The sequence below is a fragment of the Camellia sinensis genome, chromosome 8, assembly GCF_055761805.1.
Source record: "Camellia sinensis isolate YWXY chromosome 8, ASM5576180v1, whole genome shotgun sequence".
NCBI classification, from domain to species: Eukaryota; Viridiplantae; Streptophyta; class Magnoliopsida; order Ericales; family Theaceae; genus Camellia; species Camellia sinensis.
Genome location: NC_138968.1, coordinates 127,611,822 through 127,683,910, shown reverse-complemented (window position 1 = coordinate 127,683,910; position 72,089 = coordinate 127,611,822). Strand labels below are relative to the sequence as shown.

General features: G+C 34.5%; 2 protein-coding genes across 3 annotated transcripts; both read left to right on the top strand.

The window, feature by feature from the left end:
• The first annotated feature begins 43,174 nt into the window (after positions 1–43,174).
• Positions 43,175–56,544, top strand: LOC114258840 (putative protein phosphatase 2C 33). Its single transcript, XM_028198842.2, has 6 exons — positions 43,175–43,448; positions 44,043–44,456; positions 45,949–46,338; positions 46,430–46,547; positions 54,598–54,821; positions 55,760–56,544. The coding sequence occupies exons 2-6, from the start codon at positions 44,211–44,213 to the stop codon at positions 56,228–56,230; spliced, it is 1,449 nt and encodes a 482-aa protein (XP_028054643.2). The 5' UTR covers positions 43,175–43,448; positions 44,043–44,210; the 3' UTR covers positions 56,231–56,544.
• A 502-nt stretch (positions 56,545–57,046) lies between these two features.
• Positions 57,047–63,903, top strand: LOC114258841 (transmembrane protein, putative (DUF2358)). Of its 2 annotated transcripts, none has more exons than XM_028198844.2 (5): positions 57,047–58,750; positions 60,908–61,134; positions 62,839–62,919; positions 63,061–63,411; positions 63,631–63,903. In XM_028198844.2, the coding sequence occupies exons 1-5, from the start codon at positions 58,603–58,605 to the stop codon at positions 63,730–63,732; spliced, it is 909 nt and encodes a 302-aa protein (XP_028054645.2). In that variant the 5' UTR covers positions 57,047–58,602; the 3' UTR covers positions 63,733–63,903. The 2 variants fall into 2 exon arrangements, with proteins under 2 accessions (XP_028054645.2, XP_028054646.2); XM_028198845.2 differs by having other exon boundaries at positions 58,438–58,750; positions 63,492–63,903.
• The last annotated feature ends 8,186 nt before the right edge of the window (positions 63,904–72,089 follow it).

Genomic DNA, 72,089 nt, shown 5'->3' with positions numbered 1-72,089 from the left:
ACCCCAGTATCTACATCACATCCACCCATTTACCAAAACCCGAGATATATATTCCTAAAAGCACTAAGTTGTGCATGATGCATGCACCTCCAACCTAGCCAAAACCCAAAAGCCCTATGGTGGTAGTGTTAAAGGAAACAACCAAAATACCTATGCTTGAGGCTGGTAAACTATCGGAGAAAGAGTATGATCCTAGCCAGTATATTGTTTCCAGTGGTCAACTAAAACCTGAGGTTGATCTGCCTGACTCATTTTCTATCAATGTTGTCAGAGAAGATGTATTTGAACAGGGGTTGGATGATTTGGCCGACCTAGAGGAGGACTTGGCCAATCTCTGTTTCTTTGAAGAATTGGACCTTGGGAATGTGCAGATAGGATGGCGGGAATTGAAGAATTCTAGTCATGGTTGGTCAACTGATGACGAAGTTTCTAATAAGGAAACTAAGAGAAAAGTGGATGAACTAAGACTTGATTTTGGAAAACCTATTGAAAGTGGCGAAGGAAAAAGTTTCAGAGGGAAAAAAGAAAAACCAGAAACCCATTCGGAGTCTATTATGGGAATGATTCGAGTAGAGCCTGATAATTGCCTTTTAGTCAACAAAGGCGAATGATGGGATGATAATGACTTGCAGCTCGTCTATACTAATGACGAATTGATAAGTAGGGTGCTTGACGAGACGTGGTACTCAGAAGAAATTGATCATTTGACTAGGAGTGGGTGCTACTTCAAGTCTCCACACCTAGACCAAGGAGAATCCTCAGGCAAAGACAAAGAAGTTGAGAAAGAGAAAAAGAAAAAGAAAGAGAAAGAGAAGAAGGGAGAAGAAGACCTGGTTCTAAAATAGCTGAAGAAGATCGAGGCAAACATTTCCATTTGGGGGCTTCTCATGGCTTCCCGAGAACACCGACAAGCAATGTTATCATCTTTAAGCAATGCTAAGCTATCGATTGATATAACTCCCGAGCAGTTAGTGTCACTAATCACCCCGAGAGAAACGATCTTAGCAATAAATTTTGCTAACAAAGAGCTGCTACTAGAAGGGTCAGGACACAATAAGCCTCTGTATGTATCATTGGAGTGCAGAAAGAAATGGGTCCCGATTGTTTTGATTGACACCAGGTCAGTCATCAATGTCTGCCCAACGCGCATTGCCTATGCAATATGGCTAAAGCTGGCAGATTTCACGTCTACTACTCAATTGATCCGGGCCTATGACAATACTAGTCAGGAAGTGATGGGAACAATCCAAGTACAAATAACAGCAGGTCCATCTGAGCACGAGGCTGAACTTCATGTCATGGATGTTCCCGTAACATTCAACTTGCTATTGGAAAGGCCCTGGCTTCATCAGATGAAAGTTGTATCATCCATACTACATTAATTGGTAAAATACTCGTATAACAGAAGAGTTGCCACTGTCTTCGAAAACTCATCCATCCATCCTCCCCCAAGAGTCACAACACCACTGCTAGAAATATAACATAAGGAAGAGGATGTGTTCTTATCGGGTTTTACATTGGCAGAGGCTCAGCTAGTTCAAACACTTGTGGAAAAAGACGAAGGAAAGTTTGTCAGCGCTCAATCAATCTACCTTATGAGCAAATTCGGGCATATTGGAATTGGGAAAAAATGGTAGAAAAGGCATCGCCACAACAAATGAAGTATCCCATAACCCGCATGCATTTGGGTTAGGGTATACACCTACAGTAGTGGACTAGAAAAGGAAAGGCGAATAGATCAAGGAGAGGATCAAGGCGAAGAGAACCATAAAACAATTTGAATTGATCCATAAGCCAATTCATGGAACTTTGAATGGGCGTGTTGTTTGTGAGGGAGAGGATTTTCCTTTCTGTGGATTTCCAGAACCATGGATTGACCAAAGGGACAATAAAATATATCCCGAATTTGAAATCTTCTTCAATCACCAACTTTCTGATAGTGGGGAGGAATAAACAGATATGAGTGTCAACATTGGTCAAGAGAGTGACGACAACAGAATGGATGAAATCAAGGGTCTAACACTAGCCAGTTTGCGGAAGGAGTCGGATACTAGTGTGGAAACATTGAACTTAGGGGATATGACTGTTTCTGTGCTCGGGAAAGAACTATATGTGAATTGCTCAAGCTTCATTGTGGATGTGGTGAATGGCACATAAACAAATTGACATGTTGAAAAAAGTTTTATTGAGAATTTTGAATTGGTTATTGAGTCTGATTCTGTTGGCCTTGTTGAGTTAGAGCCAGATTCAACTGTGTCAGAGTCTTCTTTTGCTTTTTTCTTTTTCTTTTGAGTCTATTGCAATTGTTGAGCCCGAGATTCTAAATAAAGATGATGTGAGTTCTGCAATTGTCAAAATTTTGATGAAAATGAAAATGATGAAATTCCTCGGGCTTTGAAAAACTTAATCAACTGGGAGGAAGAAAGGCATGATAAGCCTTTGGTCAATGAAATTGTTTTCATAAATGTGGGTACTGAAAAAGATCCTAGCTTAGTTTAGATTGGTTCCACTTTATCCTCAGAGGAACGTAAGCAATTAGTTGCTTTATTAAAGGAATTCAAAGATGTTTTTGTGTGGTCCTACGAAGATAAGCCTAGAGTTGATCATGAGATTGAATAACATCGGATCCCTCTTAATTCGAATGTCTGACCTGTCAAACAGAAGTTTCACAGAATTCGTCTGGATTAGGTACTAAAAATCAAAGAAGAGGTTACTAAACAAATCAATGTTGGGTTCTTGCTTGTATCCGAATATCTGACTTGGTTAGCCGGCATTGTGCCAGTCCCGAAGAAATACGGCAGAATCAGGATTTGTGTCGACTTCCAGGATTTGAACAAGGCTAGTCCGAAAGATGACTGCAGGGCATGCATTACTGTCATTCATGGATGGTTTTTTGGGGTATAATCAGATCCTTATGGCTCCAGAGGACAGAGAAAAAAATGCATTTACTACACCATGGGAGACGTATTGTTATAGGGTCATGCCATTTGGTTTAAAAAATGTCGGGGCTGCTTATCAGCAAGCCGCCACGACATTGATGCACAATATGATCCGTAAGGAAGTTGAGGTGTACTTGGATGACATGATTGTCAAGTCCAAAGATCGGGAAGGCCATTATACCGCGTTGAAGAATTTTTTTAAGAGAATAAGAGAATATAGGCTGAGACTAAATCCACAGAAATGCACCTTTGGGTCACTGCGGGTAAGATGTTAGGATTTCTGATCACATATCGGGGAATTGAAGTTGATTCATCTAAAATTAAGGCCATCTTAGAAATGTCGCTACCAACGACTGAAAAGGATATGCAGGACTTTCTGGGAAAAGTACAATTCATAAGAAGGTTTATTTCTAAATTAACCTTGACTTGTGAACCACTATTTGGTCTATTAAAGAAAATGAAGAAGTTCCAATAAGATGATCGGTGTTAGTTTGCCTTCGAGCAAGTTAAGCAGTATTTGCAGAATCCACCTATGTTATCACCATTTGAGCCAAGGAAACTGCTGATTTTGTATTTATCAGTGAGTGAATCAACCATGGAATGTATGCTTATGCAAGAGTCAGATAAGAAAGTGGAGAAAGCCATCTACTACTTGAGCAAGAAGATGCTTGACTATGAGACCTGCTATACTCCCTTGGAAAAGGCTTGTTTTGCTTTGGTTTGGGCCACCAGAAAATTGAGACACTACTTGTTAGCTCACTCGGTAATTCTGGTTTCAAGATTAGACCCCATCAAATATATTTTTGAGAAACCAGCTCTTACCAGTAGGCTAGCTCGTTGGTTACTTTTGCTTTCTGAATTCGACCTCAAGTATGTCACTCGTAAATTTGTTAAAGGAAGGGTCGTGGTAGAATTTTTGGTTGATCACCCGATTGAGGAAGAAAAAGCTATGGATTATTCCTTCCCAGATAAGGGGTCATGCAGATAAAAGAAGACACTTGGAAATTATACTTTGATGGAGCGCCCAATCAATTTGGCTACGGGATATGTGTGTTGCTCATAACACCAGATGATTCGTTTATCCCTTTAGCCTTCAAACTCCAATTTAGAGTATCCAACAACTAAGCAGAGTATAAGGTATGTATTGCCGGATTAGAAGTAGCTCTAGAACTAGGGGCAATAAGGTTGGATGTGATTGGAGATTCGAACCTGGTTGTCTCTCAAGCCAATGGAGATTGGAGGGTTAAAGATGAGACAATGAAAGTCTATCATTAGACCTTGGACATGTTGATCCCAAGATTCGAAAGATTGACATTTACACATCTGGTGATAGAGAACAATCGATTTACTGATGCGTTGGCAATCCTCGTTTCCATGATAAATATACCAGTTGGGGTTAAGATACGTCCAATCCTGATAGAACAAAGATATAAGCTCGCATATGAAATGGTAGCTGCAACAGAAGAGGTTCAAGATGAAAACCCCTAGTACTTTGATATTTGGAACTTTTTAGAAAGAAGTATATACCTGCAAGGGGAAAATGCCAAAGATAAAAGGGAAATACGACGTCTGGCTGCTCAGTTCATCATTTCTAGGAATAAGTTGTATAGAAGAAGGCATCTAGGACTGCACAAGTTGTATGTAGAGGAAGAAGAGGCAAGGCATATTATGGAGGCCATCCATGGAGGAGAGTGTGGAGCCTATATGAACGATATAATTTTAGCTCAAAAGATCCTTAGGAAAGGATACTATTGGTTAACCATGGAGAATGACTGTATTGACTTTGTTAGGAGATGCCACAAATGTCAAATACATGCCAATTGCATGAATATCCCGACATCAAAACTCTATAACATGACTTCGCCTTGGCCTTTCTCAGTCTGGGGCATAGATGTCATCGGGGTAGTCAAGCCAATGGGTTCAAATGGGCATCAGTTTATCTTGGTTGTCATTGATTATTTTACCAAGTGGGTTGAAACATAGTCATTTTTAGTGTTAAAAGCATCACATGTGGCCAAATTCATCAAGAATAACATCATCTGTAGATACGGGGTGCCAAACAAAATAATTTCAGACAATGGCTCACATTTCAAAGGAGAAGTGATAGTTCTACTTGAGAAGTATAATGTGGCTTTTCACAAGTCATCAATTTATGGGCCACAAACCAATGGAGCCGTTGAAGCTGCAAATAAGAACATCAAGACCATTCTGCGTAGGATGGTGGAAACTTTTAGAGATTGGCCAGATAAGTTATCTTTTGCACTTTGGGGATATAGGACATCAATCCGAACGTCTATAGGGGAAATCCCATACTCTTTGGTATATGGAATGGAGGCTGTTTTGCCAATTGAATTAGAAGTATCTTCGTTAAGGATTATGGCTGAATGTCAGATAACAGAAGCTGATTGGCAACATAACCGATTTGAGGAGCTGATGTTGTTTGATGAGCGAAGATTGAAGGCGTTATACCATGTTTAAGGGTATCAACACAGTATTGCCAGAGCACTCAACAAAAAGGATAGATCCAGGAATTTGAGAGAAGGGGACTTAGTGTTGAAAGACAACCGAGCTCCTATTTATGACCCTAGGGACAAGTTCAAACCCAATTGGATGGGTCCCTACATCATTAAATCAATCTGGTCAGGAGGAGCAGTCATTCTCATGGATTTGGATGGTTTAGAATTCTCACAACCAATCAACATGGACAAGCTAAAGAAGTACTATCCTTGAGAGACTCACTGGGCCAAAAACCAGGAAGGGCAACCTAGGCAAAAATTAGAACATAAAATAAATAAATAAATGAAAAAAATGAAAAAATGAAAAGCTCGTAAGGTTGAAAACCCGAATGGATGGCTTTGGAAAAAGTTAGAGCACAAAATGAGAGTGTCAATACCCGAGTGAACCTTAATCGGAACTACGTATGGCATGATTCCTATCTTTGGGAAATGCAGGTAGCTTCATCTTGAAGTTCGGCCCTAATCATTTTTCAACTCACTCATCTCGTCCATGTTTGATTGGTGTATCTTTATTCGACTTGGTTATCCAATCTATGTTTAATTAACTTGTTCCGTTTGGTTTAATTGTTCTTCATGACTAGTTCAGTTGCAAGGCAGACTCAGTTGTGCATTTCAAGGGTTGGTTAGGTAGTGGCCATTTTCAAATACAATTTTGTGAACTTTTAATGAATTTGACTGATTGTCTCGAAAATTATTTCATATTTTGTAAAACCTAGACCATTCTTTGGACCAAAAAGAGAAAAATTTCAATGCTTATAATTTGGCTCATATGATTTCAAGACAGAAAATGGAACAAGTGTGCTAATTTACCTCTCATGTTGATCAAAATCGCTTTAACAGAAGGGAAAAAAAATTCCAGTTTCCTTATAATCATCAAAATCCATAATAGGTCTTACTTCTTAGTTCAATATTTAAACTTACAACACAAACGTATATATATACGTATTTTTTCATGCTTAACTCTTTACTTACTTATGATATGCACGAAGCTTAAATCAGTTGTAGACATTCTAATGCTCAATGGATACGTACGTGAGATATTAACTCGTGCTCTGATACCACTCTGTCACGACCCAAACCCGCTCCTATGGGTTTAGCACCGTAACCGGCTAGTAATTCGTGATTACCGAAGGCCTGCTTAACAGTAAAGACAATAATACAGAGTACAGAGGCTGGCAGAAGCCGAAACAATAAATAAAAGATGTCCAATGAGCTGTGAGAGACTGCAGGCAAAAAGACTTTCAAAACATATTCATCTCATAACTACAACTTACGTACAAACATCATATTCATAAACATTCAGGTTAGGGACCCAATCCCTTCACCATAACTATACAGTACAAGTCTTAGACAGTATTACAGAACAGGAACAAAAATGGTGAACTGAGACACCTAAAAGCCTTGGCTTGAACGGTCACGGAACCTCGAAGTGAGGCACAACGGTTAGCTTTGACAAAAAGAGAGCTAATCCGACACTCCTAGCTCTGGTCCGATGCCTGGACACCTACATATAAATATAAACAGTGAGCTAAAACCCAGTGAATAACAACTGCGTAAAGGGTTAAGAACAGATGTCCTTACAGTAGTTAAAACGGTCATTTACATCGATAGATCAATTATCCAATCAGTGGTTCATTTTTCATGTCGTATCAGTCATTTAGAAATCATAGCAGTCATACGTGGTACATTCAATTGTGGAACAGTACGGTAGGTCTTGATAGACCGGTCAGTCCGTTAATGATGACCATCAAAATAGTAGACAGTAGTAGTTCCAAACATTGGAACTGACAGAGATTTCTGTAACTATAGCAGTGGCAGTAACAGTGACAGTGCGGTAGCAGTAACAATAACAGTACAGTAACAGTAACAGTAACGGTACAATAACAGTAATAGTAATGGTAACAGTAACGGTACAACAGCAGTAACCGTGATGGTACAGTAGCAGTAACAGTAACGGTACAATAACAGTAATAGTAATGGTAACAGTAACGGTACAACAGCAGTAACCGTTATGGTACAGTAGCAGTAACAGTAACGGTACAATAGCAGTGACAGTAAGGGTAGGTCACTATGGGAGCTACGAGTATAGTTCATACAATAGGACAAGCTTCCACTCGGTAAGCAATATCACTTCAGGAAGCAATTCAGTCGATCGTTCATGAAATAATTATGAATGAACTTATCTTTATAACAATGTTACTCACAGAGTTCTGGGCCAGGGATAAGCTATTGAGCGTCCTCGGATGCCAACCCTATATAGTCACAAAACGAACACACACTAAGTTATTCACTTGGGTTTGATAACTTAACCCCTAACTTGACTTGGTGTGGTTCTACATCAATATCCTCATTAAGATGCCTTAAACTAGGCCTAGGAATGCTTAGGATGGAATGAGGATGCAAAGATACACTTTTAAAACACTTGTCAAATTTTTCAAAAAACAGGAGTCCCGCTCGAGCGTGGATTTATCCGCTCGAGCGGACATGCAAACAAAGGTATACGCTTGAGCGGGAGTTATTCCGCTCGAGCGGACTGTAAAAGTACTGGATGTGCGAAATTCACGCTCGATGGGCGCTCCATACCCGCTCGAGCGGACTGTAACCAAAAGCAAAGTACCGGATGCACTAAAATCACGCTCGAGCGTTACTTCATACGCTTGAGCAGAATTACAAGACTCAGTTTGTATGCTCGAGCGTGAAGTTACCTGCTCAAGCGTGGGTTCAAATTCTGAAATTTCCAGAATGAACCTCTAAGCTCAAAATCGATTCCAAATGCATCAAATTCGATCATTTTGGGCTAATTTTCTGGAAAACACTTGCAAACTCATAGTATGGCATGTGTAGACACCCCATTTTTGACCGTCCTCAAGACTTGGACGTCACCGCTCAAACACTCGGTGATTACTCATGTTTGTGTTTCGTTTTGAGTTCCCAGAGGTCTCGGCTACGCGCCTTGCCTCAAGATCTCTCAACTCGACTGTTCTGTGTTTGGTTTTGCACCAAACACTTGTGTTTTTGCTTCTGAGGGTAGAAAGTAGCTTGTTAGCTACCCCTGACACCCACTGGCTTTGGTTTGAGGCCACCGACCATGTTTTAAGGCTACCGGCCATTGGTGAATTATACCATTGGCCGGTCGGCACTCAATATGGCCGGCCGGCCATCTGTTTGGCCGGTGACCTCCTTTTCTGGCCAGTAACACTTTTTTACCTTTTTCAGGCATGGTGCATGCCAGCTGTGCCAGCTGGAATGCACCAAACCTGCCCCGGGGCATACATGTGGCTGTTTTGCCCTTTTTGCACCATTTTGGTCAAAGCTTCTTGAGGAAGCTTGACCCTTTGTCAAAGCTTCCTCAAGAAGCTTGCCAGCTGTCCTAGCTTCCTCAGGAAGCCTTGCCCCCTTTACCCCCTTTGACCCCTCTTTTTGTTTAGCTTCTTTGAGAAGCTTCTAACCTTTGTTTTGTCTATATATAGAGCCCCTCCTCCTCCTTTGTTGGGTTCAGCAAAAAACCAGAGGGATATACATATATACACCTGAGATATACCTTCTCTCTCTATACCTCCCTCTCTCTCATCATTTGTGTGTGTTTGAGGGCCTTAAGGTGTATTTTATCCTTAGTTTTGCACACAAACACACACTACTACACCATACTTCAAATTTGAGAGGCTTTGAGGGTTTGTTCTTAAGGTTTTGGACTGGTTTTGATCAAAAGAAAAAGGCTGCACTTGCTGTTCATCAAGGGTTCTTCAACGGTAACTCTTTTACTTTAGATTCCCCAATCTTGCACTAGACTTTTGCCTATCTTGCTCATTGTTTTAGACTTTGTGTATAACTGAAAAAATTCTTGTATTTTCATGCTTAAGATACTTCATTAGGTTGTTTTGGTGTTGGGGGTCGATCTCCCCCTCTTAGGCCTTGTTTGGCCCTTTTGGTGCTCTCTTTGCTAAGCTTTGGTTACCCTTGAGTATTAGCCTTCTCACCACTGAAATCCAGTGGATTTTCAGTGGTAAAGAAGAGGTTTTGAGGTCTTGCATAGGGGAGGGACACCCCTCTCCCTTTATCTCTCTTTTGCCCTTATTTTTTGGCTCATAAGGGTAGCATGTATGCTTGGTTGTATTTGGCCCCATTTCAGAAGTTTTTGGATGTTATTTGGTCACTTATTGCCTCTGTTTTTGGTCAAATTTGTGGTTCCTTACATGCATAGTATACTTGCCTTGCATTCCTCCATTTTGCCTAGAAGTAAGCCATGCATTTAGGCCATGATTCTTGCATGCTCTAGCTTAACTCCATGAAGGTCTTAGCATTATTTTGCCATGCTCAAGGACTGTTGGGGGCTGTTTTAGTCATATTTTCCATGTTTAGGGTAGCCTCTTTGCATTTTGGCTTGTGAGCCTTGAGCATGTGGGTCTCTAGCATGCTTAGCCTAGCTTATTCTCATGATTTGGAATCATTAGGGACCATGTTTCATTCCATAAATCATGCTTGTATGCATACACTCATCATCTCTTTCATGCTTTAGGGGAGTTGTTTTGTTGTGCCTTGAAATGAGCATTTTACATGCCTATGTGTTTTAGGCTTTGAGTTGCCATAACAGTAGGTTTTGGGACTTATTTTGGTACATTAAAACTCTGTTTTTGGTTGCATGATGCATGTCATGAGTGTTTGGGGTAGTTGTAGTAGAATGCTCCTTGTTTTGGGCCTATTAGTATGCATGTTTGCGTGAACATTTATCCATCCTTTTTGGCATTTTTGGTTACTGTTTTGGGAGTGGGTTGAGGTCTGCCCTTTGTGTCTTAGGTCCACCATTGCATGATCATGTTGCATTGGTTTCATGTTTGCATTGTATCATACTTGCATGCTTGCATATTATTAGCTAGTTACATTTCATGTCTTAGCTTACATGTTTGATTGCATTGCATTACATCTTACATGCCTAGCATTCCACATTTGCATGTTTAGCTTGCATCACATTTGGCATGTTTTGCATCTTAGCCTTATGTTGCATCTTTGAGCCAAGTTTGTATACATACATTGTTTGGTTTGGGGTGTCAAACCAAACTTGAGGGGTGAGGAGTGTCCGTACTCCAAGTGACGAAACACATCTCAACCCTCGGTAGCCAATGCCCTTGACTTCAATATGATAGGGTGCTGGCACTCATCTCTTTTGTTGCATTCATTCACATTGAATTGCAAACTTGGCCTCTTAGGCCATCATGCGTCAAAATGCGCAATTAATGGCCCGAGGGTCGAGGGTCATGCTCCCTTGAGTCCCTTGCATGATAGGGAGTGTGTCCATGCTCACATTTGTTCAAAAAAATTCCATGCCATACACTGCTTGCCCTCTGCTGCTGTCAACTGCAGGTTCTGCAGGAAATTTTGGCCGGTCGGCTACCAGGAGTGCCGACCGACCAATAATTTGTGGCCGATAAGCTTGATCAGTGGTCGGTGACCATCCCCTTTGGCCGATGATGTCCCCACTCGGTCGGTGATGCTCCCCAATGTCCATATAAGCATCCTTGGGGCTTGTGAGAATTTTTAGAGGAGCAGGGCAGTGCAACCAGAGGCAACAGTGTTATGGCAACGAGTTTCCGGGCGAGACGAGTCAAGCATGCATCGTCCGCGCACCTTGAGGCGGGGCTGCAGCCACCTTTCTTCTGCATTTAATTTGTTAATTAATTAGAAATTTTTGTAATTAATTATTTAGCTTTAGAGTTAATTAATTAGGTGGTTTGTAATATTTATTCGGACCCTCCGAGCGAGGGCAATTGTATAATAAACGTGCGTGAGTGTGTGTATGTCTCCCAACCCCACGTCTTTCTTCCCTTTTATTCACTAGCTTTCGATGGTTAGCCTAGGGCATGTTTCAATTAGCATACAGTATGATAGCATGCATGCATCCATACATTTGTCTTACATGCACCAGGCTCGGCGCATCATACTAACTGCATTTGTATTTCAATTCCAAAGTTGAATACATGTTAGTTGTAGCATCATCACATGCCATCTTAGAATAGCCGAGCCTATTGTAGTTGCATCTTGTATGTGTTGCATTAGCCATCTTAACATGAGCTAGGATCATGCATTGATTACTAACTAGCTTTTGTTTTGGCTCGGAGTACTAGGTAAGTATTTATGCTTTAGCATACCGCATGCGTGTGAGTGTTGCCATAATAGCATGATTACCATGATGCTAGCTGCTTATGTGATATAACTGCGTGAGTGCCTGTGGGTGGAGGTCGAATTACCTAAATTGGAATAATGCATTAAAACTGTGAGTTTTAAGCCCACTAAATAGTGGCAAAACCATCTTTTCTAAAGCCCACTTGAGGGTGGCAAAACTTGCATTTTAGCCTACTTACGAGTAGCAAGCCATTTTCAAAACAAGCATGAAATGTTTTGTTCCAATTTAGGCGATTTGGTCTATACTTGTTTGCTGTGCGCATAACATAGTAATTCTAGGCTAATAACTGGAATAAGAACACATAACGTTTTCAAAAACGGATATCACGGTTAGTAGAGGCCGATCTTCGGATCAGGCGAGAGGGGGTGCTCATAGCTGACCTTCCCCAATCGTACCCAAGCTCCCGAGCCGAGGCAACTTTGGTGATGACGGACACGTGGCCTTTGGCACCGAGTCAGGGTATCCTAAATTCCCCATAAAAGATATTTAGGTGGCGACTCTGTATCTGGAAAAACAGTCCATGTTTGGCACTTCTTTCAAGAAAATCTGTTTTCAAAAACGATTTGCCAGATCTTGACTCTTTGATGATTCATCGGTCTTGCATTGCACTCTGCGAGATTAGATACAGGACCGTGACACCAATTGAGTCCAAACTGTAGCATGAGGCCCGAGGGCACGTCTACAGTATGTTTCAAAAATCAATTTGAAAAATCAAAGCCCAAAGGTAGTTCAATTGAATACAATTTTCCAACAAAACTTCGTGAACACATTGAGTATGCAACATGCAAGTGTTCAACTGAAATCAAGCTTCCTATACATGATTAAATGAGTTCATTCTTCCAAAAACATGATGAATTCATGGGTTATAACAATAGTATGGACATGCATGTAACAATTTCCATGAAATCAACCTCAAAATGCAAGAATATAAACATGCATGCATGATTCAAGCTTTAAATCATCATTTTTAGACCAAATCTTGACTCTAATCCTCAATATGTCATGAACCATGCAACATATGACCTAATTACATGGACAAGAAGGTAAAGGCCCTACCTTAAGTCTTGAATTACAAGAAGGGAAGCCCAATTTGCAATTAATCCTCCAAATCTATCAAGTCTCCAAGCAAAATCAAGATGGAATCAAGTTCTTCCTCTCTCACACTCTCTCTCTCAATTTTGTCTCTCAAAATGGGTTGATGAATTGATATACCAAGATGTAATAAGCTCCAACATTGTTTTATGAGGTGGGCCACTAAGTGGCAAAAATGCAAATAAAGCCAACTCTTGTAATTTACATTATTTAATCTAATTTAATCATACCAAATGACATTTCAATTAAATATACTATAAAATCACATTAATTCCAATTAACAAAACACATTAATCGATTTCATATTCGGCCGCCAATAGGGCCTTCAAATTGCAGTTAAAAACATAATACATGGACAGATGATCTAACAGTCAACAAATAGAAATACACTTAGGCTAATACACTCAATCAATCGGTTCAGAATTTCAGTCAATCAGTCAGTTAACATGCTTAATCATAGATTAGTACTAATTAATGGTGAGGGTTGTCACACAACACGACGCTTGGGGTATTGGATAGTAGCTTCTCCCAAGGGGAACCTTACCGCGAGCTACGGGGCAAAATACAAACGGGTTGGATCTAAGCTTTGGGCCGGCCCAATCCATTAAACCCAAGTTCAAGTGGGTCAGGTGAATGAGTGGGTAAGCCAATCAAGCCTAACTCCTTGATCAACAATCCACCCAAGTCCTCAAGCACTTAGGCCCAACTCACAGTGGAAAGGTCAATCTAGCCGTGACGCTGGGTTGGGCCGAGCTGCAGGACTCAATCTTTGGACCGAACTGATGGGCCGAACCCATCACCAAAAACCAAAGTGGGTCGAGCCCACACAAAGATATCTAAATGGGCCAGCCCATCTCTATAAGCAGTTTCACAAACGGTCGAGTCGAGGCACAACGATACCGAGCTGAGGGAACCTTTCAAAGAAACGTGGAAGCTATGAATGCAATCATGTGCAAACTGCCACATTAGCTAGTCATCTCCTCCTAGAATCACGTAAATGATTGATCAAGGGAATGTGGTCTGTTATTAGCATGGTGATAACGAGTATATGCATCCATTGTCAACTATCTCATGGTCCCCTACCTTAAGCAATGTTAAAAGGAGTATGGCAGCACCAAAATCTCATGAAACCATCTTGAGCAACAAGTAAAGAGTTCTATATAAACTACAAGAGCTTCACATTGAAGATAACTAAGTTGAGCTATACTATACTCACTTAAACATAACTCTCTACACTTAGAGAGCACATTCCATCTTCTCCGATTACTTACTCCCACACCGGAGGAGTTATCCGGCCAACTCCGGCCAGGCAACTCTAACGGTGCTCATTGTTACAAGGTCTCAGTTCCTGGATTGTCCAATCAGGTGCGGAGCTCCAGTCCACAATCATCTAGTGCGGTATTCGGTACGCACAAATTGTTATCACTTCTTTCAGGCTAACCTCAAAAAGATATGGATAAGGTTACACTCAAAATGTCTCTCGGTCATCCTCTTGTTAATTGCATTCGATTAGTCTCTTTCTCTCATTTATTTTTGTAGAAACACAATACAATGAACAAGACACGAGATCCTATCTCTCAAAATCTCTTATTCCCATATTTCAAAACATATATAATTATTAGATATGTTTTGAGATTTTAATATCTTGAGATTCTTACGTGATCTAATAATAATAATTTTTCACAATTAAGAATACAATGAAATATATCCAACTAAAGTGAATGTGTTTTAAGATAGGGACAAAGAGATTTGAGAACAGATAATTGTTAGCCCAATAAAAAGGATAGAGAGAATTGAGGAGAGAGAGATTTGGAATTAGCTTCTTTTTTTTTCTTAAGTGAATTTTTTGAGAAGATAAAAAAGATGTTTCTTTTTTCTTTTTTCTTTTTTTTAGTGAAAAAAGTGATATGACATATGACCTTTTTAAACCAATGATTTTTGAAAAAAACGTCCCGAACCAGCCACTAAATCTCTCACTCCTTTTGATTTGTCTCAAGATTTCTATATCGTCAGATTCTTACATGATCTAATGACTCTGAGTGTTTTGAAACAAAATAAATAAATAATTCAAAAACAAATAATATTTGACTCAATAAATTGTATTATCGAGATTCTTATATGATCCACTGAAATATTGGTAGGTTTCTTGTCCTCAAATGTGCAAAGAGCTGAGGCAGCATTGCCATATTGCAAAAAAAGTTCTAGATTGCAAGGGATGGTGTGGGAAAGCCCCAGCTTACTGTGTCAATGAGTTTTGTCAATGCATACCTCTCAAAAACATTGCTCAACAATCTGATGACATCAAAGAAGATTCTTTTTTTCCTCAACACAGTTGAATTGCCAAGCTTGTGATGATGAGAATTGCAATTTGAGTTTTTGTCATTGGAACCATTTTAAATGTGTTTTAAAGAAGTGCTTTATGTGTTGTGTTGACTATAAAAAAGTGATTTACTTTAGTAACCAATGGGGCATGATGTTCCTTTTTTTCATGTTATATTTGTTGTGAAGCTTTCAATAAATTAGCTTTGAATGTAGCCACATGATAAATTTGTAAAGTGGCTTTTTTGTGTTTTGTGTGTGTTTTCTGAAAGGGATTAGATTATGGTGATATTGGCCTCGTTTGGCAAGAGGTTATTTTAGTTAAAAAGTCAAAAAGTTACTAAAAAAGTCAAAAAGCCAACAACTCATACTAAAAAGTCAAAGATTCCCTTTTCTCTCTACTTTTTGCACATCTTTTCGTAAAAAGTCAAAAAGTCATCCCAAACATACTAGTTTTTTTTACATCACATTTTAGCCAAATAGCCAAAAAGTTACTAAATTAGCCTGTTCCCAAACGAGGCCAGAATCTGTGGTGGAAAATTGTGGATTTTAGAATTATTTATTTTATTAAAATATGTATATAGATTATTTATTAAAAAAAATTAAATTTGTCAAATATGTATAACGACATGATTTTATCATATTTATTTTTTTAAATAAATTATTCATTTTATCAGAATGGGAACATCTTCATCAAATTAGTTAAATTTAATTTAAATGTTACTTTTTTTTTTTTTTTGACTATACACATTTTAAATACACTCTCCAAAAAACTATTTATTCTTTTGCCATGCCATTTAAATATTATTTTATTAATGTTAATTTAAAATTATTTTTTATAAACTCTATACAATTAATTCTAAAATATCAAAAGTAATAATTTTTAATGTTTGACTAGTTGAAATTACTTGCTATATTGAGCTAAATCCATAAAAACTAAAATAACTAACATTATAGCTAATTTGATGAAATTAAAATTTAATGATTTACTCACTATTAAAAATAATTAATTTGGTGAAAATGCTCTAACAACACCTTAAGTCCAGAAAGAATTCTCTTTTTTGTAACAGGGTTAAAAAAGTGTGACGTGACGTTAATTAAGTATTTTCTCCGTTTAGGTAGTAATATGAAGCAATCACACCTAAAATTTCATCACTCACTTGTTTTTAATAAAAAAAAAACAATTTTCAAGAGTAATGATATATAAATTTTTTTTATAAATCATATGAATTAATGTGACATTTCACTTTAAAATAAAAATATTTATGAAAATAATTTTATTTAAAAATTTTGTTTTGTCAGATTACTTTCATGTATATATTTTAGGAGAAATTACATCCTATGGTAATTTTCAAAAAGTATTATGATGGTAATTATCAATATTTCTAAAAAAAAAATATTTATAATGTTTATCATTTATTAGTAATTATTTTTTTTTACAACCACTAATTTGTTATTTTCCTTATATTTTATGTATATTTTTTTCTTAAAAAATAAAATCAAGAACTTTTTTAGTTTTATCGACGAATTAACTGTAAACCATGTGATTTAGGAGAAGTTATCGGTTGGTTTTGGGCACCATCAAGTGGTGCCTCAAGGGTGTTATGATTGGTGAATGAGGTAGAGTTCACACTTTTATATTGAGTAATTAAAAAATAATAGAAAACATAATATATTGTAATTGGTGAAGAGTATTGTCATGTGACGTCATAAGAGCACTAAATAATTGAGTAATGATACATAACTCTAATTTGAGAGATCTAAATGGAACTCTACTGAGGTGGAGTATAGAGAGATAGAGAGAAAAGTATGGGCGCCCCTTCATATAAATACTCTCCATATCATTAAAGTTTGTGGGGATATATTTTCTAAATACCAACATGTGGCCAAGGCGACACCAACGTGTCAACCGAGGTGCCACGTGTCTTGATCATGACGCCGAGGTTATCTCGGCAAGACCGAAGTTATCTCCGAAGATATCGGAGTTCGGGATAAGCGGATAAGGCACAAGAGTCCTAGAATGAGAAAGAACTACAGCATAGATAAGGATAACACTTTTTGGGAGTTTATCTTTATCTCTTGGAGAGTCCAGGATAAGCACTGTGCAGAAGTCCATTGAAGCTAGGCTTCTATTGGAACAAGGATTGAGCTAATTATAAAAGAGAGGCACCCCCGTGGGTTTAAGGTATGTAATTTATATTCTGAACAGTGAGTTTAGTACTCTTGATTATCTTTGAGAGATATACTGACTTGATCGTCAGAGTGCCCCTGGGTGGACGAACCACAGCCGGAATCTTCTCTTTCTGTTGCAGGTCAGCCAGGTGTCATCTATTCTGCCAGTGCTCTCCAGCTGATTACTGAGTTGGCAGTGTGGTCAGAAAATCACTCACACAATTTGGCGCCGTCTGTGGGAAAGAAAGAAGAATAGATGGCCAGTAACGAACAGAAGGAAAAGATTAAGGACGACACTCCTGCTGGGAGTGGGATACCTATTGACCTTGATATCGAAGGAGACGAGTGCAACACAGAAACTCATGACCAGAATCACGAAGTGAAAGACATCGGCCAGACTAGCAACGTACCAAAGAAACCAGATCGAATTGGGTACTACAACGAGGTCGACCTCCAGGTATGGAAGGATAGGTGCCTACGGAGGGACGAAGAAGTGAAAAAGATGGCAAACAAATTGGCAGACCTGCAATCGGTCGTCAATTTTATGATGCAAAATAACGTCATGCAGCCACCATTCCCGCTGCAGGACACGCCGATCCTAGCGGCCAATGCCTAGAAGGGAGGGCAGAAAACAATCCCCGTAGCCCCTCAGCACACCAGGAGCGAAAGACACTCTCACCGACCTTCCAAGGAGGTCGGACGAGGAGAGTCAGGAATCACGGAGGACGCATCGCACAAAGAAGGCAGACCCCAAAGAACATCGGCATGTTCAGGGGCAGGCGTTATGTTTCGACTTAACTAATGGAGGAAAGTCGAAGAGACTCACCATGAAGCTGAAAGTAGTGCACCAAAAAGATTGAAAGTAGGAAATAGCCGAGCTCTTGGGCGGACAAAGGAGGACTTAAGAGATTACCTCAAGAGGAAGCAACAAAACGCCTACGCTGAGGTAAACTCCCCAGATAAGCCGAGGACACCATTCTCAGTGGAGTTGGACAAGTTTGAGGCACTGAAGAGATTCAGTATGCCGAGGTTTCAAATATACGATGGTAAGTCGGACCCCAACTCCCACGTTGGATTATACTTGAACTCAATGGCATTGTATAGCGGGAACGAGTCGTTGCTCTGCAAAGTGTTCCCTTCATCCTTCGGGGAGATTGCATCAGATTGGTTCCACAAACTACCAAAGGGAAGCGTGAAGACTTGGGAAGGCCTGGCCGAGATGTTTGTGGCCAGGTTCGTGACAAACAAACTGCAGCCATTAAGGGTGGACGCATTGTTGGCTCTGAAGATCAGTAAGGATGAAGGCCTTAGGGCCTATGCAAAAAGATACTATGAGGTATTCAACCGAATACCAGAGTGTAATCAAGAGGTAGCGGTCATATCTTAACGGCCTAAAAGACAACTGTCCACTACGAAAGTCTTTGGCAAAGACATTGCCAAAAAGCATGGAAGAGCTCATGGCGAGAATCGAGAAGTATGCCAGAGCCGAGAAGGACACGTCGGGAACTAAGAAGACAAAACAAAAGAAAAGAAACGGCTCGTGGAAGTGAGGCCGAGGTAACAATGGATCGAGCAAGCAAGAGATAGAACTGAGGGTTACACAGGCAGTGACAACTGTGTTCCAAATCCCAATTCACAAAGTCCTGGATCAAATTCGAAATCAACCCTATTTCAGAACACCAGCAAGGGCACCAGGAGAATTTATGAGAAGAAACCTTGGCAGGCATTGTGCCTACCACAATGAAAGCGGGCAAATGACTCAGGGCTGCAGAGCCCTGAAAGCACACTTGGAGGACCTGGTGAGACAAGGCCATTTGAGAGACCTTGTCAATGAGGCCAGAACAAGGGAAGAACAAGCAAGACTGCCTCAGGCACTAGCTGCTCCGCCCCCCCCCCCAGTACAGCAACCTCAAGCAGAAGGACCTTGGGTAATTAATGTAATTCACTCGAAGGCCAGCGAGAACGAAATCAAGGGGGAGACCCAGAAGGTGAAGCACTTACAGCATGTCTACTAAGTCGAGGAGAAGAGACATCGGGCAGAAGAGTGCCAAGGACCAGTAGTGTCCTTTTCTGAAGCCGATCTTGAGATGGTGCAACATCCGCATAATGATGCCTTGGTAGTATCCCTCCAGGTTGGGGAATGCCAAGTAAAGCGTATCTTGATCGACCAAGGCAACTCTTGTGACATCATGTACGTTCAATGTTACAAAGAGCTCGGCCTTCACCCAGACGATATGGAGCAATCCAATAGCCCAATGGTCGGGTTCAATGGAACACCGATATGGCCACTGGGAACAACCAGCTTGGAGGTGCAGGCAGGCACCAGGAAGATAACAATAGAGTTCACCGTAATTGATACACCCTCCCCTTACAACATCATTTTGGAAAGGCCGTGGTTGCATGTAATGGGGGCTGTTCCCTCAACATTGCATCAACTATTGTTGTTCCCAACAGAGTATGGGATTGAAGAGGTCAGAGGAGATCAACTGCAGGCAAAGAATTGCTCCATGGCAGCAATGAAATCCACCTGCAGCATTCGAGAACCCGCGAAAGCAGAGATCGAAGACGAAGACGTGGAGGTCCTAGAGGATGTTGGCAAGGAACCAGCCGAGAAGAGTGAAGAAGCACTGAAGAAAATCCTCATCCAGGAGGGGGATGAAGAACGCTTCTTTCTTCTTGGCTGGGGCTTAGCCGAAGAAGAGAAAAAAGAGCTGGAAGCTTTCCTAAGAGCAAATATTGATGTGTTTGCTTGGACGCCTTACGAGATGCCTGGCATTGACCCCGAGGTCACTTGCTGTAAGCTAAACATTGACAGGACGGCCAAACTTGTAATCCAACGAGCAAGAAGACCGACATTGATACACGTCGAAGCAGTGGAGGAGGAAGTAGACAGACAGCTGGAAGCTAGGGCCATTCGCGAGGTAAATTACCCGACATGGCTATCAAACACAGTAGTGGTGAAGAAGAAGAATGGTAAATGGAGAGTCTGCGTGGACTTCACCAGCCTGAACAAGGCTTGTCCCAAAGACAGTTTCCCTCTACCCAAGATTGACCAACTGGTAGATGCCACTTCAGGGCATGGAAGGATGAGCTTCCTAGATGCTTACAGGGGGTACCATCAGATTGCCATATACCCCCCAGATGAAAAGAAGACTGCGTTTATCACTCCCAGAAGGCTGTACTGCTACAGAGTGATGCCTTTCGGGTTAAAAAACGCAGGAGCAACTTACCAAAGGTTGGTAACCAAGATGTTCAAACACTTGATTGGCCGAACGGTGAAAGTTTACATCGACGACATGGTCGTGAAGACCAAAGAACCAGAAGGCCATCTAGCCGTCCTGAAAGCAGTCTTTGACATCCTTAAAAAATATCAACTCCGACTCAATGCATCGAAATGTGCATTTGGAGTTGGATCTGGTAAGTTTTTGGGATACTTAGTGACCAGAAGGGGAATCGAGGCCAGCCCAGATCAGATCAAGGCCATCCTGGATTTGAAGAGCCCGACGTCGGCAAAACAGGTGCAAATACTAACTGGAAGGGCCGCTGCCCTGAATAAGTTCATTAGTAGAAGCTCAGACAAGTGCAAACCTTTCTTCAACTTAGTGAAGAAGGCCTCAGACTTCCTATGGACCAAGGAGTGCGAAGCCGCTTTGGCCGACCTGAAGAAGTATTTGACCACGGCTCCAGTCCTCTCAAATCCAGAACTTAGAGAGGAACTGTTCCTGTACTTAGCAGTTTCAGAACACGCAGTAAGCACAGTGATAATCCGAGAAGAAAAAAGGGGAACAAAATGCTATTTACTATGTAAGCAAAATCCTGGCCGATGTAGAGACAAGGTATCTACCCTTAGAGAAATTGGCACTGGCTTTAGTAATGGCTTCAAAGAAGCTGAACCATTACTTCCAAGCCCATAAAATTGTGGTGCTAACTGAACACCCCTTGAAGTCCTTACTACAACAAAGAGACTTGACAGGAAGAATAACCAGATGGGCAATCGCCTTGGGCCAGTATGACCTAGAGTATAGACCCAGAACAGCGATCAAAAGCCAAGTTTTGGCCAACTTCGTGGCGGAGTTCACGCCAGAATCCATCGAACATCGGGCTCTGTTGAGCCAAGGTGAACGATGTCCAAACAAACAAGAAAGAGCCCAGCCAAAGGTGAAAGAACAAAGCAAAGAAGAAAAACTCAGACCCTACAGCATTTACATCGGCGACTCCTTTCAACTGTTTGTTGATGGAAGTTCAAATCGACTAGGAGCGGGGGCAAGAATAGTATTGATATCTCTAGATGGACAGATACTAGAACAATCGATTCGTCTGGGGTTCAAGGCCTCAAATAATGAAGCAGAATATGAAGCACTCATTGCAGGACTGAAGCTGGCAGCAACAGTACAAGCAGATGAGGTAATAGTCTTTTGTGACTCACAACTTATAGTGAACCAGACAACGGGGGAGTTTGTAGCCCGAGATGAAAGGATGTCGATCTACGCAAAAGAGGTCATCAGGTTGTCAGCCTTGTTTCAGAACTGCCGACTAATTCAGGTTAGCCGAGGTGATAACAGTCACACTGACGCATTGGCCAACCTAGCTAGTGCAGTACAACCTGGAAAAGCAAGGACAATAATGGTTGACTATTTGTCGGGCCCGAGCATCGAACCACTAATCACAGAGCGTGAAACAATGTGTATGGACATGGGACCAAGCTGGATGGATGGATGGAATTGTTGCATTCCTGAAAGAAGGAAAGCTTCCAGATGACCACAAAGAGGCACACAAGATTAGGTTGAAGTCGGCAAGATTCAGTCTGACAGCAGAAGGACATCTCTACAGAAAATCCTTCATTGGACCCCTTTTGAGGTGTATACATCCTTCACAAGTTGAAGATTTTTTATATGAGATTCATGAAGGAATATGTGGAAGCCACACTGGGGCAAATCACTTGTCCATAGGGCCATTACCCAGGGGTATTGGTAGCCCTACATGCAGAAAGATGCAGAAGCCTATGTGAAGAAATGTGAAAAGTGCCAAAGGTTTGCACCTCTGATACACCAACCAGTAACAAACCTAAACTCAGTATCCAGTCCGTGGTCGTTTGCCCAATGGGGCATGGATCTTGTTGGGCAACTGCCCCAAGTAACTAGACAAAGAAAGTACCTGCTAGTAACAACGGATTACTTCACCAAGTGGATAGAAGCTAAACCCCTAGCCAAGATTCGAGATGTGGACGTGAAGAACTTCATATGGAGGAACATCATCACCAGATTTGGGATTCCGAGAACAATAGTTGCCGACCACGGAACACAATTTGACAGTAAGCTAATCAAGAGCTTCTGTGCAAAGTTCAAAATCAAGAATTACTTTTCTGCCCCAAGTTTTCCTCAGAGCAATGGACAAGCAGAAGCATCCAACAGAGTCATTTTGAATGGGATTAAGAAGAGGCTGCAAACAGCAAAGAAAAAGTGGGTGGATGAACTGCCAAGCGTACTCTGGGCATATACACCGAGAAGATCAACGGGAGAATCCCTATTTGCCATGGCTTATGGCACAGAAGCAGTCATCCCCTTGGAAGTCGGCATCCCTGGGATCAGAACCTAGAGAGTAGAGAACGGAACTAATGATGTACTCTTATCCCGAGAGAGCTGCGATACAGCTCGCAGCATACCAGCAGCAGTTTGCCAAAGCTTATAATAAGAAGGTCAACCCAAGGGAGTTTCAAGTCGACGACCTAGTCTTGAGAAAAGTCGTTGGCAATAAGAAAGATCCCAGGGAGGGCAAGCTTGGCCCAAATTGGGAAGGACCCTACAGAATCACTTCAGTATTGGGCAATGAGGCATATCAGCTTAAAGATAATGAGGGCAAAGCATTGCCAAGACCCTGGAATATTTGTAATCTAAAATTTTTCTACCATTAGATTTTGCTTATTTTTTGCCGACGTAATAAATAAAATTTTAGCAAGATTCTTCAACACTTATGACTGATAAAGATACATAATGTTGTTTCTGGAATACATGTATAATGAGAACCTAAGTGGAACTTAGGTCCACATTAGGGGGCAGAGAGAAATGAGATGATGTTTAACACTTGTTGAAACTTGAGAAAAGTTTACAAGTTGAAGTTAAACCGAGATGATGTTTAACACTTGTTGAAACTTGAGAAAAGTTTACAAGTTAAAGTTAAACCGAGATAATGTTTAACACTTGTTGAAACTTAAGAAAAATTTACAAGTTGAAGTTAAACCGAGATGATATTTAACACTTGTTGAAACTTGAGAAAATTTTACAAGTTGAAGTTAAACCGAGATCATGTTTAACATTTGTTGAAACTTGAGAAAAGTTTACAAGTTAAAGTTAAACCGAGATCATGTTTAACACTTGTTGAAACTTGAGAAAAGTTTACAAGTTAAAGTTAAACCGAGATGATGTTTAACACTTGTTGAAACTTAAGAAAAGTTTACAAGTTGAAGTTAAACCGAGATGATGTTTAACACTTGTTGAAACTTGAGAAAAGTTTACAAGTTAAAGTTAAACCGAAATTATGTTTAACACTTGTTGAAACTTAAGAAAAGTTTACAAGTTGAAGTTAAACCGAGATGATGTTTAACACTTGTTGAAACTTGAGAAAAGTTTACAAGTTAAAGTTAAACCAAAATTATGTTTAACACTTGTTGAAACTTAAGAAAAGTTTACAAGTTGAAGACGAAGGTTAAACACTTGTTGAAATTTTATGAAAAAATTTACAAGGTGAAACCAAGGTTATGCTAAGAAAGGCACTTGGGTGATTGCCGAGGTAATACATCAGTTTGTGTAACCGAGGTGCGTCACCCCGAGAAGGTTGCATAAAGAATGAAGTGTATATTAGAAGATATACAAATATTTTAAGTATAGAACCATGCAAAAGCAGTCAAGAGAAAACAAAGGTACAAGCATTCAGAAAAGGAAAGTTGTATTAACATTCAAAAGAAGGTATATCGGCCAGAGCTTACAATTGTTCCAAAAAGAAGAAAAGCAAAGTACAAAAAACAAAAAAGAAAAGGCATCAAAATTAAGATTCTTCAGCATCATTAGCAGGCTGGGTTTGAGGTTCAGAAGATTGTTGGGAAGACACCTCGGTCGCCTTTTCCGCTGCAAGTTCGGCATCAATTTCTTGAAGGGTTACATCAAGGCTCTTGTCGGCAAGAGTTACATCGGCTGGTGCCTTCTCAGTTGCAGTATCTTTGGGAACCTCCTCACCTTCCTCATCTTGAGTCAAGTCCAGGACTTGCTCATTCAGAGAAGGGGACTTGGCCCCAGCAGCATCTTTTGACTTCCTCACCAAAACCTCCTCCTCAGAATCAAAGTCGTCGTCGGATTGAGTTGGAGTTAGAGGGAATGGAAGGGGAATGACGTCGGCACTCCTGAGGGGCGAGTCCTCAGGGACTTCAAGCTTTTTTAGAAGAGACATCCAACCAAGGGTGAAACCCTTGTTGCATGCCTGCTTCACTTGCTTTTTATAGTCCGCTGTGACATCGACCACCCCCTCATTGTAGCCTTTCTCATCAGCTACCATGACTTCGGCCTCTTTTGTGGCCAGAGCGTCCTGCACTCCTTTTGGGCCTGGGCCATCTTTTCTTCGACCTCTTTCTTCTCAGCCTCAAGAACCATCTTAATGGCCTCAATAGATTCCGCCTTTTCTTCGGCATTGGTTTGGGCTTTGATGGTAGCCTCGGCCTGATCTTCCAACTTTTTCATTTTTGATTGTAAACTTTTGTTGGCCTTTTGAAGACTGGAGGCCTCCCTCTTAATTTCGGCTAGCTTCTCCCGGTTCTCGAAAGATTGTACCGAGAAAGAATGGACATGCTGGATGGCCTGAAAGTAAATAGAACAAAAGTTGTTAGAAAAAATTACAAGTATGGAATGAACAGAAAAAAAAAAAATTGCCAAATAAAGGCACTTACTTGAATGGAGCGTTGAAGCATCAGAGCGTAGTTTTCATATTCACTCAACTCGGCGTTCTGGTCGAGATCGCCGGAAAGAAGCAAAGCGGTACAGAGGGCAATGCCGACGTTAATGTCATCAGCATCATCGTTGGCCATAACTGGTTTATCTTCCAGAGTGATTTTGGGGGACCAGGGGGCATCATGTTTTCGAGATCCCGAGGAAGTTGCAGCGGATGACCTTGGCTTCTTTGATTTTGGGGATTCAGATGGTTGGGCCTCAGCACGCCTCTTCCCAGCAGCAGATTGAGACTTGTCGCTCTCAGCCAATTTAGAAATCGGCAAAGTATCCTCAGTCTCAGCCTGAGTCACCTTCGCCTTTGGTTAAGCCTTCTTTACTCTCTTCGGCTTCGGAGGGGGCTGGGATTGTGTTGGTGGAGCGTCAACGGTTGATGGGACGCTGGCCAAGAGATCTTTGGCAACTGCTTTTTGATGACCCATCTCGGCAGAAAAAACGGTTCATCGCCGACGTTGACGTTGGGATATCGGGATCAGATATGGGTTCGAGGTTGACGGCTGCTCGGCTGGATCAAAAGTTGATCCTTGATCTTGCCAAGATGTGGAGGTAGTTTGAGGAGTTGTGGCAGAAGGAGGAGACAGATTCTTCTTCTTCTTCTTCTTCTTCTTGGGGATGTCGGGAAGAACTAACTTGTAGGTAGGAATGAAATTGAGTAGAAGAGGGGCCTTTCGTTTGTGGACTGACAGATCCAAAAGTGTCCTCAAGTCTTTGCTGGGAAAGAAAGACTGATGGAAGTCCTTTAGTGGCTAGGGAAGAGCTGCAAGAAAAACAGACGTCAGAAACAAATAGAGTATTGAAGACTTTAAAAACAAGTTGGAATGAACACAGGGCTCTTACCATTGCCCTCTACAAAAATTGTTCGAGGAAGAGGATAGAGATGGAGGTCCTTATCTAGAGCGAACTCCCAGTTCCTCGAGGTAATAAAGTAATCATCTCCAGCTCCCTTGTTGGAGTCTGGGAGGTCGGCCATGATTTTGTATTTTGTGGATCTTGGCTTGAGGTAGTAAACGTAGCCCGTGTCTTTTTTGAGGCCACACATCGTGTAGCAATACTGGATATCGGCTAAGGTAACCCTAACGTTTTATTGTTTGGCTAAGGCTATGATGCCATTAATAACTTGGTAGGAGTTGATGGCAAGCTGCATGGGATTCAACTTATAGTAATGAATGACCTCACGAAAAAGAATATTGAATGGGAGCCGAAGTCCGCACTCGATGAAAGCTACAACAAGAAGGGGCATAAAATCAGCTGTGGGCATGATAGAGTTATCCTCCCCAGCCAACCTCAGATGGACGTTGGCAGTGATGGAAAACTCTCGCCTAAAGTATTCTAATTTTGTCGGGGTATCTACCATATGCTTCCACATACCCATGGCGTCGGCTTAAATGGAGGTATCGGATTTCAGGAAGAAGTATTTTGGAGGGTTTAAAGGACCTCGGCTAAAAACCTAAAAATGTACTATGGTAAGGGTTTGTATGGATCTAGAAGGAATTCGTTTCAGTTTTTTCTAAAAATTTGTGGGTTCTACAAACAAATCCCAAAACCTAAATCTATGGAAACGAAGATTGAAGGCACGAATCTGGAAAACAGAAAACAAGAATGTGTTACAGAATCAAGAACAAGGGAGAAACTACCAAGAACACTGTGACAGAGTGTGTGAAAGGGAACAAGGCCAAGAACAATGGCAAAGGTGGACAAATGTGTGTGCAGGTTGTGAATACTCAAAGAAGAGATTGGGCAAAAACAGAATCACGAAGCAATCATACTCAGATACATGAAAGTCACAAACAAGTTCGCAAAAATGACAGAAATTCAATATATCTTCAAAAAACTGAAACAAGATGTTAAATCGAGAAGAAACAGTAAACTCACCGAAGGAAAAAAGCCGATGTTGGGATCGCCGAAGTCAGAAGAACGGCGGCAACGGAACAGATTAGCAAGCACTTCGCCGGAGGAAATGGACGGAGCAAGTTGCAGAACTTTGGAAGCTTAAGCAAATGGAGGATCTTGAATAGGAAAGTTAGAAAGAGAAAAAAGCCTTAGACACGAAAGTGAAAAGTGAAAAGACGGGGGAAAGAAACAAGTTTTGTCAAAAACTTGAAATAGCGGCAAAAAGAGCAATTAATGCACCTGGAACAACGAATACGTCAGACGGCGCATATAGATGCAAGAATGATTCGATTTATAGGCGCGTATCCAGTACGATCTAGTAAGAGAAATACGCGTGGCTGAAACGATTGAGTTGATATGCACGACAGCTCATACGCATGAAAGGGCACTTGGGAAATCTTGATCTTTAAGAAGACACGTCGGCCTAAAAATTATGATCTCGAATGAAGCCGATATACTGGCAGGGAGTACCGATATAGGTTCCATCACCTCAGAATGCCGAGGTAATAGATCCTAGGAGGCAGTTGTGGGGATACATTTTCTGAGTACCAACACGTGGCCAAGGTGACGCCAATGTGTCAGCCGAGGTGCCACGTGTCCTGGTCATGACGCCGAGGTTGTCTCAGCAAGGCCGAGGTTATCTCCGAAGATATCGGAGTTCGGGATAAGCGGATAAGGTACAAGAGTCCTAGAATGAGGAAGGATTACAGCATGGATAAGGATAACACTCTTTGGGAGTTTATCTTTATCTCTTGGAGAGTCCAGGATAAGCATTGTGCAAAAGTCCATTGAAGCTAGGCTTCTATTAGAACAAGGATTGAGCTAATTATAAAAGAGAGGCACCCCCGTGATCTAAGGTATGTAATTTATATTCTGAACAGTGAGTTTAGTACTCTTGATTATCTTTGAGAGATATACTGACTTGATCGTCGGAGTGCCCCCGGGTGGACGAACCACCACCGGAATCTTCTCTTTCTGTTGCAGGTCAACCAGGTGTCATCTATTCTGCCAATACTCTCCAACTGATTACTGAGTTGACAGTATGGTCAGAAAATCACTCACACAAAGTTGTATTAAAACTCTCAAACATTATTGCTAAATAATTTCTCCCGACTTAGGAGCAATCAATCAACGAGTGTCAAATCAACAAAATGGATCAAGCAATCGACTATACTTGGACTAAACTTGTCTGAGCCAATTAGCCTAGCACTCGCCTTATATGCAAGCTTGGAAATTAGTTTAGTTAGTTTAGTTTTTGTTTTTTTTTTTTTTAGTATTTTTCATTTTTTGTAATAAGTGTCAAATCATTTTTTAGTTTTTTGGCTGAGCCAATTAGCTTAGCACCGCATTTGGAGATGTTTTTAAACGCCTCCCATTATAAAACAGTATCGTTTTGTTTAATACAATATGCGGCGTTTACAAAACACCGTTAAATATTAATAGCAGTGACGTTTAAAAAAACGTCGTTAAAAAAACGCCACTATATCCCCTTTTTTTTTTTCTTGTAGTGACTATAAGGCCTCGTTTGGGAGCATGCTAATTTAATAATTTTTTGACCATTTGACTAAAATATGAGCTAAAAAAAACTAATATGTTTGGGATGAATTTTTGACTTTTTACGAAAAGATGTGCAAAAAGTATAGAGAAAAAAGAATCTTTGACTTTTTTGTATGGATTGTTGACTTTTTGGCTAATTTAATAATTTTTTGACTTTTTAGCTAAAAATGAGGGTTCCCAAACACAGCCTAAGGCCCCGTTTAGAAACATATTTTTTTAGTAATTTTTTAATTTTTTGGCTAAAATGCAATGTAAAAAAAATTAATATGTTTGGAATGATTTTTTGACTTTTTACGAAAAGCTGTGCAAAAAATAGAGAGGAAATAAAATTTTTGACTTTTTGATATGAATTATTGGTTTTTTTATTTTTTTAATAATTTTTTGATTTTTTGATTAAAATGGACAATTGCTAAACGAGGCCTAAGCATTTTTCATAGGAGCTTGGCATTAAGCAAGTAAATCAATTGTTATCAGTTCTTTAGGCTAACCTCAAAAAGATATGGAGAAGGTTACACTCAAAATGTCTCTTGGTCATCCTCATGTTAACTGCATTCGGTTAGTCTCTTTCTCTTATTTATTTTTGTAGAAACACAATACAATGAACAAGACGCAAGATCCTGTCTCTCAAAATCTCTTATTCTCCTATTTCAAAACAAATATAATTATTGGGATTAATTAAATTAATAGTCCCTATAGTTTAGGATTTATGTCACTTTAGTATTTGACTTTTCAATTGTGACACATTTGATCTTGAATTTTGAATTTTGTTCCAAATAAAGACAATTAAAAAAATCATTAGATTTTTCAAGGGTAAAATCGTCAATTTGATAAAATATAAATTACTTTGACAAAAATAAATATCAAAAAAATATTTTTAATTTTTTAAAAATTATGTTTATCCACTAATGATAAAATTATGTAAAATTAATAAAAATTAATAAAAAATACATGATTAATTTTTTTTAATTAATTTTACATGATCATCATCCAAACACATAATAAAAATTAATTTGGTAAAAAAAAAATAAATGTCTAAAAGATTTATCAATTTAACATAATTTTATTTTTAGTGGGTAGAAATAATTTTAAAAATTCAAAAATATTTGTTTGACATTTATTTTTGTCAAATTAGTTTATATTTTATCAAATTGACAATTTTACCCTTGAAAAATCTAATGATATCTTCAATTGTCTTTATTTGGAACAAGATTCAAAATTCAGGGTCAAATGTATCACAATTGGAAAGTCAATGATTAAAGTGACACAAACCCCAAATTATAGGAACTATTTGTATAATTTATCCTAATTATTGAATATGTTTCGAAATTTTAATATATTAAGATTCTTACCTGATCTAATAGTAATGATTTTTTAAAGTTAAGAATACAATGAAATATATCCAATGAGAGTGAATGTGTTTTAAGATAGGAACAAAGAGATTTGAGAACAGATGATTGTTAGCCCAATGAAAAGGATAGAGAGAATTGAGAGATAGATTTGGAATTAGCTTCTTTTTTTATGAATTTTTTGAGAAGATAAAAGAGATTTTTTTTTTCTTTTTTTTTTAGTGAAAAAAGTGATATGACATTTGACCTTTTTAAACTGGTGATTTTTTAAAAAAAATGTCCCCAACCGCCACTAAATCTCTCACTTCTTTTGATTTGTCTCAAGATTCTTACATGATCGAATATAAGTGTTTTGAAATAAAAAATAAATATATAATTCAAAAACAAATAATATTTTACTCAATAAATTGTATTATCGAGATTCTTATATGATCCACTGAAATATTGATAGGTTTCTTGTCCTCAAATGTGTAAAGAGCTGAGGCAGCATTGCCATATTGCAAAAAAAGTTCTAGATTGCAAGGGATGGTGTGGGAAAGCCCCAGCTTACTGTGTCAATGAGTTTTGTCAATGCATACCTCTCAAAAACATTGCTCAACAATCTCATGACATCAAAGAAGATTCTGGTTTTTTCTCAACACAGTTGAATTGCCAAGCTTGTGATGATGAGAATTGCAATTTGAGTTTTTGTCATTGGAACCATTTTAAATGTGTTTTAAAGAAGTGCTTTATGTGTTGTGTTGACTATAAAAAAGTGATTTATTACTTTAGTAACCAATGGGGCATGATGTTCCTTTTTTTCATGTTCTATTTGTTGTGAAGCTTTCAATAAATTAGCTTTGAATGTAGCCACATGATAAATTTGTAAAGTGGCTTTTTTGGTGTTTTGTGCGTGTTTTCTGAAAGGGATTAGATTACGGTGACGGTGGTGTTTGTGAAGCAAGTTCTCAAATTTTTTTCTCATTTTTTTCACTAAAAGACAAAAGTTTTGCAAAACCAAAAAAAACACATCCAAACAAAATATCACATCCAACCCCATAATCATTTCACTTTTTCTCTCACAAACATCACATCCAACCACATAAAAACCCAATTATCTTCCCAAACACTAAAAATTTTTTATCTCATAAAAACCTACATCTAATAAAATCTACATAAAAACTCACTTCCCAAACACCATCATAGAATCTGTGGTGGAAAATTATGGATTTCAGATCTATTTATTTTATTAAAATATGTATATAGATTATTTATTAAAAAAATTAAATTTGTCTAATATGTATAACAATGTGCTTTTATCATATTTATTAATAAATGATTCAGATTATCGGAATGGGAACATCTTCGTCAAATTAGTTAAATTTAATTTAAATGTTGCCTTTTTTTTTCCTTTTTTTTTTTTTGACTATACACATTTTAAATATACTCTCTAAAAAACTATTTATTCTTTTGCCATGCCATTTAAATATTATTTTATTAATGTTAATTTAAAATTATTTTTTATAAACTCTATACAATTAAGTCTAAAATATCAAAAGTAATAATTTTTAATGTTGGACTAGTTGAAATTACTTGCTATATTGAGCCAAATCCATAAAAACTAAAATAACTAACGTTATAGCTAATTTGATGGACTATTAAAAATAACTAATTTGATGAAAATGCTCTAACAACACTTTAAGTCCAGAGAGAATTCTCTTTTTTGTAAAAGGGTTAAAAAAGTGTGACGTTAATTAAGTATTTTCTCCGTTTAGGTAGTAATATGAAGCAATCACACCTAAAATTTCATCACTCATTTGTTTTTAATCAAAAAAAATAAAAAATAAAAATTCAAAAGTAATGATATATAAAAAAAAAATTATAAATAATATGAATTAATGTGATATTTCACTTTAAAATAAAAATATTTATGAAAATAATTTTATTTAAAAATTTTATTTTGTCAGATTACTTTCATGTATATATTTTAGGAGAAATTACATCCTATGGTAATTTTCAAAAAGTATTACACATTAATAAAAAAAATATGATTGTAATTATCAATATTTATAATGTTTATCATTTATTTTTTTTTAGGAGTAATTATTTTTTAGGAGTAATTATTCTTTTTACAACCACTAATTTGTTATTTTCCTTATATTTTATGTATATTTTTTTCTTAAAAAGATCAAATCAAGAAGTTTTTTAGTTTTATCGACAAATTAGCTGTAAACCATGTGATTTAGGAGAAGTTATTGGTTGGTTTTGGGCACCATCAAGTGGTGCCTCAAGGGTGTTATGATTGGTGAAGGAAATAGAGTTTATACTTTTATATTGAGTAATTAGAAAATAATAAAAAACATAATATATTGTAATTGGGAAAGAGTATCATCACATAGCGTCATAAGAGCACTAAATAATTGAATAATGATACATAATTTTAATTTGAGAAATCTAAATGGAATTTTAGTAAGATGGAGTAGAGAGAGATAGAGAGAAAAACGTGGGCCCTACCTTTATATGAATACTCTCTACATCATTAAAACTGTATTAAAATTTCCAAACATTATTGTTAAATAATTTTTTCCCTCTTAGGAGCAATCAATCAACAAGTGTCAAATCAACAAAATGGATCAAGCAATCGGCTATATTTGGACTAAACTTGTCTGAGCCAATTAGCCTAGCACTCGCCTTATGCAGGTTTGGAAATTAGTTAGTTTTTTTTTTTTTTTTTTTTTGAGTATTTTTTTTTTTATAATAAAAAAATATGTAAAAAAGTAGAGAATATCTCTAACAAAAAAAATAATTTAGAGCATCTTTAATGATTGTGCCATTAATCATGCCAAAGCAAAAAAATGACATGACTTCAAAAAATTAAGTTTTAAAATAATATGTCATTACTCTAGTCAAAAAATAACAAAGTCAAATCTTGAGCCAATTTGGCAAAAACATCTTACTTTCAAAGGTTTGATTTAATTGGGTTGGATATTAAAATCATCCCAATTCTATGACTTTAAGACAGAATAATTAATTTTGACAAATAATTATGAGAAATCTCAATTGGAGTGATATAATAAAAAATTAGCTTTTGCTTCTAGTTTTGGGGCCGTGGTGGGCTTGCTAGAACAGACCAGTCGCCTAAGGAGACTCGAAAGAATCTGTTTTTTTCAAGGATAAAATCACGTTTTCTTTGTTTTTTAAGAAACCATTTGCTTCAAGTTATGGTGGTTTCACTCCATCGCTGTCAAAACAAGGTACCTAGAAAGTACAGATACGGAGTACGGATACGATATGATACGGATACAGCGATATAGTAAAACTTTAAAAAATAGGATACAGGTATGGTTAAGATACATTTGTAAAAAATAAAAAAATAAATAAATTATTAGCAGTGAGTTACACATAAACTCAAGAATGTTGAGAAATCACAGTAATTTTATAATGCAAAATACTAATCTTTAAGAATTAGGTATTAATTTAAGGCAGTAGCTAATTTAGTTTTTAGATTTTCAATAGGCCTTGCAAATATTTCATTTCAATATCAAGTCTAATATGTTGATATTATAATATCAAAACAATCCACAACTTGACCCTATGCTTTTTTCTTTTACACTAGTCAAAAATATTCTATGCAAGTTTATTTGCTTATTTATTTATTGATATTTAATTTTACTATTGTTATATCATCTTATTAATCCTTACTTCTATATAGTTATAGGGGACATGCATGATACAATGAAAATATGTCAATTTGATGAATTCTATTACTTTAGCTTACTATGTTATTTTTATAAAAAAAACTAAGCAAAGTATTGTAAAAATATTCTATTTATCCTTACAATTATATTATATTATGATGTTATGCAAGAAATGATATAATTCTAATTTCGTAAAAGGAATAATATGTGACTTGGAGCATTTGAAACTTCAAAATTAATTAAGAAGTATCCGATAATATGTGACTTGGAGCATCCGACACTTCAAAACTAAGTATCCGATACTTCAAAATTAATGAAAAATTAATTAAGAAGTATCCGATACTTTTAATAAGTATCTGATACGTATCCGTAAATATCCAAGGAGTATCGGTATCCGATACAGATACGATATGGATACATCTTCCTATTTGAAGTATCCGTGCTTCATAGCAAGGTACAAATGATGATTAGGGATGGAGAAAAAAATTTAAAACATGGCAAATTTGTTTGATCTAGATTAAATCATACCCTTTGATTCCACAATTTTAACTCATAGTTTTATTATTACGAATATGATTTGAAATCAAATCGAATCGTTTAGATATATATATATATATGTATATATATAATTTGTTATCTATCAAAAATACTTAATATTAAATATATATACATAAATAGCAAATAATCATCTAAGTAATTCTTAAATTATAAATAATATTTTATGATGTTATAAAAAATAATAAAATCAAACTGAATTGAATTTGATTTCACGATTTCTATAATTTTAATTTATCGATCATGCTCATCCATGTCAATGATTATAACTTTATCAGAAAATAAAGAATTACGGGTTTAACTATAATATTGGGAACACCAACACGCAAGTGGAAGGGGGCCCACAAAAAAGAAAATTACAAATCACTCTAAATGATTAACGGTAATTACACAAATGTTGGGTGCAACCTGCTTGCAATTACTTTTGATATTGTACATTTATTTAATTGGATACTAAGAATACTGGTAAGGTATGCGCTATTTGATAAAATTAAAAATTAAGTGCTGAAATTGAATTAATATTTTTTTTTTTAGGTTGAAAATTTATTTGATACAAATTTAAATATTGAAGTAAAATAAATTATTTAACATGTATAATATTAAATTTAAATATTATTATTTTTAAATGAATACTATGATATTGAGTTTGTGGTGATGGTGGTGGAAACAATAATGGTGCCTATAGTGCCAATTTGGTGCAAATATAGAGATGCTGGTTGTGCTGAGATGAAAAGTAATATAGTGGTGATAAAAAAAGGTGACAGCGGCAGTGTAATGATGATGCTTATTGTAGTAGTGGAATGATTGTAGCGGTTATAACAACAATGACAATAATTGTAGAGGTGAATGATTGTAAGAGTTGATGTAGTGTTGATGATAATTACAATAGCGATTGTGGTAGTGGTGGTCAAATTATGATGGTTCTTATGATAATAATGACAATAGTGATGGTTGTGAAATGGTGGTGGATTATGGTGGTGGCGGTGATTGATTTTGTGAGGTTATAATGACATGTGTTGATACTTATGTACAAATATAAATAAATCCGATTAGAATTAAGTAATTTTTTTTATTATTTAAATGTGTTTAAGTTTTTAACTTACATTTTAAAAACAACTCAAATTTTTTAGTAATACCATTTGTGGTTATTAAACTGTATTAATTTATTTTCACTTAATATATGTAATTTTAGGGTAAATTATTTATAAGTATTATTTGGAAGACTTCTATAAGATATGGTTTTATGAAAAAACTTATAACTCAATAGGTTCTGTGGTTTTCTTATGGATACATCTACCCCCAATCTTAATTAATTAATAACATGATTAATGATAATATCATATATAAAAAGTCTAATGTTACCACAGATTGTGATCATATCTATATGGTTAGAAATTTGAAATTCAAAATAACCTAATTAATAGTAATACCATATATGGGAAATCCAATGTTACCATAAATTGTGATCATATTTATATGGCTAGAAATTTGAAGTTCAAAATATCTAATTAATAGCAATACCATATATGGAAAATCCAATATTAATATAAATTGTGATCATATTTATATAGTTGGAAATTTGAAATTCAAAACGTAAGTGTAACATGTAACATCTCAAATCCAGTGTGACATTACTCAAATCCAATGTGACATTCCCATATACTTTTGAAATTCAAAATAACTTGATTAATAATAATATCATATATGGGAAATTCAATATTACCATAAATTATGACCATATCTATATGATTAGAAATTTAAAATTCAAAACATAAATGTAACATGTAACATTCCAAACTCAATGTGCTATTCCCAAACCCAACGTGACATTCTCATATGCTTCTCATCCCAAACCCAACATAAATGTAATATGCAACATCCCAAACCCACTGTGACATTCCCATATGCTTCTCATTCCAAACCCAACATGACATTCCGATACCCCACCGTTGAATTATGAATAATGTAATCTCTTAAATGTAATATGTAACATCCTAACTCAACCCATGTATTGAACCACCATCATCCCCAACCCAGTGTAACTTCAACATCGAGCGATGGGATTTAATCCACATTCAATTACAAACCCAAATCTCCAATAATTTTGCGCAACGTACTGTAACATGTATGTAAATACTGATTACAACAAAGACACAATACACATTTAGCCACATATACAACCAAACAAACACACAAATGTCATCTATTACATGGTATATATGATTAACGTAACACACTAAATGTAATGCATCATAACACAATCATTCAAGTCCCAATGTACAATTGCCATCCTACAACGTGGTTTACATTCACACATCCAATTAATAACCTAAACCAAATACCCTCAGCCCAACCCTTGAACCCATACACGCCCTACACATCGAACGTATCAAAACATATCAACCATCACAATGTCAAATACACACATTCAATCAAAACATTGGCCAAAGTGTGCCTATCAATGAGTATAATAAATTGTCAATGCCCTATTAAAGATAAACAATCCACACTTCAACAAATAGCAATACACTTCAAAAAAAAAAAAAAAAAAAAACCTCTTCCCCTCAATTGATTGGAGTCGAAATCTGTCGAATAAATCAACATACAACCCTCAAACTTCATCATATCATCGACAATATCCACCTCCATTTAAGCAATATTTTGAAAATGTACTGGAATCCTGCGATCAAGAGGAAAAAAACTCGCATGATCGTTGACTGTAAACTTATCTTTCCTAAAAATCTTTCCAAATGTGGTATAATAAATGAGAAAATAAGGTACAATATAGAAATAAATTAGGGATATAATAGTACACTAATATCATTCATTTACAACTTATAAGATTTTATGGAACATATTTCTATTTAAATAAGATTTCAAACTCTAAAAGAATATTCATAAGGTTTCACATTAAATAAGTTTTTTAAACAGGACTTATAAATAATTTCTCCTTAATTTTAAGTGTTAAATTAAGTTATCACATACCACTTTAATCCATGTGTAATTTAATCTCTAAAATGCAACAAATTAATAGGATTCAATAATTCATTTACCACTTGTATTTTATTTATTTAATCATCACCTAATATAGAGTTTCGATGTACTGATGGCATGCTTGGTTTTTGTTTAAAAGAATTACTTTTTAATTATTTAAGCAAAAAAAATAATAGATTTGTACTCAACTGATTTAAGTCATAGGGGGGGGGGGGGTGAATCATTTTTTTTAACATAACCCACGTGATTGCTAACTCACATGTACTTTAATCAGGGTGGTGGGCTAGGAAATTGCTGAAGTTCAAATGTGACACAGATTAATTTTGGAATTTAGAGCTGAACCCACATGTGATTCAAACAACTCATATATGAGAAAGTTTATAGAATTTGTTAATTTATATACTATTAATATATAATAATGAGAAAATTTGTATGTACATAATTAATAATATTCAATAATAAGATTTTAAAATGTAAAAGAAAAAACTCATTGTCAAGTCAAACTATCAGCTTGTGTTACTTTGAATTATCAATGTGAACAATTAGCCATTTAAATTCTTGATAGGGTAAATTACAAACAACCCCTCGAGATTTGGTAAAAATACAGATTTTTTCTTGAGGTTTGATAAATTACATCCCGTCTCCTGAGGTTTATATTTCCATAACAAATTGTCCCCTGAGGTTTTTATTTTCATACAGATTCCCTCTAATTTGTTATGCAAATTTGACTCTCAGGGGACAATTTGTAATTTCTCAAACTTCATGAGGGAATCTGTATTTTCACCAAATCTCGAGAGAGTGTTTGTAATTTGCCCTTATTGATATTAATTTATTTTTTGACGAAATAATTAAGTTATTAATTGAGAGTATTGATTTGCCATGCTCCATAGTAAATAGATAGATAAGGAGATAAATATTCAAATACCATATAACAAAATGCAACAAACTATTTTGAAAATATTCAATAAAATACAAAGCACAAAAAATCATAGCAAATTACTATCTCTCAATACAACTAATTTAAGCAAATCACAATCACAAATATTTTTGTGTGGCAGGTGTGAAATTTTATCAAAGATATAAACACTATTGACGGTGTAAGGTAATAAAGTAAATGAATGCTAATAGTTTAAAGATTAATTATTCAAATTAATAATTGAAAGAGAAAAGTGACACAATCGTTTGGCAATTAGCAAAATGTTCGGCTGCGTTTGGTTTCTTGAGTTATGTATTTGGTAATTATTTGAGTGTGAAGTTGTATTTTGATTTTAAAATATTAAAATTAAAAATTAAAATATTTACAAAATAAATTAAAATATTTAAAATAAAAAATTAAATTAAAATTATATATATTAAAAATAAAAAAATAAAATTTTCTTAAACATTTTTTACTATTTAAAAAAAATCTAAAAAATTCAAAATACAATTCAAAATTCTTTTCAAAATTCAAAACTCTTTTCAAAATTCAAAAACTTTTCTCAAACACTTTTCAAAATTCATAACTAAATAAATTTTCTTTTTTCAAAACTCAACTCACAATTTCACACTCAAATCACAACTTCAAAAAGAGAATCACAATTTCAAAACTAAACCAAACATTACTTTCGTTTTTCTCCATCTCATCTCTCTTACTGTTTGTTTGCTTTCCCACCTAACCTTGTCACCTCTCAACCTAACTCCACCTCTCATCCAAACCCTTCCAGTTGTGTAAGAGTGGTCCCGTTTGTTTTCAGAGATAGAATAGAGGAGATTGTTAGTGAGAGGATTAAGTAAAATTGTGTTGATAGTGAGGGGATTAAATAAAATTATGTTTATTTTGATGATAGTTGTTAATATAGAAATTATTAAATTATTTTTATATAAAATAATAAAATAAATAAAATAAATATAAAAAATTAAACATTAAATATTTTTAAAAAAAATCCCAATATATAAAAAATAAAAAAATAATAAAAATATTTCTAATCCCCTCACTATTTTTCTAATACCATCTCCAACTTTTCCATCTCAATCCCCCTTCCAATCTCCATCTATATCACCTCCTCCATCCTAATCCCCTCTCCAACTCTACAAACAAACACAATAAAATAACCCCACCTCTATCCTAATCCCCTCCCATCTATTTAACCCCAAAACAAACGGGGCTGAAGGGTTGTGGGAATGGCAACAGGTGGGATTTTTTCGAGTTTTGTGTACAAATTATAATGATATAATTTTATACTTTATGCTAACTTTGACAATTTTAATCTACCTGCCCCTATCTACTTATCAATGCTTTTCCAAATATTTTTTTTAAATATTAAAATTGAATTGAGACAAATATAATTGAATCGGGTGATTTCGTCATCCCTTGTGGGAGAGAGGTTAGGGAGTCACATGCTTGAGAAAGAAGTGGGGTCCCATTTGTTTTCAGAGGCAGAATGGAGGGGATTCATAGTGAGGGGATTAATAGTGAAGGGATTGATAGTTGTGTTTGTTTTAATGATAGTTGTTAGTGTAGGAATTGTTAAATTATTTTTATATAAAATAATAAAACAAATAAAAACATAAAAAATTAAACATTAAACATTAATATTTTAAAAAAAATTCCCAATATATAAAAAATAAAAAAAATAAAAAACTTTCTAATCCCCTCACTATTTTTCTAATACCATCTCTACCTCCTCCTTCCCAATCCTTCTTCCAAGGCCTTTACTAATACCAAGAGATTAAGAGTTCCCTCCTCATCTCTCAAAACAAATACCCCATATAGTAGTCCCACCTCACTATCAATCACAATCTCCTCCCTATAACCCCAAACAAACGGGGCCTGAGGCATGTCGTGGTGGTGCACAAGGAAGGAAAGAAGGGTTGAGGTTGACGTTGAAGGTGTGTTGGTGTGAATTGGAGTGGCAGCGAAGGCAGAGTCGGGTTAAAGGATGTCGGGAAAGAGAAAGAGGGATGAGAGGGCGACGAAAAAAAGGGAAACATTATGATACATACTTTTTAAAGAGTGAATATTATAATTAAAAAAATAGGATAATTTTGGTTTGCCTTTAGAATCATGATTTCAAAGGCAAACTTTTCAAATCATTTTTCAAAATTTATAACAAAATTCACAACTCAAACTTACTCAAAACTCAATTTAAAAATTAATTTCAAAACTCATAACTAAACACACAACTCAAATTTCAAAACTTAAAACTCTTTTGATGATATAGGGTTGTAGTTAGTGATGAGATTATTAAATTCTTGTTATAAAAAAATCTAAATAAATTAATTTCTATATTTAAAATATATCTAAAACAAATATATATATATTTTAAATAACAGGTTGCAATTGCAAAAAAAAAAAATTAAGAAATAAAAAAATAAAAATTTGCAATGTTCTGATCAACCGATCGGTCAACCGAAGGGTGTCCGGGAGGATGTCCAGGCGGACGACTGGGTAAACCCAATCCGCGCTTTTCAAAATTCAAAAATTCGTTTCAAAATACTTTTCAAAACTCATAACCAAACAAATTTTCAATTACTCAAAACTCAACTCACAATTCCACACTCAAATCACAACTCCAAAAAGAGAATCACAATTTCAAAACTAAACCAAACGCAACCTTTAATTTTCTAAGTCATAACTAAAATAGTATATATTATAACTAAATTTAATATGAGGCATAATTAAAAAACTCATGAATTATAATTAAAATAATGTCAGAACTTTAAAAAAAAAGATATAATTAAATATATATATATAGTATATTTTTTAAAGGGGGTATATTAGAATTTTCTTAAAAAAAAGGAAGGGGGGGGGGGGGGGGGGGGGTTGATTTTGAGTTGGAGTTATGGTGGATGTTGAAAAAAAAGAAGAAAAGAAGAAGATTGAAAAGCAATTTATGTGTGTAAAGAAGTCTAAAGTAAAAAGGTAGAACTATATTGCATTTTTTTTTTCTTTTATTGAGAAAGTATAAAACTAATATCGAGTAACAAAATAAATCTGAAATTGTTAATTATTAATTTTAATTTAATTTTTTAATCTAAACCATCTATTTATGACAAAAAAATATATCTTAATCACTAAGCTCAACGAACCATCTATTTATCTATGAAAATAGACAAATAATTTAAATTAAAAATAAATAAAATTTTACTAGACCAAAAATTAAAGTTTAAATTGGAAAAATAAAAAATAATTTTTTTTTTATAACAAATATCAAACTCTTTTTTTGGATATTTATTCATAAATTTCTCTTTACCTACTTATGTTTCATTTAGTCTAAATTTTTTTCTTATGTCCTAATAATTTCTATAGGTGACATAGTTACCAAAATACCCATAACAATAATAATAGGATGAAGTGCGCATTAATGTTCACATTGATAGTGTAAATGTTTCATGATGTTAACATTCATATTGTCAACGTGAATATTTACACTATCAAATTTATTTAAGTAAATGATTGACTCACTGAAGTTAAACTTGCTCGAATTGCTTTGAATTGCTCAAATTACACAAGCCGAATGTTCAGTCGGATGACTGCCAGGATGATCAGCGTCACCCTTATCAACCTCGATTGTCACCTTTGTTTACTAGTGTGTCAACCTACATTCGTCCAGATGACCAGCATCCTATCAAATAATCAGTTGGACAACCACCCGGATGACCGACATGCATAAATTCGGATAAGTCAGGTTAGTCCAAATTCAGTGGATGTAGTAATGCTCATCTATACTATATATTAAAGAAAATGAGATTTCTAAATGAGAAGAGTCTTATTAAACTCAAAACCCTTATACTATTTTTCTAGAATTCTTATTTTTTAAATAATTAAAAAATCTTATATTGATTAACTTTTATTGAATCATTAAAAAAAAAAATCTTATTATGTCTTGATTTACAAATTTCAAAAAGATATTTAATTAATTCATTTATAAATTTTAATTAGAAATTTGAAAAAGGAAAGTTAACTAATCGGTTTTAAAATTAAAAAAAAATCTTCAAGCTTTTATTTAATCACTATTTTTTTTTTTTTTTTACCATGCCTTGATTTATACATTTCAAAAGGAAAGTTAATTAATCCATTTATAAGTTTAAATTTAAAAATTTGAAAATGAAAATTAACTAATCAGTTTTAAAAAAATAAAAAAAAAATCTTCTAGCTTTTCTTGAATCATTTAAAAAAATCTTATTATGCCTTGATTTACACATTTAAAAATAAGAAAATTGGTGATAAATTCAATCTAAGGAGGGTATAAGACATTCGGTCCAGTGGATATTTTTTATTAGTGATAGTTCTATCTTTTGTGAAATAGTTTTGCGAGAAGTTTTTTTTGTTGGTTTTAGAGGATATTTTGTTTCTAATTTTATCCCTTAATTTATTTGTTGACTTTTCGTTGACTATCTGTTCAAATTTATATCTATTTGTTCAAATTATTTTCTATCTGTTCAAATTTATATCTATTTATTCAAAAAAATTTCCTATCTGTTCAATTTTTTTTCCTTTATTTGTTCAAATATCTGTCCAAGTTTTATTATCTGTTCAACGTTTCACTTATCTGTTTAAACTATCTGTTCAAATTTTGAACATATTTTATTATCTATTTGTTTTTGTTTTGTTTTTTTTTTGTTTTTGTTGACTTTCTTCATTATTAAATGTTGCCTATCTATTGAAATATTTCCATTTCTTATCTGTTCAGATCAATTTTTTATCTATTCAATTGAATCTGTTAAAATTTTATCTGTATAAAATTATATTTGTCCATTTTTTTTCTATTTGTTTATTTGTTGAATTTATTATGTCTTGATTTATACATTTTAAAAAAATTAATTTTTGATTATTTATTTATACATATGCTATGTGTATGTTTATATCATTAAATTATCAAAAGTTAAAAAAATATTATAAAAAAAATTATTCATAAAATATTTCAAATATAAAAATTAAGATTTAGGAAATTAAATATTTAAAATAATTTCCTCTCCTAATTCCTTGTAAATTAATAATAAAAAAATTCTCAAAGTTTTCGGGTCCAATTTGCTCGATTGTATGGCACTGCTACGGTCGTGAGACGATTGAGTCTGACGTTGTTGGCGCTGGTCTCTCAGACAGAGGAGAGAGAGAGAGACAGAGAAGAGAGAGAGGGGCGGCCTTCCTCTGCTTTTCTATTCGTTTGTTTCTCTCTCTAAAAAAACACTCTTTTTATCTCCAACTCCCTCACCGTGTTTTTTGCAATCTCCGTTTTCTGGGTTTGTTACCGATTTTCCCTCTCTATTACTCAACTCAACCTGTCATCCATTTTTCTTTTTCCTCTCCGAATCTCTCTCTACTTTACATTCCATCATCACCTAGTTTCTCTTCTACTTTGTTAATCACTCCTTTTCATTTGTGGGTTTTCTTGGATTGATTGAATCGTTTTTCTTTTTTCAAGATTGATCTGGTCAGGTGGTCTGGTTTGATCATTTAAACTTGAATTTGATCGTGGGTTTTTATAGAATTCGGAGTAATTGTTTATGGGTTTGGTGAATGTGATATTGTTTTCGATCTCTTGATTTGGGTTTGCATTGCATTTGCAAGGGAAAAGAAGAGAAGAAGACAATTCGATTTTTGTTTGTTAAAAGCGAAGTATCTATAGATCTGATCTATACACCTTTTAAAACTTTTTCCATATATTTGTTCTTTATAAAGTGCCATAATTCGATTCTATGTGTTTATACCCTTTTAGGGGTTGTTCATTGTTTAAAGTGATTTCCTTTTAAATGTTGAAAGATTTGACATTTGAATTCGAGTACTGTTCTCATCGTCGCGGATTAAGCTAATTCGATTTATTTGCATAATTGTAGATAGATAAGGGTGAATTTTGTGGATTAATCTTATAATTAGGCCGCGAAATCCAAAGGGTTTTCGGGGATTTCCTTGAAGGCGTCGTGACGGATTCGTCTACCGAAAATAGGGGGTGTGATTGTTTGGCTGGTCTGGATTGCTTATTGAATATCATCAGGGCCCTGAGCATGGGGTCCTGCTTGTCTGCTGAAAGCAGGAGCCCTCTCCTCCCTAGTTCCCCTCTGGGAATTAGGAAGAGGAAGAGCTCGAAAAAGAGGATGGGGTCTCGGAATTCTTCGTTTGATTACAGGAGGGAAGAACAATTGCATAGGATTCCGGGGCGGATGTTCTTGAATGGGTCTAGTGAAGTTGCTTCACTCTTTACCCAACAAGGCAAGAAAGGGACCAATCAAGATGCCATGATTGTTTGGGAGGTTTGCCCTTGTCACCCTTTCATTTCCTATTGGTTTTATTGTTCAAATGGTTGTTGAATCCTGCGAATTTTTAATAGAATTTGCATATGTGCTTCTTGAATATATTAGTGTATGCTTTTCTGATAATTTCTGCAATCTAAATATATGCTGAGGGACTAATCTAATTTAAGATTGCTGTTTTTTGGTAAAGGGCTATTTGAGACTTCCTTTTGTTTACATGATCCATTTTTTATTTTTTTTATTTTTTATTTTTTATTTTTTTATCTTGGGGTACGTGTTTTATTACCCAAAAAGAAGATATTACAATGTGGCTCAAGGCTCTTATTCATAGTTATAACAGATCATATGATCATGGACTCTCCAGCCCAAAACCTAGTCAAAATAAATGAAGTCTGTTAAACCTGATTGACTATGGAAGGAATAAAACCATAAATTAACATGTGGCCACCCACAAACAAAACCAAGCAACTGCTCATATGAAACAGTCCTCCACTGGTGACAAAAAATCAGTCATTACAAGGACACAAAGCTCCAGCTGTTTAGCAGAGCAAAAGGATAGGGGGAGAGATGGACTAGAAGGAGCTACCTCCTGTATAAGTCTTTAGGGTAAGGTGCTATAATGCTATTTTTTTATATGATGCCCCCCCATCTCTTAAACCATTCCTTATTCTTTCTCGGGTTTGGGGTAAGTAACAGGGCTACAGATGTTCTTGTGTCTAAAGAAATACATCAAAACATAGGTAAGGAACTCTAGGATCTGAATTCTCTATCTCGTTGCTCATTTTGTTTAATAAATTGGCAGTGTCCGATTCTAAAAAAAATTATTAGGACATATTTGGACGCATGTTCCACACATGACATAAGTGTCCTGCAAGTGTTGGAAGCATCCGACGTGTGTTGGGAAGTATCCGTGTGTTGTACACTGATACACCACCTTCTTAGAAGTGTCCATACTTTTTAGTTGGCCATGAATATTTGATTGCTTATTCTAATGTACATTCATATATATTTTAGAATGGGAATGTACCCTTGTGTTACATTACATAGTATATCACTAATTTGACAAATCAGAATCTCAACAAATGAATTATTATTATTATTATTGTAGAACTAGAAAATGTGGAGTTGATTAAGTTCACAACAAAGGGAAAATCTCATCCAAAATGATTTTTGAAAGATATCCATTCTTCATTACTGATGGGCACACTTTCCGAATTTGATGTTTAAAGAGCTATTTGTGTTTCCATAGTATTTTTTAGGCACAATTAGAGAAGGCTAAAATATTAATAATTTGTTTTTTTTTTTTTTTTGCATGTCTACATGTTTAGTTTTTGTTATTATAATAGTCAATCAGTGTATGCTTCACAGTAGCTCAGTCAAACTACATGTATTTCAACTCTGTCCTTCATAATATTTGACTTTGTTATTATTGTCTCAAGTTGGTAGTTAGATGGACATGCTATTTACTTACTGTTACAAATTGAATTTCCAGAACTTTGGCTCGAGAACTGACACAGTCTTCTGTGGCGTTTTCGATGGTCATGGTCCCTATGGTCACATGGTTGCAAAGAGAGTAAGAGATTCCCTTCCCTTGAAATTGAGTGCTCATTGGGAAGTTAATATAAAGGGTGACGAAGTTCTCAGAGAGATCAGTCTTAATATCAATGGTAGCATGAACTCTGAAGGTACTTCTTTTATATCTGCTGATGAAGAATCCAGGCCATCCATTGCTGTTGAAGAAACAGAGAAGCAGCCAGAGATCTTTCAGACACTGAAAGAGTCATTTCTGAAGGCATTCAGAGTCATGGATAGGGAACTAAAAATGTATACAAATATTGATTGCTTTTGCAGTGGGACGACAGCAGTAACACTGGTGAAACAGGTCCTTTGACTGATGACTATTTAAAATTGATGAGAAAAAGACTTTGCGGAGATTTCTTCCGAGTAAGTAATGCGTTGACTGTTTTGTACAGGGCGAGTATCTTGTGATTGGAAATGTTGGGGACTCGAGAGCTGTGCTGGGTACCAGAGATAAAGATGATTCTCTTCGTGCGGTTCAGTTAACAGTGGACCTCAAACCAAATCTTCCAGGTATCTCTCTCTCTCTATATATATATATATATAATTGTGTATATGTATAGGTTTTTCTATAGTGCTCTTGTGCTTGTAAACTATATAGATAGAGAGCACAAAGGAGTTGGATAAAGAGATAATTGAAGATTTTGTATTTTTATGTGTTGTGCTTTAATTAGGGTTTTATTTCTTAGTTTTTTTTACCTTATTGGATTTTTTAAGTTAGCCTATGTATGGATTTTATGTAATGATTTATTATAGTTGATGCTTGAATATTGAAGAATTGATATATTGTCTTGGATTGATTTCCCCGTTTTCCTCCCTACATTTACACATTCTTCTTCTTCTTCTCCATAATTCTTCTTTTCTTCTTCTTGGTGCTACATCATATATGCTGTAAGATGTTAAGCTAAATACTGAAAATTGGTTTGAGTTGTTTTGAAAATAGTGTTCTAGGGCTTGAAACACTTCCCATGAAGGTTTTTTTGGGAGTTGCAAGACGTATATTGTGTAAGTATATTTTGTCATATGTTAAGCTACATATTTGTGCTGGTTTACATGGACTCATCAAAATAAATCAAATGCCTGCGTTAGATGCCCGATCCGACACTTGGACAATGGTGTGGGATATGTGTCCGATACTTTCCATCGAACACTTCTTATGTATTTTTGTTTAACACTATCTTGTATATTGTTGTATAATTGTTATAAAGTTAAGTAAAATTCTTTTTTTGATATTATATGTTGCATATAACATCATTTTATCTCACTTAATGGATCAAAAATATAAAATATGACCCTTAAATTTGAGGTTTGTGGGTCTGACCCCTAGATATGCACCGGCACCTGCGCACCCGTCCATGTAACGCAGTTTGGGAAATAGGATTTTTTAATATATATAACAACTATATGTTTTGTTTGTAAATACATATATGTATGCACTATGTCATTGATAATTGAATATGTGCTTTCCAAATAAGGACCAATATTTACTTTGTGAAAATATTTTGCTTGAGACATGAAGCTGCTGTGCCACCACTCTTCCATTTATTCTTGTAATTGTTCTGCTTGCTGTTTCTTAGCTTTTTTAATTTATATAATGGAGAAGCTTCTCGTAAGAATTAAAACCTAGACACGTTATAGACACTGCATGGCAATTTTTTTTTTTAAAATACAGTACACTTAAAATATTTATATTTTTGTAAATTTATTTTATGTCGAATACATGAATAGTTTATTCAAAGGTAATATATGTATTAAAAAAAAAAGAAAAAGAAGCAGCATTACACTAATTAAAATTAAAAAAACCATATATTCCATAACTTAAATATCAAGATGTCATTTACGTTACAATTGTATTTTAAAGAGTGTAAAATAATTGTAGAACATTGCGTATGTGGACTCATCAATTACTTCTTGATGAACTGGGTAGTTTTTGTGCATTCGTGGGCTCCCCATATTTCCCAACAAGTGGTCTTAGAGTCGATGACGACGATTTATGAGAAGATTTTTCTAGCTAAACAGTTGTAGGCAGTTCACGTGAAGACTTTTGATGGAACAAGAAAATCCATTAATAACTCTCAATAGGGCACGGAAAATCTAGGTGCACACAATTGAATGGCCTATGACATGGTGATTCTCGATGGAGTCTCACATCAAATTAAATGTAAATAGAGTGGGTCTTAATATGGCAAGGCCTTGGGTCCTGGGGGTGTGCTCCCTCTAAGGTTCAGGGATCGAAACCTCTTTAAGTGTTAACAATTTCTTGGGGTCATCGGACTAGGGAAAAATCCTTAAATTAACTGTGGTGCACTTGCGGGAAACTCCTTGTTGAGTGCCTGTGCACCCCTAGGGATTGGTCGAGCTTTGATTCGGACATCCCATTGCCAATCAAAAAAAAAAAATATACAATAAATTGAAAGCTTTTAAATGATTATAAGTTCCAAACATTGTGTGTTGGGCTTTGGGTTCTCTAGCTGATTGGTCTGTGTTGTGCTCACGAACTGCTCGGTTTTCTTAACAAAATAATCACAATAAAAGATTTCAAATTATTTCAAAACTTCAATTCATAATACCCTAAACATGCTCAGTTTGAAATTCTATATTTTCCATTTTTCCTTTTTTCATGCTCGTCATCAATCCTCTATAAGATTGCACTTGTTGAAAAGAAACCATTACTTTGATTAGACAAGTAGTGTTCTGAAGTAGATCTATACACAAAATTTGTAAGTCATTTTTGAGGAATTGTAACTTTATCACTTAGCATAAATGAAGAAGTTTCATTTATGTATTTTAAGTAGTTCTTTGAGTAAATAGTAGGAAACATGAGTGCTACGTTACACGGACTCTTCGGATTTTTGGACGTATCCGTGTCGACACGACATGGGTACGGGTGCGGGTACCGGATATGGCTCTTTACAAACAAATATGGCAAAAGAAACGAAAGGGGAGAGAGAAAGAGAGAACTTAGTCGCTGTTTGAAAGGGTGTAGACATCGATCTAGTTGCTGACTTCGATCCCTCTAGTTGCTGACTTCGACGGCTTCAACTTCGACATTGATCTTCTTTGCTTGATGTTTGATCTCCTCTCTCTCTCTCTCTCTAAGAGATAACAAAATAAATCATATATAATATTAATTATTATATTATAAAATAATTATCTACACAAATTATTATTTTATTTATATATATAAAATAAATCATCTATTTTTAAAAATATATATAATATAAATTATTTTATGCCTAAAATAATTTTTATATGTTATATTTTAGGATAAATTACAAATACACCTCCTGAGATTTACTTAAATTACAAATTACCCCATGTGGTTCTAGAAATTACATTATGCCCCCATAAGGTTTCTAATTTCATAACAAATAGGTCATTTTATTAATAAATCATCAAGTTAATTAATATTTTTTAATAATGTTAAAATTTTATTTGAATTAATAATTCAGATAATTTTATTATTATATATGTGAACAGTTAGGAATTTCACTTTTTCAATTAATTCTGTTAAATAAAAAATTATGGCAGGGAGGTATTTGTAATTTTCTAAACCACAAGGAGCAAATTGTATGTTAAGCAAACCTCAGGGGATGTATTTGTAATCTATCCTATATTTTAGTAGGATGCCTAAAAAATACATAATATTTTTTTGACACATTCATGTTTAGTCGTATCTACCTGCACCCGGCACTCATACCCGAGTCCATTTAACGCAGCTCAAGTGTTGTGTTAATGTCCAACACAGACATTGACATGAGACAAACACTTGTCCTAACGTGTTCTATTATTTTTAATGTTTTTGAAATACCATATACTTATTGGACGCTCACTTCCATTCCCTGGACAAACATGAGACACATCTAGTGCTTGTTTGGCATGTGCACATGCTATTTTAGCACATTATCCTATTTGGGTCACAATCATCTTATTTGGGTCACATCACCTCTCTACCACATCTTATGCTTATTTGGGTCACATTTTTTCATAAAAAGTCAAAAAATATACTAATCTAGCACTTCCCAAACAATTGCCTAGTGTTTTGGCACGAGTTTGATGAAAATATAACGAAGTTAAATGATTTGAATCATATATGTTTACCCCCCTTGGGTGTTTTAATACTTGAAACCTTCTAATTTAGTTTATAAAAACTTAAAAGGATTCTAAAAGTAAGACATTAGGACTTTCTATTTCTACTTTTCGTTATATACCTTTTTAATTTTTATAAATAGATTTTATCTATAGTTGTGTCCCCACTTTGTCCATGTCTTAATGTTTCGAATATTGCTAAGTTGGTGTGTCTATTCATGTGGTATGTGTGTGCCACGTCCATAATCATGCTTCTTAGGCTAAATATAATGGAGTTTTTATTTTATTTTATTATTTATTTTTTATCTATTTGTCATTATCTGTTCGCATTTAATGATCAGAACCATTTGATTTTCCTTTGTCAGGCTTTCTTATGATTTCGTTTGTGATATCATTCAAAGGATGCAACTATCTAAGCAACTTATTTCATAGCAGTTTTTCTGTATGTCTAATTGACTTTCAAATATTTAAACTAAACTTCTTATTTGTTAAATCTACACTTGACTTTGTACATCCCATTTTTTTATTGCAGAAGTATAAATGCCAAATTTCACCTAATTTTTGTTTAATATTCTTTTGAATGCTAAACCAATTAACCATAATCTTAAGTTGGCAAGTTTCCAAAACATTTAGATCTCCAAATTTCTTTGTTTTTTTTTAAGGGACACTTACCAATTAGTCTTATTAACTAGACCTATTTATCTACAGGTCCTAATTGATAAATTTATCATTGTAAATTTAATAATAAAAACAAAAGAGACCGATAAATTTATCACTTGATGAATTTATCAACAAGACTTAATGGGTAATTAGTCCCAAAAGCTCTGTTATCAGAATCTTACGATTCGCGATTCGATTCACGATTCGATTCGCAATTTTTGCAAAATCGATACGAATCTAAAGGTGAATCTCTAGTGAATTGCATGATTCACAATCGATTCACGATTCGATTCACTTTTTACGATTCATGTAATTTTTAAAATTATTGTGTCCGACATATTTTCGACTCTATTTTTCCTCCATCTTTTTAGTAAAAATGACATAATACAACTTCTAATAGCGTTTAATACCAAAATAACCAGTATATATACATGATTTGTTGTTATTTTAGTGATCATGAAGTTTTTAATATGATTCAATTAGATTTAGTCAGACCCAACATATTTTTAACATTTCTTCTCTTTTTTTTTTTCCTTTAAAAAATCGTAATATATCTTCTAAAGATGTTTAAGATTAAAATTACACTATGAATTATCTATTGCTATTTTATTAAATTAAATATTACATCTATGAGGTCAGTTATACTTTTTAAAATATTTTAGGCTTTAAAAAAAAAGATTCTGAATGATTCTTTCTTATTATTTGCTCACTGTCACTTAGAAAAGTATGTGTGTTTATTGTCCAAATATCAATATCATTATTAATTATTGTTACTTTAGAAATTGATAGTTAGTCTATTTGGTTATTATTTTTATTAAGAATGGTTATAAGAAATATCTAAAAAAGAAAAAAAGGTAAGATGGTGATCTTACATAGGAACGTTTGTTAACTTCTTACTTATTAAATTACGTGATTATCATTCAAAATAACATTTTTATTGATTTAATTCTAAATATTTTATATTCATAAGATATATTTAACATCTAAATGTGTAAATATATGTTTTTTAATAATTTAGAAAAAGTGACTGAATCTTCACGAGTCACGATTCGATTCGATTCGCGATTCGGTACGAGACTATTTCGATTCTCGATACAAATCCCAATTTGACAACTATGCCCAAAAGTATGATCTATTTGTATTTACTCTTTTTTTAATTTATAGCCAAATCTGAATGCATGCCAGATTATATAATGGTTCATTTGGGATCCCTATTTGAGTCTGAAATCCAATTTGGTACCATATATATTTTTTTAAATTTTTTTTATATAAGTATTTAAGTAAGCACCAATTTTAAATGGTTGTTCCTACTTTACACACACCTTGTTTGACTCATTAATGTTGCATGTTGAATTAAGCAATCATTTTGAAGGATTTGTGAATATTTCTCTTGGTATAAATCATTTTTTCATTCATTGATTTTATTATACAAGTTTTTAATATATATATGCTTCTCAACCTAAAACATGCTTGAGATATGTATGCAAACTAAAATGGGGGTCAAGTCGAGCATGAGTTGGGGCACACTATTGAGTTCTCACTACATGCCAATTAATTGTTAAATCTAGGTTGAGTTTGGATGGCATAAATCTGGAAGGGGGAATGAGAATGTTATTACGGGGCCCCCATGATTCCATCATTTCAAATGGTATTGGAATAGGAAAGTGATTCTTGATTCCCAACTCACGTTGGTATTGTTTTCTCAAACCAATTAGGAATTTGATCCACTCACCTTTCATGGTAATATCAGATTCAAGCCTAATCCAAAAAAGAAGGAAAATGTGGTCTAATAAATTTCCTACTATACTTTATATGTAGAACACAACAAACTAGAAACCCTATTCTCTCTCTCTTTCTGTCTTCAATCTGTACCTTTTTCTCTCCAATCTCTTTCTGGTTTCCATACTCGAACTTCGTAGCTATCTTTAGGTGTCTCTTTGACTTGCTCACTTTTATTTTTTTGAAGGAGAAAATTATTCAGTGTGTTTGGTTTCAGTTTTCTAAAAATTAAGTTTTTTTATTTTTTGTATTTTTTTGTTTTTAATGAATATTTTTAAAATTTTAAGCAATTTTTTTATTTTTTTAGACGCACTTTACTTAGATGTATCTAAATAGTAAAATATTTAAAAAAATTAATAAATACATAAAAATACGAAAAATGTACTAAATTTTTATATTTTTTGGTATTTAGTGTATTTTTAAAAGATTTTTTTTCACATATATTATACTTTTAAAGTGTATTTATGTTAGGTGTGTCTAAAAATTAAAATCAATTGCTTAAAATACTAAAAAAATTCATTGAAAATATTAAAATACAGAAAATAAAAAGTAGAATTTTCTGAAAACCAGAACCAAAGAAAGTGATTCTCTTTTTATTCCAAATTTCTTAGTTGATGATGAAGTGAAAGCAATTGTTAATATGTAGCTAAACATGCAGGCTGTATTTCATCCAAAATAACATAACCAAGAATTGAACTTGTCATTGATCCACATTAATTGCTAAACTTTTCATCCAGAACTGTAAGGCTTCGATTTTGGAGCATAATAGAATCAACAAGACATTGAGGAGAAGGTGTTGAGCTAAGAAGCACGGACAAGGACAATTTTCAAAAAAAACATGACATGACACATGGGAACACACACAAAATATATAGTTTTATATATTTATTATTTCTCATAAATATGAATATGTCATTCATAAATAATAAAAAAATACAATATTACATAATTTCTATATATTTACATTGTTTTTATTTTGTTATTATATGCTAAGTTATTTTCTTCAAATTTATAATTAGTTTCATGTATGTCTAATATGTGTATTTAAGTGTCCAAATTGAAGATACGTTTTGACGAGTGTTGGACACGTGTCATGAAGTGTCCAACACGGACGTGACAGGAATACGCTACCTTCTTAAAAGTGTCCATGCTTCTTATGTGTTGAACAAAAGGTGTTTTCAACAATTAAATAAAATCTCATTACTTCCATATGTTTTAAATGATTACACCAAACACTTATAAATTGTATTTTAACACTTGAATGAGATTATCTCAGGTATTAGCTTACTGGATATTGGATTCTTAGTAATGATATTCCCACCCCCCCTCTTGATTTCGGCCATCCAAACATAGCCGTAAGTCAGCGATTTGTTGTAGCAGCTGGTATGAGGCTTACATGATGCTGAGGAATTAAAACAATCACATAAATTTGGTTTTTTAATGTCTTGTTGGTATTATCTTCACTAGTTAAACAGGAAGCCTTGTACATACAAATTGAATTTTTTTTTAGGGTAAATTATACTGACACCCCCTGATATTTGATCCAATTACATTCCACTCCCTGACGTTTTGAAAATTACATTCTCACTCCTGTGGTTAATAGTCTCATTTCATAAGCCCCCATACTTATATAAAAGGCAATAACTCCTAGTGGAAAAACAGAGGAAATTACATTAAAAAAAAAAAAAAGTAAAGCAAAGGAAAGGAAAGAAAAAAAAAAAAAACAGACAAAGTAAAACAAAGCATGAAAAGAGAGAGTGCATGAGTTTAATGTCTTCATTCTGTCTAAATAATTATAATGACAGGAGGGTTAGTGTAATTTCCCAAACATTACGGAGTGATATGTATTAAACTTAAATCTCAGGGGGTGTGAGTGTAATTTACCCTTTGTGTGTGTGTGTGTGTGTGTGTGTGTGTGTGTGTGTGTGTGGTGTTTTCTTCCTATTCTTTTTCGTATTTTCAATCGTAAATGAGGAATACCTATGGAAGATCTATTGTTTTAGTTCTAATTCATTTCTTCATTTTCAAATTGTAGCTGAAGCTGAGAGGATTCGAAAATGTAGGGGGCGTGTTTTTTCCCTTAAAGATGAACCTGAAGTTGCCCGAGTTTGGCTGCCAAACAATGACTCCCCTGGACTTGCAATGGCCCGGGCTTTTGGAGATTTCTGCCTCAAGGATTTTGGTTTGATCTCTGTGCCTGAAATTACTTATCGATGTCTAACTGAGAAGGATGAGTTTGTCGTCTTGGCTACAGATGGGGTATGAAACCCAATTTAAACTCTTTTAACAATTTTCTTTGTTTACACTCTATTTTGCAACCTAGGAGAGAAAAGAAATGAAATGATTGCACAAGTTAGAGCATCTCCAACGGTGCATCTTTTTTTTTCACCAAATTTAAGTAAAGACTCCATTTGATATCAATTGCTTCAACGGAGGATTTTGAGCATGCATCAAAACACCGGTCGACCGGGCGGATATCCGGCCGGTTGATCGGCGATTGTAATTTTTTCACAAATTTTTGTAAAGAGGTGGTCATCTGAGAAGACAAATTCAACGGCTATGAACAATGAAATGATGAAAGGTCCTAGGTATCCTCAATTTGGTGAAAGATTTTTGATATATTCGATTTGATATTCATTTGATGAAACCATCGGAGCAGGAAAAATGTGGTTTTTTCATCAAATTTAAATTTGATGAAAGAATTGATGAACCGTTGGAGATGGTCTTAGGAGAGAAAAAAAAAGAAGAGAAAATTTTTTGTTTTTCTCTCCCTCCTATTTGGATAAAAAGGAAAGAAAAGATGGAGAAAGCAAATTGTTTCATGTTATATTATCTTACCAAAATAACTTTTTATCGGTGCCAATTTTTAATTTTTTTTTTTTTTATTTCTTCTATATCTGATAGGGCAGTTTTGGTATTATGAAAAAATAGTAATTTGTTGTTTTCTTCTTCTCCCAATCTCTCCTACACTGTTGGAGAGACTCAAAATGAGGATTATACGAAAATTGAGTCTCTCCATTTCTTCCCATTTCACCCCATTTATCTCCTTTTTACTAATCCAAACAGGTGATATAAGCCAAGAAAAATGCATTTCTTTTCTTTTCTTCCCAAGTCACCCAGTCCAAATCGGATGTAAGTTTTTTATTTTATTATATTATATTATTTATTTATTTATTTTTATTTTTTTTTGTGCACAGATTTGGGATGTGCTTTCAAACAAAGAAGTGGTAGACATTGTAGCTTCTGCCCCGGCACGTTCGTCCGCAGCTCGAGCTCTTATTGGGTCTGCAGTTCGGGCTTGGAGGTGCAAATACCCTACTTCCAAAGTTGATGATTGTGCCGTGGTTTGCCTCTTCCTAGATTCAAACTCGAACAATTTCTCTACTGCTTCAAATGCCAAATCCAATGAGAAGATTATGTCAATGGATCAAACCTACATTGATGGTGAGAAAGACGATCCTTCTGTCCCTGCCAGGCTGGATCGTTCTGGCACCGTTCGACCTTGTGAAGAAATTCATCCAGAAAGAAACAAGGACATGGAAAACGAGGAAGCAATGCAAATGGACTCAGAAAAGGACTGGTTAGCTCTAGAAGGAGTGTCTCGTGTAAACACACTATTGACTTTGCCAAGGTACATCCCTGGAAAAGAGAAGAAAGTTTCTTCATAGACAAAAGCTTGGAAATGATAAAGCCAAAAATGTATCACTTGGATTTGCTTTTTTGTTCATTGATTTTTTTTCACCATTTTTGCACTTCCTAGTTACGCCGTCTCTATTTATGGTTTCTTTTCTCTACTAAAGAAAAAAGAAGGGAAAAAAGGTAAGTGATCGATGTTTATTTAGGACATGGAGATGTGGCCCGGCTATATTAGAGTGTCTGGGAAATCATCTTTTTTCGTTTTTGTTTTTGGCTTTTCTCCAATGTGGATAGAATTGGAATTTTGTAAAATTGTTCATTTTGGTCGTTAAAATTTTTCTTGTGATTTGTTGGGTTGTCATTTATGTTAAAAATAACCTATTGTGGTGATGAAGCCATTCGAGTGAGCTTGCAAGATTTGATTCTCAAGTTGTGTTGCTTGAATTATTTTGAGTGGCATTGTATCAAGTTATGTACTAATTTTGAAAGCAGACTGAGACTTCTTATTTTGGTAGGTTGATTGGATATTGCAAGAATATGAATAGTGGGCTATATATGAATATTGTATTGTGTATAGAACGGCTACAATTACTGGAATTTTTGTGCACTGAAATTATTGATTTACGTTGTGTTTAGTTAGAAGATTTGATGAAAGAAATAAAAAAAGAAGAGAAAATGCAATTTCACTTTTTGTTTAGTTATAATAGAAAATACCGTGAGAAGGAAATGTAATTTCATTTTTTGTCTTTTAGGTTCACTTTTGCTTCTTTTTTTTTTTCCTTCAATTTTCAAGTCAATCAAACATAATCTAAAATTCGAATCCTATCAATTGTTTTTCATTTTCTTTTTATTTTCCTTTCCTTTTTCGTTTTTTTTCATTAAATTCTTCAACTAAACCCAACTTTAAAAGAAAATATTTACATCTACATGATAATTTTAGTGCACAAAAAATTCGATTTAGGTGTAGTTTTCCTTGTAGGTACCCTCCCATACCCCAAATCTCATAAGAGCAATGCTATAAATCAGTAATTTGTCATCACTAATCCTATCACTAGTGAGGTGGCAATTGGAAAAAAAAAAAAGAAAAAGCCAAGGCATAAACACACTGGGATTTACTGCCACATCATTAGAGCCATTACTAATTAATGGTTTAAAACATTACTCATCTCATAATCTCACCGAAGCCGATTTCTAGAGCATATATATTTGTTTTGGAGTAATTTCTATTGAATTTCCTATCATTTAGGGTTGGTTAAGGTGAAAAAAATTAAAGTGTTTGGAAATAGTTTTTAATTTTTTTATAAAAAAAAAACTTACAAAAAATAGAGAGACGCAAAATTAAATTTTGATTTTTTTTTAGTGATTTTTTTACTATAATAATTTATTACTAAACAAAAAGTTATATAATCGATTTGTAAGTTTCCAATTTAAAAGTTGATTTTAAATCATATAATTTTATTCGAAAGTTAATAATCAAACAAAAAAATGTATGAACTATAAGAGAAAAGAGGTCTAAAAATTCTTCGTGACCGTTTTATTTCAAATTATGATATTCATTATTTTATTTATAATTTTAAAAATATTATTACCACATCATTATTTTAGATGAATATTTTTATACAAATTTTTTTTTTTTGTTAGTAGTAAATAATTTTTCAATTTTAAAATAAGTTAATAGGAAAATTTTAATATACACTCTTTAAAAAAAGGTATACCATATGCACCTCTAATTATATCATTTTCTTTTTTAATTATGACTAATTTTCTTAATTAGTTATGATATTATTTTAATTATGATTCATAAATTTTTTAGTTATGTCTTGTATTGTATTTAGTTATGATATTATTTTAATTATGATTCATAAGTTTTTTAGTTATGCCTTGTATTGTATTTAATTATGATATTTTTTTTTTAAAGTTATGATTTAGAAAATTAAAATTATACTATTTTTTTTTAAACTTATAATTTACATAGAGTACACACTATTTAAAGAGTGTTTACTATAATATTTTCCAAAATAATAACATACTTGTTTAAAAATAATTAAAATAAAAATTAAAGAGGTAACCAAACAAACAAGCCCGAGTAATTTTTATATGCGGATAAAATATATATTATGTGATATATTCTACTACTGTGTCTGACTTTGATAATAACGTCCATTATATTTATGTGAGGTATTTAAAAAACAATAAAAAATATATATTATTATAATTGATGAAATATATTACCACGTATTACATATGGCCATACAAAAATTTCTCCCAGACATCACATGACACATCAGGCACCTTATCCTCCACACAAACATGGAGAGAAGATTTGGAGAGAGAGAGAGAGAGAGAGTGAGGAATTTGAGGGTCCAGTTCAATCCAAAATGTTTGGCAGAATGGGTTGTCAGAGATGACTGCTTCTAGCGCCTCCGCTTCCGCCGTGACCACAACCAGCTTGACCGGCGTGCATCTCCGCCGTAGAAGGAGAAGCAGAGTCACCTGCCGCTTCAACCGTTTCGATTCCCCCTTCTTTCATCGCCGCCAATTTTCATTACGAGGTTGCTCTTCTTCTTCTAATTCTTCTCCTCCTCTTCTTCCTTCATCAATTACTACTTACACTGACCAAATTTAATAGCCATATATTATATTCTAATCAGTTTACAATGTTTGGACTTTCGTTTTAACATCTACTTCATCCCATTTTACGCGTCCCAGCTAACTATGCACAAAGTTTTTAAAAAACATCCTTAATGATAAATTTAGAAGGAAAAAAAAAATCTTTTGTATTATTTGAAAATGTTTGTGATTTTTTTAACATAAATGTAAAGAAGGTTGGTTGGTATGGGAAAGTGATTATTAAAAATTTTATGTTGTGTTTGGTTAGGGGATTTGGAGAGGGATTTGAAAAAGGAAAGGAAAAATGTGTGTGAAATTAGGTAAAATGTAAGTATATTTTATTCGTATTTCATCTAACTTTTTCGTTTTCCTTTCCAAATTCCTTCTCAAATCCCCAACCAAACACAGTGTCAGCATCAGCATAGTAGACAACTCTAAGTTTTAGTTATAAATAAATAAATAAATAATACTAAAATGTCTCCTTACTTTTTTTATACATATTTTTATAAAAAAATTAAAAAAATATTAAAATATTATCTTCCCAAACGAGGCCACGTAAAATTGGATTTCCTTAAAAGTAAAGTACAGCATCTAAAATGGGACAAAGTATAATACTAGTTTAAGCTGCAAAGCTCTATAACTGATTTTCGTATTGATCAATTAATATGGGCAAAGGGCTAAAAGAATTTAGGATAAAGTGGTCAATGGTCATTTGTGATGGTAAAACAACACAATATTTTATATCTTATGAACTATTATGTGCTTTATTACTTTTCTTTTTCCCTCGTTGTGTGTCTCTTGTGCTTTATGAACACAATGTTTTATATCTTATGTTACTTCAAACTAAAATGAAAAAATAAACGAAGGCATTACCTAGCTTTGATGTTTTTTTAGTGTGGAGGTTTGGAAGAGTTGGAGTTGAACTCTAATATTATTTGTGAAAATGGTTGTCTTTAGATTTAAACTGTAATGGCAGGAATGGCGGAAGATGATCACGAATAGGAGGAATTGCTCATTCTCACTCTCGCTATCTGACTTTATATAATTTATAATAAAAAAAAAAACAGCACCGATTAATGTGTGTTTGGAAAAGAAAAGATTGGGTACATACACCGTAACTTGAACCCATAGCTTCATAGTTATTAGACCAAGATTTTACCACTGAATCAATTGTCACCCCTTAATATAATTTATCTTATACATTTTTTATATGTCATAAATAATACAATTTTTATGCCTAAAATAAAAATAATTTATTTTTGTCATATACAATGTAATTTATTTTATGCCTAAAATAATTTTTAATTTTTATTTGTTATATTTTTAACAGAATCTGTTATTCCTTATTTGTTATACTTTTATTTATTTATTTATTTATAACATATATATATATATATATATATGTCAATAAAAAATAAAAAAAAAAGTTTATATAGATAAATTAAAAATATTATCAATAAAAATAATGCATAAGCACTTACAATCTACGACTCTTTTAAGTGGTGCCATTTCCGTTTGGTGCAACTAAGGTTTAAACCATCCGTTTTTCTCACACTTGATAAGTTGACTTGTGAAACAAGCTATTGATCATTATACTACTATTTTTTATTTTACTTTAAAGATGTTTGAAACTTGTGTCTTTTTTTTTTTCTCCCGAGAATTTGAATATTCTAATGGTTGAAGATTGGTAACGTAGGTGCTCATAACTTGTTATGTCTTGCAAGTTGCCATGTGTGTAGGAGATTCTCTTTTAATGGCTTCTAGAGCCTCCAGCTAACATTATAGCACTTTTGTTCAATTACTTCTTGTATCTTTTATTTTTATTGTCCTTTTCCCTTTCAACTAGTTTACCATATTGATCACATTATGCAAATACCGACCACCGCCTCTTGGTTCTAATAAATAGCTTACTGAAACCTAATAATAGAGGGTGGAGGAACAATTATGATTGCATCGATGATAAATATTCTGTTAGATCTCAATAAATTTATTTATCATTTATTGACGGTCTTCATGGTAGAGTTGTGTTCATAGTGCTTTTATTTTGTAATAATTGTCTCGTTAGATCAAATATAATTATGTCTACCAACATGTCGCAGTTACTAATGATTCTAAGAGAACCGAATTGTCTCCGGATCCCACCACTGAAAGATCAGAAGCTGATAAGATTGTTGATGGTATGAACTTTGGTGAGCTTTGCAATGAATTTGAGTGCAATAGCAGCCCCTCTGTGGAAGCTACAGCAAGACAACTTGTTCGTGATATCTTAGAGCTTCGGGAAGGCAATCGTGCCCTTGGAACCTATGCAGTTTCTGTCAAGTACAAGGTATTTACATGTTCTGCATAGGATTTACCATGTAGCTAAAGTTTTTTAATGATTCTGAATAAGTAATCTTCATTATTTTTATGCAGGGAAATATGAAAATTTTAGGCTAGCTTCTTTTGCTTTTCCCCTCCTTGTTATTTGAAAAAAAGAACTGTATTTTACTGGCAAAAAAGACCTAAGAATCAAGTTTAACTTGGATGAGAGCTTTGTCGGAAATTTATGCTATAGATGAGAGACATCTTTAGAGTTCTATCACTGTTCCATTTTTTAGTTGAAGAATACATGCTACTGGAAAAAAAAAATTTGATCGATGAGGACATTATTCGCTGGATCTAGGCACTGTAGTCACTTGCTTAGGCAAATATGTAGTTTTGACACCTCTAATGTCTTTTTATTTATTTTTCTTTTCTTGGTTGGGGGACAAGCAGGCCCTGCCCAGAAATTTTTGAAGCCCAAAGTCAATAATTAATTAATAAATTTTTGGAGTTCTTCACATTTTTTTTTCATTAAATGAAAAAAAATGACAAAAAAAAATGAAGATAAAAGACAAAAAATTTGTAACAAAATCACAAAAAATATTTAGTATTACATTACAACAATTAATAATCATCGCTCTCCTTGCATTTTTAGAAGCAAATAAATCAATCATACTTGCATAATCTAGTTTTTTTGCAAAATCATTTTCAATGAATAACAATGCTACTTATTTTTAATGGGTCTTTCAATTTTTTAATGAGTCAATTTATTTTAAATTAGTTTGGGTCTTCCTTAAGCCTAGTTTGGGGAGTGGCTCTTTTAGTCAAAAAGTCAAAAAGTTACTAAAAGTTGTCACATCACCTCTCTACTTTTCTGCATATCTTTTCGTAAAAAGCCAAAAAGTTACTAAAATAGTCCGTTCCCAAACTAGGCCTTAATTTTTTTTTTGGATTTAAAATATACATAATATATTACAATAAATTATAATAGGAGGACCCTTTTTTGGGTCTATTTTCAATGGATAATAATGTTAATTTTTTTGAATGGGCCTTTTAATTTTTTAATGGATCAATTTATTTTAAATTAGTTTGGGTCTTCTTTAATTTTTTTACCTAATATATTATACTAAATCATAATAGAAGGAGGCTCATTTTTTAAATCTATTTTGAAGGGTCCTAGTCCATGACCTTGTCGGCGCATGCCCAGGGCCGGCACTGGGGACAAGTTTAAGATTCAAAGTGATGAGGCCCAGCAAGGAAAGGGAATTTTTTATTTTTTATTTTTTATTTTTTACAGCAAGACTATTTAGGTACGAACCCAAGTTGGAGATGCTTCACTTTCAGTAAAGCGGGTATTTATTTATTTGTTGATTTAACAGCCTTGATGTGTTCAAACTGGAATTCATTGGTCTCTGTCTGTTCTTGTAGTGGATTGGTGATTTCTTTTTTCTTTCTTTTCATTTTTAAAATTTTCTTATTGATTTGAAGTTTTGGTGTCATATCTTTCTGTGTAGCTGCACTTTCCCTTTTATCTGGTAAAATTCTTAGATCATGTTTGATCCATGTATCATCCATTTAGGCAGAAAGGTTCCCATGAGAAATTGATGTGTAGGTGACATGAAGAACAATTTGGAAAATTCATTTGTTTCTGTTATTACCATTGGCTTCTGGTTTGTTTGTACTTTTCCTTCATTCATTATCTTGACTTTTTCTGCAACATCAATTGCAGGATCCAGTTAGAAGTTTTACTGGTCGTGAGAAATATAAGAGACCACTGTGGATAACTGATGCTCTAGATAAACCCACTGTGGTGAGGATTCTATCTTGTACTAGTTTATTTATTGTTCAATGTTGTCTATAATAAAAAAAATACAATGTTTATTAGCTTAGGGTTAATTTTTTATTTTATTTTTTGCCTCGTAAATCTATCCATTTGCCCTTGATTTTGTAGAGTGTGCAGGAAATGACGATGTTGTCAACCAGTGTGCTTAGTATTAAGTGGACAATTAAAGGGAAGCCTAAATCTTTTCTTGCTGGTATGGGAGGAGACGTGATCATTAAAGTGACTTCTCAGTTTACTCTGAACCAGATTAGTGGCCAGGTGACTGAGCATGAAGAATTTTGGGATTTATCAGCATCGTCAGCCATTGCTCAGACTTATTTCTGGACATCACGGCGTCTTTTTGCTACGATTGAAGCTGGGAAAGATGTAGCTGACTTTGTCAAGAACATTACAAGCCGATTTACAACACAAAAAGAGAACTTAGAGATTTATCCAGACCCTTCTGGTGATCCAACGAAGGTAAGTTCTTCTTTAGAAGCTCTTCATGAACATATTCTCAGCCGATATACGCATATGATATTTATTTTGCTGATTGGTAGGTGAGGTGTACACATTAAAAAAGTGAATTTCCTTCTACAAATTTCTTTCCCAGTTAAGACATCTTAATGTTTAAAAGGAGTCTATTACTTTTCTTGTATGACTAACTGATGGGTTATGTAATATCTTTCTATGATTCAGTTCTTTGAAAGGGATGACAGTTTCCAAAGAGATGCATACCAAATTGCACTATTTTTGGCAGTTGTGTATTTTGTTGTACAGTTTTTGAGGACGACGCTGTAACGCAAGGACTACTACCTACTGTGCATTCTGCATCTGTATTAATTATAATTATTGGTATTTTATGACAATAATAGGTCATCATCAGCCAATAATGACAGTATTAAATTTTTATGTAAAGACCTTTTGTATATGTATATGATTTATGCTATATTTCATGTTTTACTTTGAGTATAGACACTTGTTTGACATCTCCTTCCTATTTACACATAATCTTATTTCTCAGTTGATTTTCCTACTATTAGGTACAAGTAAGTTGGCCTCTCGTGTATTTCTGGGTTGCGTTACGATTTTAGATTTGTGAATGAAAATTAAAAGTGAAGAATAAGATCCAAACACAGTCTTATCATGAGTATTGTTGTCTCATGTAAAAAGTTGGACAATGGAATAAGAAATGTGGTTATATATTGAATTTTTTTTTACACAGATTTAATTAAAATCTTACCCTTAAATCTAACCTTACTTTATTTATTTTCTTTCTGAAACAACATTTGGAGGGTTGTCTTGCGTCAAAGAGTTAGACAATAGAATATGAAATGTGGTTGAATAGAGAATTAATTATACAAATTTAATTAAAATCTTACACTAGTTATTTATTTATTTATTTTTCTTTCTTTCTTCTTGCTGCATAGAGATGCAACTTGTGATAGAATACAAAAGCATGACATTGTTGGCATAATCTGAGGACATTCTCATACGTTCTCTCTTTCTCTCCACGTGGCACAGGGGGGCAGACCAGCCCTAACCTTACCCGACCCAACACATTGAAGGGTAATTCATATAAATGTATATATATATATATATTTGAAAAAAATTCCCTTCAATCACAACCTACCACTTCATTGAAGAAAATTGTATCCACCACAACTGAACCTTCTCAACATCCTCCATCAAAACGAATCTATAGTGCATTGTCTTTAATACTCTCTATAAAAATAAAAATAAATGTTAGAAATTCTAAAAGTTTTATTAAATTTTTTATCAAATATTCCACATGAATGTATGTGAAATATTTAGTAAAAAATTTGATAAAATTTTAAAATCTCTAACATTACTTATAAATAAACATCATTTGTACCATAGAGAATTGGATTCCATCAAAACAACTCACTATAAGTGGGGGCCTAATCATTTTTGGGCTTTAGGCGATATGTTAAATTAAGGCCTTTTAGATTTTACTATATTAATTTAAATAAGGGGAACTTACTGATAAGTCCCATGTAACAAGTTCAAAACCCAACTAATCCCAAAACAAAATACTTGCACCAATTAGTCCAACACATTTTTAATTGTTACCAAAAAATCCTTTTTTTTTTTTTTATAATTTATAGACACTGTTCACATCTTACTACCGTCGGACTTCCGTTTAACGGTCGCCGGAGAGTCACCGGAATGTCTAGAATATTGCCGAAAAAAAAAAATTAAAAAACATGTTATGAAACTGTAAAATTTTACAGTTCTAAAGAATGTTATAAAACTGTAAAATTTTACAGTTTTAACCCATGATTCATTCCAGCACCAAAAAAAAAAATTGAAACTGCAAAATTTTACAGTTTTCACCGCCTGTAACTAAAACTCGAAAACTGCTTGTTCAGAATTCGAAAATTTTCTCCATTAGAACAGAAAAACATAAGTGTATAGCATAGAGAGAAAAAAAAAAAAAAAAAGAGATCGAAGGGGAAAGACGGATGTCTAACCAAATCTGAGTAGATCTATATCAGATCTAAGTAGATCCATTCATCTTCTTCGTCGGAAAATATATCATCTTCTTCGTCGGAGTTGATTTCAATGCTTGGTGGTTATCAATGAACCCCGATCAATGGAGAAAGATATGATCACCGGTGGTCCTCTTCCATGACAAACACGGTGACAAAAAAATGTAGAAAAAAAAACGAGAGAGGAAGGGAAGCAAAAAGCAGAGAGAGAGAGGAAAGGACTTTTGGGTGTAGTGAAAAAGTTATGGGATTAAATGGAGATCACATGTTTCCCATGGGACCTATGGGTAATTTCCCCTTTAAATAATTATATCTTAGTTATTGAAAATGTTAAACCTTTTTTTTTTTTTTAAAGTTTAATTTCAAGATGCATTATTAATCAATATCGCTAATCTATTTTATTATTTTTGTAATACAGTCAATCTTAAATAAAATTTCATAAACTATAAGTTTGATTTTTTTTTTTATATAAAACAATTATTACATGTATTGTTGATAATATTTTGTAAGTAGTGATGCATTCGAAAAATATTATAGGTTTTTAATAAAATTCATTAAGTTGACTACATTGTTCTTTTTTCTTCTATTTGTATAACTTTTTTCAAAAATTTTAGTTACAAAAACAAATCTAAACCAATTTTGTTGGGTCTATATTCTAAACTATATAAATCTAATAATTTTAATTGTTGGAACATACTTTCAATTAAAAAATAATTTGATCTATTATATATTAAAATTCTAAAAGTTTCTTTAACATATTGTGTTATCTTGTCGCATTAAAAATCTTAAGCTTCAATAAACATTTCATTCTAGCCCATGGCTTTTTCCTTTGTTTGTTCCGGTATAAATTTTAAAAGGGTTTATTAAACTTTCTTTCCCAAAATTATCACCAAATTATTTATTTAATTCATAAATTATTGATTGAGTATATTTGATTCCTAAAGTATATAAGTCAAAGTCTATTTAATTCCTAAACTATAGATTGAATCTATTAAGTTCCTAAAATATTTAATTCAAACCTATTTACTCCTTGAAAAGACGAGAAAATTAAAATATATACGCATAAGTATTATAAATTAATTAAAAAATCCTATCTAATTAAGATTTTATTACAAAAAAATTTAAAATTTTTATTTTGTCTTTAAAAAGTGTTTATTTCCATGTGTGTTTGTTTAAATTAGTATTAGAGTCTAGTTTTTTCGTCAGTAAATTATATGAGTATTAGATATATTGAAGAAGTAGAATTAGATAATTTAAATAATAACACCTCGCTACAAATAATAATAGAATAAAATAATACATTAATTAAGTAATAAAAAGAATTTAGTGAAAAACTTAAAAACAATCAATTAAAAATTATAAATAAAATCTTATACATAATACTAGATAAAGGCAAACATGTAGCCATTGTGAAAGACAAGTAAAAAAATATTGTAAATAATTATTCTTACCGTTATAAAGAAAATTCACCGGAAAAACTTACACCCACTTTTCGAAGATTTTTTTTGAAATAAAATTTTAACTAAATAGGGTCTTTTACTTATGAGATTATATTTTATTTTTATAATCATTTTAAGAACTGAATAGATTTGAATTAAATATTTTGGTGACTTGAGATATTCAATCAACAGTGAAGGAACTAAAAAGACTTTAATTTATATAACTTAGAGATTTAATAAACTCAATTGATAATTTAAGAATAAAGTAGATAATTTGATGATATTTTAAAAATATAAAATGTAATAAACCCATTTTAAAAATAAAACAAGAGGCATGACCCTTTTTTTTTTTTTTTACCATATCAAATCTTTCTTGCATCGTTTTAACCCAAACAAGCGACATGCTGTTTAGATTTTTTTGCCACCCCCATCAATTATTTTGAATATTTTATTTGTTAACATTTTTTGTTAAAATAATAATTTTAAATAAAATTATTAAAAATGACATCAATAATTTTGAGACACCACATCTCACAATTAAGCCCATATATCTACTATATCATGAGTTAGAGTTTATAAGTGCATCCACTTTCATCATCACCCATCCATCTTCTCCAAATCCCACCTTCAAAACTTTGAAAATCTTTGGCGACAATATTCCGGTGATAACGATAGCAACTATTTGATTACCTACACTTCTCTGATAATAACAATGAGTGAAAGTTTTTTCGGTAACCACAACTCCATGAAACAAGAGGAGTACAACAATAAAAACTCAGAAGAGGTTCATAACTTTAATGATATTTTTAGTTTAGAGGACATTGTCCTTATAAGGGTAAGTTTTTTAAAAAAAAAGACAAAAATAATAAAAAGTGTTCATCATTTTTTCAGGACTGCACTTCTGAACATATGACCGAAATTCTGCAACACAGGCCCAAATATTGTTTATTTGTTTAGGTAACTGAATATTTCTTATTTGTTCAGGAACAAATAACCGAAACTTGTGAAAATCACAGAACCAACAAAAGAAAAATTTTGAATTAATAACAAAAAAATCTTACATTTATTTTCTCAGGTCATGAACAAGTATGTGGAGAGGAAATAATAATCACATTCGTGGATTTGGTTAAGATTTTTGAAAGAGAGACTTTTTGGAATGTAGGGGTGTGCATTTAATTAAATGGGTAAAATATTTTCATAAGGATAATTTTAGTATTATTTGGAAAAAAAAAAATTTAAAGGATTTTAGAATTTGTAAATGGGGTCCAAAGAATTGAAGGATCCAAAATAATTGATAAGTTGTTAATAGTATGAAACCGAGGATTTTTTGTAATTAAAATAATACATTATTTAGGAGATTTAAAAAATTGGAACCTTCGGAAATATGAAATTTTATGTAATTGTCTAATTGGCCCAATGGTGGAACCATTCGTGCTAGACTCACCATTGATCATCTCCCCCACCCTATTAGACTCACCATTAATCATCTTCCCACCGCATCTTCCCGCCCATTCCACTACCAACCACCATCCACACGTTCCTCTCACTCCTATCAAGTACCGTCTTTTCCTTGACATCAGCTATCAATTGCCACCCATCTTCCTCTAATATTGTATTTGGTTGGAAGATTTGTGAAATGATTTAGAAAGGAAAATAGAAAAGATAAATGAAATGTAAATAAAATATACATGCATTTCATATAGTTTTACACACTTTTTTACTTTTATTTTCTAAATACTTTTGCCAAAAATTCCCCAACCAAACACAGTATAATAGTTTGCCCCTACCCCTCACCACCGCCACCATCTCCAAACCACTAATCATTGCTACTGTACGAGTATGAAATAATCTTTTCGTATAATCCTGTTGATCGAGTTTGCACTCCTCCAAACGTCGTCGCTTTAATACCAGAAAACACAAACGTGAGTTAGCCGGCGGGTGTGTACTGGAAACCTCTCTGATGCCTAAGTCAGCAAATAGACAATAGACACAAAAGCTAGGGGTGTCCGCGGTTCGGTTTGGGACAGTTTACGGTTCGGTTTGGACCCGCCCGCATCTATGCGGTTTGGGAAAAAGTCAACCCACAACCGCCCGCAATGCGGTTTGCGGTTTGTGCGGATAGGGCTCGCGGATGTGTGGGCGATTGCGGGCAGTTTGCAGATTGAACTTTTTTTCCAAAAATTTATTTTTAAACCTTTTTTTTCCCCCCATTTTGTCAATCTTTATTTTGGACCTTTTTCCTCATATTTTTTAAAATACTCCAACATTAATAATTAATAAATTAAAACTTATAAAAAAACTTATAAAATAAAAAACACAACAAATTCAATTCGTAAAAACACAATAAAAAACTTGTTTGGTAAAATTTTTGATTAATAAATCAGTGGTCTCAATTTATAAATTTGGCAAAAAAATGTGTTTCCGTTTTGAGTTTTGAGTTTTTTTTTTTTTACCACCCAACACTAGCCACCACCCGTCACCATTTTCCACCACCGTCTTCCGCCACCACCACCCACCCCCCACCACCACCTACCACCACCACTAACCACCCACCCACCACCCGCCACCACCAGCCACCACCCACCTGCCACCCACTCGCCACCACTACCCACCCCTTGCCACCACCACCACCACTACCCACTCCTTGCCACCACCACCACCCACCTGCCATCCACCCGCCATAACCCACCACCTACTTGCCACCACCACTCACCACCCACCACCCACCACCACCACCACCACCACCATCATCAGCCATCACCCATCACCCACCTGTCACTACCACCCACCACCCACTCGCTACCACCTACCACCCGCCAACACCCACCACCACCTGCCACCACCCACTGCTACCCGCCACCGTCACCCACCCACCCACCCACCATCACCACCCACCACCACCAGCCATCCGCCACCCACCTGCTATGACTCCTCAAATTACTAGTCCAATGAAGTCTGGAGTCAGCCATATACTCTTTCTTACAATATTTACATACGGCTCTACGCTTCCCATCGGTCCCTATAACCCTGTCAAAATGATCCCAAACTGTGGATGGTGCTCTCCCTCCTCCACTCTCACTCTTTCTCTTTGGGGGTCTAGGAGGCTTAGGTTTAAGTTCAGGTTCGGGTTCGACTAAGAGAGGATTCATTTGAGAATTAGAGGATTCCGGAGGTACAGGATTGATTGCGGGAGATTGAATACTATCCTCCATTTAAACTGAATTACAAAAATAGAGTCACAGAATCAATTTTACAGACACAGATTCAATTTTAATTTTAATAACAGATTTAATTCCAAAAATTAAATAACAAATTTAAATAACAGACAGATTTAATAACAGATTTAATTCAACAAATTCAGATTTATAGATTCAATTTCAGATTAAATTTTACTAACATATTCAGATTTAATTTTAATAACAGATTTAGATTTAATTTAATTTTAATAACAAATTCAGATCAAACAAGTTAACAGATTCAAATTCAGATCAAATTTCATATCAAATTTCAGATCAAACAAATTCAGATCAAATTTCATAGATTCAAGTTAACAGATTGAATCAAGTTAACAGATTCAATTTCACAGATTTAATTCCAAAAAACAGATTACACAGACACAGATAGATTTAATTCCAAAAATTAAATAACAGATTTAATACAGATTCAATATAGATTTAAAACAAATTAAATAGATTCCACAAATAGATTTAAAACAGATTCAATACAGATTTAATACAGATTCAATACAAATTAAATAGATTCTACAAATTAAACAGATTCAAAACAGATTAATTCCAAAAACAGATTTAATGTCCTCCATCAACAAATAACATAAACAAAAAATGCAGACCTGTTGCAGATTCAAAACAGATTCCAAAAAAAACGTCCTCCATCAATCCAATACCACATTAATGAACAGATCCAAAACAAATCTATCAACTGATTCTCCAAACATAGACAGATCAAAGATCGGGGAGAGTGAGCGAGAGAAAGACAGAGAGAGAGAGGCTTACTTATGATCGGTGCGATAACAGAGTCAATCGATCGGTCGATTTTGTGATGAGAGAGAGTCAATCGGTGTAGTATATGCAAAGCCAAAGAGTGAAAGACTGCGAGATGAGAGAGTAAGAGAGGGAGACAGATCAGAGACACAAAGATCGGGGAGAGAGGGACATAGACAGAGACTGAGATTTAGAGAGGAGCTTACCTGTGAGGTGTACGATGAGGTCGATCGGTTGATCGGTCGATTAGTCCATCTTGCGAAGACAGAGAGAGTCGATCAGTGGGTGTAGGCAGTAGAGATGAAAATCGCGAGAGTGAGATTGAGCGTGAGAATGAGAGACACAGAATGGGATAGATAGAGTGAGAGATAGATAATATTGATTAGGGTTTTCTTTTTTAAACGGTTGGATTTGAAGGAAAAGAAAATGGGGGGGTTTTTTTTTAAACGGTTAGATTAGATTTGAACCCCCAAAAAAAAAAAAAAAGTTTTATGCGGGCGGATTGGGCGGGTGCGGGTTAAACCCGCAACCCGCTCGCAACCCGAAAATTACATAAAATCCAAACCGCACCTTACGATAATGTGTTTGCGAAACCGCCCATACGTGTGCGGTTCGGATCAGGTTGGGCGGTTCGGATAACCCTATGCCCAGCCCTAACAAAAGCTCTGTATATTCTAGAGTAAGAATTGTGATACCTGTAGATAGGTCCTGCTATGAGCTTTTATAGATTCTGCCTGGCACAATCCTAGTAGGACTTCAACTTTTTTTAGCAGAGTCCTCTTAGGAATCACTAAGATAACGCTTATCTTTTTACCCCCTCCTCACTGCTTAATCAAGTGAGATAGCCCAACCATGGTCTTGATAGTAACACAACCAAGCTAGCACTGCCTTGCCTTACACTAGTTTTAACCGCACTCACCTAGCTCGGTGATAGCTTGGGCATTCTCTAGCTCGGTTCTTTTTCTCCTATATCTCGGTCCAGAGCACCCAGACCAGGCTAATGGCAAACCTCTCTGGCCAAACTAACAGGATCAAGGACTGAGCTATGCAAGCCATTACCTCGGCCCATAGCTAAGTCCATTTTCCAACCGGTCTTAGCACGGCCCAAGTTTCACACAAATTACCCTCTCAGCTACCATTCCTCTTTGCCACCTTTGAATCACCATGTACCAAAGCCAATCCTCTATATAAATCTTGCAAATTGA

Excerpts from the sequence above, each read along its gene's own strand:
- LOC114258840 (XM_028198842.2), top strand. The coding sequence starts at position 44,211 with ATGGGGTCCTGCTTGTCTGCTGAAAGCAGGAGCCCTCTCCTCCCTAGT. Across the intron at positions 46,548-54,597 it reads CCTCAAACCAAATCTTCCAG|CTGAAGCTGAGAGGATTCGA; the intron begins GTATCTCTCTCT and ends TTCAAATTGTAG. Across the intron at positions 54,822-55,759 it reads TCGTCTTGGCTACAGATGGG|ATTTGGGATGTGCTTTCAAA; the intron begins GTATGAAACCCA and ends TTTTGTGCACAG.
- LOC114258841 (XM_028198844.2), top strand. The coding sequence starts at position 58,603 with ATGACTGCTTCTAGCGCCTCCGCTTCCGCCGTGACCACAACCAGCTTG. Across the intron at positions 58,751-60,907 it reads CCGCCAATTTTCATTACGAG|TTACTAATGATTCTAAGAGA; the intron begins GTTGCTCTTCTT and ends AACATGTCGCAG. Across the intron at positions 63,412-63,630 it reads CTTCTGGTGATCCAACGAAG|TTCTTTGAAAGGGATGACAG; the intron begins GTAAGTTCTTCT and ends TCTATGATTCAG.